Source organism: Rhinolophus hipposideros (genome assembly GCF_964194185.1).
Source record: "Rhinolophus hipposideros genome assembly, chromosome: 16".
Taxonomy (NCBI): domain Eukaryota; kingdom Metazoa; phylum Chordata; class Mammalia; order Chiroptera; family Rhinolophidae; genus Rhinolophus; species Rhinolophus hipposideros.
This window is the reverse complement of record NC_138062.1, coordinates 3,754,285-3,826,373: the sequence shown is the minus strand read 5'-3', so window position 1 is coordinate 3,826,373 and position 72,089 is coordinate 3,754,285.

Genomic DNA, 72,089 nt, shown 5'->3' with positions numbered 1-72,089 from the left:
CTAAAAGCAAAATGAGAGTGTCCACATTTTTTCGTGGTGCTTAGCTCTTCCTTACAGCGTGGCTTCCCTGAAAACTAGCCTTGAACGTACACCCTGGCCCAATCCGTGTGCCGCGTGGAGACTCACACACCCTAAACCTCCTGGTCTCTTCACTCGCAGTGGAAGGAGCCCTCTGAGGCAGAGTGGTCGTGAGGAGAGAGGAACTCACTGCAATTCACCCCCACCCTCCACACATACACTCCCACCACAGGATATTTTTTAAAATTACATTTCTAGTTTAGATGAGCCACAGATATATTCCTTAAGAATGTAGATTTGCTATGTCTCAATAGCACTCCCCCGGTAACGCTTTTTTCTCAGTTCCATTGTGCTTTCAGTTTCTCTAACGGACTCTGAAACAGTCCAACATCACTTTTGAACTTGCCTCTATACTTAGGTAGGATCCACAAGGACCATGACCTGTCTTCTTATGTACTAGTGTACACACACACTTCACCTCTGTGAGCAACTTAAAATGAGAACGGAGAAAGTATTAACTAAAAAGGAGAACAGAGAGAATTCACAAGTGAAACTATCTTCATACTAACATATTTACCAAGACAAGTAATCCAGACCTCAGAGAGCCTGGGTGTGTTTGCTGACACCGGGCCAAAAAGTGCAGGACTGTGAATATTACTTCACAACTAGGTGAACCAACTAGGTGAGCAATAAGGCTGAATAAGGCATGTGAAGGGTTTATCTCAGCTTCAACAGCCACTACAAATTTGAGCAAGTTTTCTAATTTCTCTAGGCCAGTTTTGTCATCTCAAAAACAAGATTTTTTTTTCATGAATCTATAGCATTATATTAGTACATGTAAAAAATACTTAGGACAGTGCCTGAAACTATTCAATAAATATCTCATAAATGTTAATTATTATCAATGATTATAAATTTACATTGTTCTCAATAATTAGAGTTCATATGGTTATTTCCATTTAATTATTTCAATGATCGAAAAGAGTGGGAAGAAGCAAAGCAACAAAGTCATTTTAGAGATGTCATAGTGTCACAGATGTCATACTGTTCTACAAGTTTTTTGCTCTCCATTCTACAGCCTTCTATCAGGTGAAATTATATATCCTTATGTCTCCAACTGCTCCTGAAATTGTTATGCAAAGGACTTTATCTCAAAAGCGGACCTCTCTCAGCAGGTTCATAATCTGTAAAAAATTATCCCTTGGACATTTCTTCTTGGGTGTCCCATTGCAACCCCAAACTCAACGGACTTTCAAAATGTGACTCTGAACATCTGCTTTTCCTCTTGGACTCATCGAGCTACAACGCTGCTCCTCTCTCTTGTTCCCCACGGACCACCAGACCCTAGTCCTATCAAGTCTACCTCTATCGTCTTCATCAGCCATGTCCCCTCCCCTTGATCTCCATCCGGCATTATACCATTCAGTCCAGACTCTGACCATCCTCTGCACAGGGCTGCTAGAGGCTCCTACTCATATCTCCCTGTCTCCATTCTTGCCTCCATCCACTGCTTCGAAGGAATCTTTCGAAATTTCAAAAATGATCAGCAAAGGCTCCCCATCGCCTTCAAGGTAAAATTCGAAGGCTTTAGCATGGGACAGAGTCAAGCAAAGCCATCGTCATGTACAGAACTATAACTGCAACAACTAAGGCTAAATAAAGTGCCTAATCCATGAAAGCCCCAGGAAACACTTGCGAGTGGAATTATTGTTGCTTTGACTGACACACGGATGTCAGGTTTCGGATGGGGTCAGCAACTCATACTGAGAAGTTTTAGGGAATTGAGTTGGTTTCCTTTTTTGCTAAGTCGTAATGTTTATAAAATTTAAGATAGCAATAAAACGTAACTGGTCAGAAGGTATTTTGGGACATGATTTACACCCTAAATACAAGGTGTGCATTAATCTATATGATGGACTTAAACTGGCATGTGTGTTAGGAAGCAAACGATATTGTGCGAGCAAGCAAAGGAAACTTCCTTAGAACTTACCCTCCCCCAATATACACAATTCCAGAGCAATGAAATGAAATCATACTGCTTGCCGGATTTGTGTCATCTTTGTGAATATTTGATATTGTTGACTTTGTCAGTTTTGTCAACATAGAGTCCTCTGTCAGGAGCCATCATCCCAGCAGGCTCAGGTCTGGAGGGAATCATTGGCTTTGCTAATGCGGTGAGATCCTCCAACACTGATATGCTAATGAGACACTTGTGTGTTTCCTTCTATACTGAGAGCATCTCTAACCGAACCTGCTGCTTCCATGTCTAAACCGAAGTCACAGATCGTGGATTCAGGAAAATTGGACCTGACAACAAAAGTTAATTTTTTATAATGTTTTTTACAACCTTCCTTTTATACTACCAGAAGTCACTTACAAAGTAGTTTAGCAAATTAGTCATCAATGAGGGATCACAAAACAGTTTGACGCTGTTTACGAACAGAAATAAATTTTGATTTAATATCTGCCTATTTTCTTTGCTCGTCTAAAGTGTAAAAATATATAGAGCCCTACTCTATTCCAGGAGTTTTGAACCAGGAGTGTTTTAATGGTAAAATGATGAAACATTCCTGACATTTTCCCAGCTCAGTAAAAGGTAAGCCAAGCCGTGCTGTGAACACCAAAGCTTTGGGCAGATTTCCACCAAAAGGGCAAAATTGTTTTTCTTTCTTTGACGGAGTAATATGGCTCAGGAGGAACCATGAAACTGGGGGGAAAATGAAGAGGAAACATTAAATCTGTGGGGGGAAGAGAAAATGTGTTATAATATACACATTGCAAATCACTTCAAACGTTTGCTCCAAAAATCTAAAACAATTAAAAGGCTTTGAAAAAAATGGGCATAATTTTTATGCCAAAAAACTACTTAACACGCCCTCTCTAGTTCATATACCACTTTGTCCCCCCTCATTTGCTGAAAATTGATATCCTTACAGGTGTCATTTATAGAAATTGATTTAGTATTCATATGTAAGAATATTCCTGATATTCCTTACACATGTACATATTGAAAATTGCAGTTCCCTTTATTATTATAAAACTTTTGCAAAATAGGCTTATACTATACACAAAACAGTGTGAAACTATGTAGTAACTGTGGTAAGCCTGAAATATTTCTGACATTTTGGAATAAAACAATAACGATGTCTTGGGGTGGCAGGAGAGAGTCTCATGTCAGCCTGGAGTTAGATACATCAGCGTAGAGAGTTTTAGAATCTTTTCATATAAGAAATAAAGCTGAGATCCATCTGACACACCTCTTTAGTTCTCATTTTGAGTTTCCAGACTGCACCCAGAATCGCTAATTTTAACTATAGTTCCCCCACATAGATCTTCAGTTAATTAGGAAGAGTATATGGAGAAACATCCTTGGACTGGAGCACGTGCCCCATCCTGCTGTCACAAGGGTTGACATCATGGGGGAGAGTTAACTGAGCAAAGTGTGTACTGTTTTCTGAGGCTGCTGGTCCTTTATCCTTAGTGCCCTAGAAGAAGTTCCGCTACACCATTTTAATAACTTTATCACATCTGACCAAAGGAGAAACACACAATTAACATGTATGTTTAGGCACTTAGAAAACATCCACATGGATGTATGCGGATCTTCCTGCATTCATCCAACAGTGGCTGAGCACCCACCATATCCATGAGGGATAAGAGGCGTGCTGTCTGCCCTTGAAACTCAGAGGTCTCAGATCAGGAGACAGCTGTGTCCGAGGTAAGCAGAGCAGTGTGATACAGCAAGCGGAATTCCCGTAGTGTGCGTGCACCTTTATGCCGCTGAGGAATCCCACAAGTAAAGAAAACTTTACAGAACAAATAATTCCTCTGGTAAATTTAGAAAGTCTAAGTTCCTAGTTTCAAGTGCGTTTTCTACAGGGACCACAATATACCAGTGTCTATCGATGACTGTGAAGTCTGACCCAAAACAGCTCAGCTTCTAGATTTTAAAAACGTTATTTAAAATGTATGTTATTTGTTGTTCAAAATCTTTCTTTAGTAAACAGATCATCTTAAATGTTTTAATATCAACCTCAAAATTGAAAAATAGTCACAAGTATATACTGATAAAAGAATTTTAGTTTGGCAAGAAAATGTAGAGAAAAGACCTCAATAATATGGCATATACAGAATATAATTTAATACATAATTTGAGTAGCACATCACATATAATTTCAGTAATACTTAAATATTCATGTACAATAATGGCAATTTTTAATGAGAGGGCTATAGATATTTTAAAGCTGTAATACATGGCTTTTAAAATGAACCATTGAATGATTAAAATACCTTTCTCCTATTTCATGCAGCAACTGTGATTATATGTAAATTTCTCTCCAATTAGAGAAAATGAGTGAAAAGCTACAAAGATTGCTCTACTCTCATTTATCAAATGAGTCCAGATTTTTTCCAGTGCCGACCATTTGATTATGTATGCAGACATTTATTTCTCCATGTTTGAATAATGCATGGGAATGATGAGATGTTTATTTTGAGATATCACAATGAACAGTGACTGTGCTCTGGAAACATAGCATTTTGCTTATTTATTTATTTATTTTAAATGTCTCTGTCTTCTGAGTCCCCAGGGGGAGAGTTTTGGACTTCCAAAGAGTCTCCTGATCTCTATCTGCTGTTATACTTCAACTCAGTTGACTTTGAATGACCACTTCAAAGTACATGGCTTCAGAAACAATTTTTACTTTACGTCATTTAAAGACTTTAGGGTACATAAAATTGTAAAACATTTTAAGATTTAAAACTAAAACAAAGAAAAATAACCAAATCAAAAGGTAAGCTATAACCTGGGATTATAAGGAGAGCATGATCAAAAAAATGACTTATAATACAAAAAGAGAATATGCTAACAAACATTATGTGCCATTATTTTATAAATGAGTATATATGAAATAGAAAAGAGCCAACACAGAAAAATGATAATAAAGATGGTTAAGAATTATATGGAAAAATTTTCAACTTCATTAGAAATAGAAAAAAAATTTAAATATATATATACATGTATGTGTACATGTGTACATGTATTTATATCTGTTATATATACACACTCCTATATGTATATACATATTCCTATACATTATATACATTTCTATGTGGTATATACACATGTACCGACAGTTATACACACATATATATACCTATATATATACTTACATACCTATACCTCTCTGCCTCTCTTTGTATATATCTCTATATCAACTGAGCAAAGCCAAAGAAATCTGAGCATACCTAGTTTATAGGTGAATTTTTATATATATTAAGAACCACATAAATTAGATGAAGAATCATTCTCATGTCCTCCTGTTCTGACTTTTTAACTCTTGGCATGACAGAACATTTAAACATAATTTTGGATAAGCATAGCAAAGCATTTTTTTGGTCCCCCAAAAGGAATGTACTATTTGCACCACTGCTCAGAAATTCATATTAAGTGATACAGGTTTATACCTTTCAAGGTGCCTAGTAGATTTTTGTATCAGACAACTGTTTTCAGGATTCAATAGTCAGGTGACAGGGAAGCACGTATCTGTTAAGTTATGTCTTATGTCTTCACGGAAAGGCAGGAATGATTTCTGGCTGAGCTCACGTTCCCTCACTCTGCCTGGGTGTGTGAGGTGTGGGGAGGAGGGGAGTTAAGCTGGGTGATGGTTCCAAAATTCCTGGGCACATTTAGAACAACTTTCAATCGAGCTAGCAAGAGGCAATCAGAGACATCCTTCTCAGGTATTATAGAGGGGGGCAGAAAACAACTCATGGAAAAAGAGAGTAATTCCTCTGACTCATAAAAGGTTTGTAACAATTAGTAGAAACTCTTAGCAGAATTTTGGAAATAGATAAATCTTCTATATTCTTCCTTCTACACAGTTCTATTTCCCAAACAAGTATCTTCTTATTGTTCTTAATATATGAAAAATAAATTTAAAATTAAATGGAGGGTTATATGGTAAGCATATTATGCCACAGAAAGTTGTACAAAATGAAGTGGAAGACATCCCATGTGGGTAGTTAGAATTAACAAAAAATCAAACATTTCTTTGCTAGACTATGTCAAGTGTTTCTTTTTACTAGTATAGACAGGGGCAAATGAATGTTTAGAGTAGGACAAAAAAAAGAAAAAGATGTCGTCAAGCATTTTATCAAACGGGGGTGACAACATACGATTGTGTACTTGTAGTAATGGATAGTGTCAGCCACAATAGACATCTGGAACTTTTGTAAAATATGTTTCATTAATCATTAAAATACAACTTTTGAAAATCCAGTTTTCCTGCCAAAATTTGGATAATTTGAAACACTTGCATTGTCATACTCACATTTATCAAGTTACCTTCTAGCCAATCATGTACTTACGCACTATGACCAGTAAATTCGGAGGGTCTCCCAGTAGCCAGCATGCTCCATCTCCACACCGCCAGGGGTTCCCATGACAAGTGAAATGAACTATTGGTCTTAGCTAGTAAAGTTTATTTTATTTCACTCAGATAACTAAATCTTTTTAAGTCATAAATCCAAGTATGTCATCTCTCCAACTTGAAGTCTTCCAGTGGCTTTCTATTATACTTGGAATAAAAATCCGACTTCTTTTCCATGATTGTTAAATTTATACTTAATCTCAGCCTGACCTCTCAGACCTTATTTCCCTAACATATGCTTTTCCTTCCACGTGATCCAGTCACACTAGCTAGATTTGCTGTTCCCGAAAGACTTATTTCTGCCATTTCAATCCAGCTCGTTTTTAGCTTGGGGGCTTGAAATCCATTTAGAATGTTATTCCTACCTGCACAGCTCTGAGCTGAGGCAACTTGTCACATGGCTCCTCGTGTTCCCCATCCCATGACACCTATGTCCCCTGTAGCCTCCTCCCCTTGTACGTGGGCTACACATATGGTCGCAGTTGTTATGAATAGAACATGGCGAATTAGTGAGACATCTCTTTTGAGAGTGGGCTAGGTGGTGGCTTCTGTTCTGGGCTCCCTGTTTCTCACTCTCACTCCCTCAGTCCTTCACTCTAAAGGAAGGGAGCTGTGAGTAGCCCCTTGGAAGAGCCCACCTGGCAGGGATGCCATGTCTCCAGCCGAGTCCGTGAGGTTGCCCACAAACTGTGCGAGTGAGCCTGCACGCAGGTCTTCCTCCAACCAGACTGGAGATGACACAGCCCAGCTGGCACCTGTACCGTGCTCTGCTACACACCTCCAGCCCGTGGACACAGCCAAGCCACACAAACGTAGGTCATCAATGTCCGCTGTTTGAAGACTCAAAGTCTTGAGGCAATTACTTATGTGGCCACAGACAACTAACATGTTGTTTTCACTCAGGCCTCCGATCAAACATGTGTTGCTCTAAGATGGGCTCAGCAAATGTTTTCTGTAAAGAGCCGCAGTAAATAGTTTAGGCTTTGGGGGTCATACGGTCACAACTCCCCAACCTGCCATTATAGCAGGAAACCAGCTGTAGATAGTAGGCAAATGACGATCATGGCTGTGTTCCAAGCAAAGTCTATTAACAAAACAGGTGGCAGGTGTGGTGTGCCACCCCTACTGAGAGAGAACATTCTAGGCCCTTGATCTGATGTCACTTTTCCCACACTAAGGTCACTATCGTTGTAGCTCGTCTGGTTTATGCTCTCACTATCTTTCTCACGAGAACTGAGCTGCCCCAGGCATACTGCACCCAGGGCCCAGCACAGCGAGCACGTTAGGCCGCGACTGCTGAATGCAGCTATAGATTGATCTGGTGAGGCTGGCGGAGGACTTCCCAAATGAGGAGCGAAGTCACCAAACAAAGACATAAAACACAGAGAAGAGTAAGACAGCACAGGGCACCCTGTGACGTCCGTTCAGTGAACGTGGCGGTGTCTGATCTGCGCTCCTTCAAAGGGCAGAGCTGTGAAACATCACGCTTAAGGCAACCTCTGCAGGAAACTTTCCCCTACCTCCCCTCTCCCCCCAGAACACTGTCCATTTCTACCTCCTTTTTTCTACTCTTCTCCTTGGGACATACAAAAGAAAATTAAATATGTATTTACCGAAGTAATTATTTCTTACAATCCTTGTCCCCGACTGGAGGCAAGAACTGTCCCTTTCCACCTCTGCATTCCAGAACCTGTCTGCCACTGCCAGAGCTCAATAAATGCTGTCTGCCATAGTGTCTGCACAACAAATCAGTCCTACAGAGCGGGACACAGTGACGGGGAAGAAGGAACCAGTTTTGAGGAAGGGCTTTTGTTCACCTCCCAATCTCCATAGAAAGTACAATCTTCAAAACACGAAAGACGTTCGATAATTAAGTACTCAGCCTCTGCTGTGTCTTCTAGCAGGAACTATAACTGCTTCCCTGTGATTTGTCTAGATAATTGCCTTTATTTTGCTGTAGCAACAAGCATTAGAAAACATCAGTGAGTTATTGAGTATTTGCTCTTCACATAGGTGTTAAGCCCAGCCTGCCTTTTTCATTCTGCCACATAACCACTGTATTTTATTATGGCATGGGGTATATACATGTCCATCTTTCTTCCAGAACAATGTTGTTTGCCATTCTCTGTAACATTTTAAAATATTAGAATATAAAACATATGATGGAGCAGCTGTCCTTGGACAGAAGCTTGTGTTTTGCAAAAGGATAATGAAGGCATCATATATTATTTCCAAGGTTATGGTTGCACAAAATATTTATTGGAATTTATTCCTAAGCATGAGTCAGTGGGATAAGAATGAGTTGCAATCTGGCTTTTCAGCTATGTACTAATGTATCAGATGATGCCTTATGGGGATGGAACACGTACTTTTATCTGAGTAATCATATGTCTGGCTCTACAATAATGTATGTTTGTTCCTGCAGCTTAGCTAATTACAACATGGCGTTTAGGGGCAGGGTCTGTTTGGGATGCTGATCTAACTGGCAGCCAATCTTAATCTTTCTGGTTTTGATTATATATAATTTATTTTAGCTGCAGAGAGGCACAGATTTCAAATTTAACTTTGGTATGGTTTTCAGCACAACATAATAAAAATCAAACTACAATTGGTCTTTATTGATATGTTTTGGTCTATGATAAGCCATTTGATCATTAATAACCTGGGTTATAAATAAATCTGAAAGGAATGAAAAAATTTGATGCCTTACATTGGACTTTAAAAAAAAATTCTGTATATCTAAATCTTGTATTTTTTGCATTCATTATAGAAATAACTTTTCAAAAACAAGAAAAGCATGCAAACTATGAGATTATTCATAATTATAATGTTTGGAAATAACTAGTTTATATTTTGATATTTAAGTTTCCAATATTTTATATATACATATATTTCTATGTAAAAAAATCAAGAATGAAAATCAAAGTCAAACTGGCAATGTTTTAGGTATTAAGACATATTATTCTCTGAGCAGTTAGAGAAACATGAATATGTATAGAAACACACATTTACTTGTTTGTCTCTTGGCATTCCCCCACTAGATTGTAAGCTCCATGGGGGAAGGATTTATTTTTTTTTTAAAAAAACCTCTTCTATTGCAATTGCCTAAAACAGTGCCTGGCACATAGTTAGTCAATGAGTTAATAAATAATTAGCATTTTTATATTATAAGTTATAAACACATTTCAATTTCTGTATTCTTGGTTTCTTTTTAATTCCAGTGAGACAGTACTTATAATTCACTTTTAACCAATCTTCATTTGAAGAACACTTTAGTTTCTCTAATTTTTTACCTTTTCAGAAATAACCTACTCTTTATATTCCAATAGTTGTCCTCTAATTTCATTGAAAAGACCAGACATTCCAGAGGAATACTGAACCACAATGATTGCGATAGGAATTTTTATATGAATTCTGAATTAAATGGAATGTCTCTAAAGTTTTATAATTAAATTCAGTGTTGGCATTTAATGTTAGAAATATATTCTTATCGTTTTGAAGAAACACACATCTATTTATACTGTACTATTTTTTAAAATAAAAAGTGGTATGAAATGTTATCAAAATTCTTTGTCATTTGATCTATTAATATAGATTATCAAGTTTTTCTAATATTAAACAATTTTTAACTTACAGAAGATCCTTATTTAGTCATGAAATGTATTTTATATACTATTGTATTAACTTAGCTGGTATTTTTATATGAATTTCTGTATATTTATAAAGTAGAGTTGTCTCTAATTATATTTTATAGAAAAACTTGTCAGTTTTTAGTTAAGGAAGATTGGCCAAATTCACTGAGATTTATTTAAATTCTTTCTATGCTCTGGAATGGTTTATTTAAAAGACTATTACATGTTTCTTAGAAGTTTGAAATAAGTTATTCATAAAACTCTTGAGAACCATGTCTTTAAAAATAGCTGAGTATTTAAAAATACATTTTCTTTATTCGGTAGCAAGCATTTTATGACGGTGGTAATCTCATGTAATACGGTGTTTTGCAAGTTCCTGAAATACAGTTTTGCAAAACTGCATAGATATTTTTAAATTTCAGGACACAGAGCCTTTAATCTGAGCTCATCAATAATGTGAATTAGGCACAGGAAGAGAGAAACAACTGTAACTAATACCGTGTTTTCCAGAAAATAAGACCTAGTCGGACAATCAGCTCTAATGCGTCTTTTGGAGCAAAAATTAATATAAGACCTGGTCTTATTTTACTATACTATAAGACTGGGTCATAATATAATATAATAAATATAATATAATAAATATAATATAATATAACATAATATAATATAATGTAATAATATAATACCGAGTCTTATATTAATTTTTGCTCCAAAAGATGCATTACATTAGAGCTGATTGTCCAGCTAGTCTTATTTTCGGGGAAACACAGAAATAAAATAGAGAAATTATAACAACATATAGTAATAAAAGTTTTATGAATGTGGCATTATCAAGTAACATACGGGCTACTTGAACACAAACAGTATGATACCACAATAGTTGATCTGAGGATGGAGAAGGCCACTGAGTGATGAACAGGTAGAGGACGTCCACGGTGTGGAGATGCTGGACACAGGGGTGATTCAATCTGGGTGGGTCAGGGCGAGACAGCATGAAACTTCTCCATGCTAGTCAGAACAGCATACAATTTTAAACTTATGGATTGTTTATTTCTGGAATTTTCCATTTAATATTTTCAGACCACAGTGGACCATGAGTAACTGAAACCGCGGAAAGCAAAGCTGCAGAAAGCAAAACCTCAGATAAGGAGAGACTTCTGTATTTATCTGAAGAGAGTGGAAAAACTAGAAAGATATATGCACCCCTGTGTTCATTCTAGCATTATTCACAATAGCCAAGATACAGAGACAACCTAAGTGTCCATCGTGGCCATCGCTGGATGCGAGGTTAAAAGTGATGTGTGAGTATATGAAATGGAATACTGGTCAGCCATAGGAAGGAGGACATCTTGCCATTTGCGACAACATGGATGGACCTGGAGGGTATTATGCTAAGTGAAGTAAGTCAGACAGAGAAAGACAGACACCATACGATTTCACTTGTATGTGGAATCTAAAAGACAAAACAAATGAAGAAACAAAGCAAAACCCATAGATACCGAGACCAGATTGGTGGTTATCAGAGGGGAAGGAGGTTAGGGGCTGGGGAAAATGGGTAAAGGGAGTAACTATATGATGAGGAATGGCAACTAGACTTAACTGTGATGATCACTTTGTATTATATACAAATACCAAATTATTGTGTTGCACACCTGAAACTAATAATGTTATGTACCAATTTTACCTCAAAAAAAAAAAAAAAAGATTAGCCAAAGGAAAAAAAATGCCGTCCACAAGCCAGCAGTATCCACATTTATCTATCGGGGAGCTAGTTAGAAATGCAGAGCCTTGGGCGATATCCCTTGGGCGATATCTGCTGAATCAGAATCTCATTTTTCCAAGATCCCAGGTGCACTGACATTTGAGAAGCACTGACACAATGTCTGAAGTGGGGATGGAGTGAAAGTGATGAGGTAAAAACGGATCATCTTATTTCAGAACTCTACGGTGATTACGCGTTTTTACTTCCATATTACTTTCAGGCTCAGCCTTACTTACTGATAGAATTACACACATCAAAAGCCGTCCATGTCCTCATTTTACCGGTGACTTCACCCTGGGCCTGGAGACTGAATTCCAATTATTCAAAGAACTTACTTGTGTTAGTGTGAGCAGAGGTTAAAATATTAATGGGTTTCTTGAACTAGGTAATGCATTATCTTATTACACATAAGGAAAGGCAGGAGGAGAGAGAGAGAGAGAGAGAGAGAGAGAGAGAGAGAGAGAGAGATTAAATAATCATGAAGCAGGGCCCAAGGAAATTGGAATCAGAAGTTCACATCTGGGGAAGGGATAAATCTGAACTACGAAGCATGACCATGGGGATCATGCCCATGGGGGGCACGGAACAGCCCTGGGAAACTGAGAGGTGGGCGTTCCAAAGAGGAAAGTTAGGGGGGACAGTTTGGAAGCAAAGTTTACGTAGGGTCAGCCCCACAACCCTACCGACTTCATGTACATGAACTGTTCAAATAACACAGTTGATTCCCTCGGCAACTCTTTCCGGAGACAAGTATCACTCAGTCTTCCAGCCCGGAATTCCTGAAGAGTTAAACAAAGCATCAGCTTTCAGAATATTCTTTCATCAAAATGGAATATCTGAAATGTTTTTTTATTTAACTTTGGTTCTATACCAGAGTGAAGCTTTAAGATTACACTATAAATAAACAAACCAAAAACTAGATCTCAATGACAGCTTAGACTAAACCTATTCCTTTTTTTTATTTTGTAGTGAATTATTTTAAAATGTTAGGAAAAAAGCTTTCATTTTAAATTTCAACAATGATATCGAAGCATCTGCATTACATAAATGATTTTGCTCGACATAAATGACTTTTTTTTAGGTCTACCTTTTTTTTTCTTCCCCACTAAGAGAGATGATGACATTATTTGAATGCTTTAGGTTTCTGAGATGGAAAATGAATGCTACCATCTCTGAGTGTTTGCCGTGTGCCAGCTCCAGCACTGAGACGCTGAAGATAAGTAGTTTAGGAGGAACAGGAACAAGCTCGACATTCGCTTCTGAGGACTGCTGCTTCCTTCATGAATATTGTAACTGGCCTCTGAGTCTCTATGTTCTCAAAAGATTTTACCAACCATTAAGTGTAAAGTACCTACCAAGTCATCAACTCTACAATGTCTCGTGTGAACTTGCAAAATTTAACGAATAATTATGGAAGAGCAATGTGCACATAAAATTCCTGAGTGCCAGGAAAATAAAGTTCTGGGTGATACAGGGTATGCTTGTGCCCCTGTGACCCTCTGAGACCACAGAGAGGGTGTGACCCTTCCGACCATAAGACCCGACTAGACCAGGAATGAGACCGTGAACTGCAAGCCTAGCCCAGACTCCAGCTGGGCCAATGGCATCTAGCAGAGACTTTCAATAGGCAGCAATGGATGGGGGCTGGCCATGTCCTGCACACCAAGCAGACCTGGCAGAGGCTGCCTGGGAGCTGGGGACACTGGAAAGCACAGAATCTATGAGGAAGAGAGAGGTTGATGAGAGACAGCATTCTCTGGAGCTCCTTCAAAGGGCTGAAGTCAGCTGGTCCTGGACCCTTGTGGAGACCTGATGTGTATTTACAACAATGTTCGCCTCATTGTTTTCTGAAAAACTTCGAGTCTCTTTCTTACAGAAGAAGAACCTTGACTAAGACATGGTGACTGTGGGTACCTGACTGCATAAAGAGGGCAGCCTGATGTGATACACGAGAAAGAAGAGTCGTGATGGCCCTGGATCCCCACAAGGCACATAGAAGGTCACCTAACCTCTCCGAGCCTCAGTTTCCTCATCAATAAAATGAGGAAAACCATCCACTCTTCATAGGCTTAACCAGGATTTTAGAAAGTGAGTGTCCATCTGTCATTTTTCTGACACAGAATAAGGGCACAGTAAATCACTAGCTCTATCATTACACAATCAGTTTGTATGTCCTTCATGTGGCCTGTGGAAACTTCCCATTTTTCCATCTAATCAAATGTCAGGGACTCGAAAGGTGCAGTTTTCCTATCAAAAGTTATAGGCTACAGTTCCCTTTTGTAATTTTTCGATAGCCCGCAAGTTTATAAACATGAAACATATAAGCCATGAATATTGCATTATTTTGTGTGGTGATTTTTTAAAGGAAATATGAATTGGTGAAGAAAATAGGTCTATTCACTCCTTGCTTTTTTTCATCCAGCAGAGACACAAGTGTTTTGGTGGTATCTGGGTATTATTTAGTCTCAGAAAGCTTCTTCAAAAAGATTCACCCTTCTTTTTCAGATGGTGAAAACCAATGGTCAGTATGTAAATTAATCACTGCGTGCCTTGCCTTAAACACGTACACAGCACCAGACACATACCTGATGTAAACCATCATCCAAATACTATTTTATTCACTGAAGTGTCAGAAAGAGTTTCTTATAAACAGCATGACTGAATCCATTCTGCCCATTTCCTTAGGCGAGAATCTAGCTATTTCACATAATGTTCCTATCCGTCCATGTGAATAAACAAAATGCCTGGCCTTTGCAAAACAGACCTTTAACAGAAGAGAACAAGTTAATTCTTTCTTTTTCACTTCACAATGAGAAAAACAGCTGAGGATCCTTAAGCGAAACAATGAGAGGCACACAGAGTCCACATAACTCTTTCAAGAACCCTTAAATGCTTTCCAGTAGGAGGGACTTTGAGAAAATAAAATGGATAAATAAACGTTTGGTGGACAAATTCCCAAACAATCTTTTCTAAATTGAAACCATCAATGCAGAAAGCCAGCAGATCCCTTTTCTTTAAAAAAAAAGTCAGTGTCATTATCACAAGAAATAGTAAACTTTCTTTGTTTATCTTACCGAGTATTATTTTAGTTATTGGACCTTATACAAGTTCCTCGCTCTGTGCCAGAATTTCAATCATTTCTGTGTTTCTACCTTAGAGATAGCTTATAATAATGATGACATGAAACAAAATGAATTCCATCTTCACTCAATGCTGGCTTATTCCAAAATAAGTAATACGTTCAACAATAAGTTTTAAAACATTGGTTGTGAATTTAGTAATCCTATGAAATTCCCTCAGTAGCTTTAATTCTTTTTTTTTTCTTACAAGACCTGATCATCAGGTCAAGTTATCTGCTATTTACAAAAAAGGAACAATGTAGTCTAAAAACAAGTCCAGAACCTCAAAAAGGCCGTAATTACATGCATCCCCATCTCACATTGCCTGACTAGACCATTAAGCCACAGGAATTTCTTTATTGGTCTGAGGATTTTTGTGGAATTGTTTTTTTTAAAAAAACAATTAAACAAAGTTATTTCAACAACTAGTAATGAGTCATGATTTTTAAGAATTTTAATTTACTAATATAATAGACATGTTTAAGTAAAACTTCTAAAAATCACACCTGTTGTCCCAGGAGAACGATAAATGTTCAACATATTGTTACTGTGCAATGCTGTGAAAGTAATTTTAAGAGAGAGTGGAATCACGGCCTTGTCTTTTGCCTCTCAGTCCTCTCGGTAAGTGTGGTATTAACTTACCACTTTTTATCCAATGTTTTAAGTTAAAACAAAACTCTGGATTTGCTTTTATGCTACCACATGCCACCTCAAACAGCTACCAGAAGGCAGTGCAAATATACGAAATCAACAAGCAAAGGTTTCTCCAGACTTGCTCTTGCTTTACTAAGAAATAAACAGGTTAGTGACCTAGTGTGCGGCGTGTGCGTGTAAACGCTGAGGTCACTGATGATTAGCTTAGGAAAGGGTGTCTTAGTGGACGCAGGGTGCACACATACATATTCCAACAGCAAGTTCACGAGAAGGGAGAATTCAAAGCAGTTCAGTGTATAAAAATCACTCTATTGATTTGACAAATGATTTAGTACAATTGTGTAATGTTTATCTTAGAAAGCAGCCAGAAGATATTTTTAAAGAGACTTCCAAGAGAACTTTCCCATCTGTTTTTGAAGATCCAAGACTGCGTTTGCTTGGTTGGAAAGAACAATTCACTTTTTAGTACACCCATTAAGGACAGAATTAGTACACCCATTAAGGACAGTTTTTGGTATGTAGTATAATTTATGTATTTTCAAATGCATTTTGATAACATATGATGGCTTTTCCCTATGACTTCTAAGTAAATACCATTGAAATCTATGTTTGAGCGGAGGGCATGGAAGCAATTTAGTTAACTGAATTGGAAGAGAGTGAAAGAAAGCAATACATGAGTGTGCCCCCAACTTAATGTGTGTGGGGATTGTGGCAATGATATAATTATTTACTAGGGAAACAAAATGGTTATAAGAATTCAAGAGAAGTGGAAGAATATAAATACCTTCCACTTTAAGATTTATTCCTTAAATTTCTTACCAAAGTCGTCATTTAAAAATTCTTGTCTTGATGTTTGTTTATATGTGTGTTCAACATTTAAACCACTTAACCATTATGGCTTTAAGCAACAAAGTTAAGCAGTGCCTTTGATTTGCTTCAGTATAATGGACACCTTGACTTGGGTTTTAAATTTTGTTTGGATAAAAGTGAGACATGTTAGGATTGGGGATCTTATCTTCACTTCCCAAATCCCTTAATGCTGCAAAGCTGGAATGAAAACTGAGCCGAGAAAGGGCAATCTGCAGGCCTTTCCTTTGGAATCTAGCATGAAAGAGGCCTTTTCCACAGACATAAAAATAAGCCCTGCAATATATTACTGAAGCGACCATCCCCAGTGAGCAAAATGAGTCATAAAAATAAACATGGATTCAGTCCCCAGAGTTATGGGTTGAAATGACATGGCCGGTGTCTTCAGGGAGGCCTGGATTATTCTGGGTGGCTCCAAGAAAGAGCTGTTAAGGCTATGAAACAGGAAGCCTGCCATTCATGGAAGGTCCGCCCTTGTATAAATAAAACTCCGCGGGCTGCTTCTTTTCCTCTGTGAGTCAAGGAGAAGCAACTCATGGTGTTGCTGACCTCACACAGATACAAAGAGTAAATGCAAGTAGCCTGAAGTCTTTTTTTCTCCATCTAGGAGGAAACCCAGGTCGCCCTTGGATTTTCTCTTTTTCTTCCATCAACCCATCTGCTTTAAGTGACTTTCAGGAGACAATACCTTGGTTGGAATACGGCAAAATCCAACCAAGTATTTTTCTTTTGAGTGTTAGAGAAAACATGGTGAAAACTACAGGGATTTAGGAATAATGTCCAAGTTTCTGAAATCGGTGACCACATCCTGAGGACATTTATTTCATGAATATCACCCTCCACTCCTCCAACCCCATTTGATTATCGGTAGGAACAGCTGATCAGTTTGTTTACAAATAGGGAAAGGGGGATGTGAGCGCCAATTATAGAAACGAACAATAAAAATATTTTTCTTCCCTGATGAAAGAGACCAAGAGATAAGCCCATGCTGGGCCGCGAGGTCACTTTCCGAGGCTTTCCAGTGCCACAATAGTGGCAGACTCCAGCAGGCTGCAGCAGCTCTGCGCCCTGTCACAGGCCTATCTGATGGGGCACAGGCCAGACACACAGGGCCAATTAGCACTTCCCACAGGCCTCTAACCTGTGACCCCTCATTCTCTCTTAATTAACACCTGGGACTCTGATCCACAGACATTGGTAAACAATCAAATCTAACTTTGGTACCTCTAAAGGATGGAAAGGGATTCAGAAAGTTGCTAATCACACTCAACTTTGCCAGAAACTGAAGGATATGCTGGACCCTGGGGAAAAACTAGAGCACAAACTCCTTCTGCATCGGTATGCCACATGCTGAAAATTCCACCTCCGGCCAACTCTGGTACATTAGCATATTTATAATGGAAGCCTGGATTAACAGTGTTTGACGTCCTCACTGCGTTTACTCTGAGCTCTATTATTACTCTGAACAGTTCCTCCAAACATATTCGCTGGCTAACTGTAGAATTGTGAGCAATTTGGGGGAAAAAAAAAGTTTAAAAACTATTTATATATTTATTGAGTTCCTTTCTGGAGAATGATCCTAGATTAATTATAGCATTCTAAAAGATGGCATAATTTTAAACACTTTTTCCTGTATTCAATCACATGTAGAACTAAATTCGCAAGACTCCTTCATAAGTTTCAAACTGAACACAATGACAATGTTTTAATTTTTGATAAGCTAAGTTCTTGCATAATTTCACATCTCATTGAGGAAGCAAAAGAAAGCCTAAAGTTTATTCATGGAGCACTGCCTCCAAAGACAATCTTATTTCAAAATGTCTCTAATGCACTTTCTAATAGATGCCACACTTGGGGAGTGGAGCCAAATGATTTAACGAAAAAAGATCCACTTTAGTGAAAGGCAAGTCTGGACCTGAATATTTACTTCAGGTTGACCTTGAGCAGCAGTCTGCTTCTTCTCTTCTGGTCTTTTTCCTCACCTACAAAAACAAAGATGATAGTACTTTGCAGGGATGGTTTAGGATTAAAAAAGTAACTGTTGCTAGTCTTGAATCTAATTCAAATATAAAAATTCTTCTAAGAAAATGTTCTCAAAGTTTCCATCTAAATCACTAAAACTGAATTAAGTGATCCATTAAGGGTAAGCCTCTGCGGAAACATTTCCTGATCAGACCATCCTGTTTGGCAAGGCATGGGATGGTTGATGACACAGCTTTGCATGTAAGTCTAAAACTCTACTTGAAGGCCGCATGCTTCTAGAAGCCCCTGAAGAATTGCGGCTAGTCACCATCTACCACTGGTTCCAAACACTTGAAGACAGAAGCAAAACAAGCCACCCATGAATTTAACCACAATTGTATTTTTTATGAAGAGACTTGAAATTTTGTTCCAAGCAGTATTTTCTGCGTGGTGAGGCCATTTCTGGCAATGTTTCCACATGGTAGGTAAAGCTTCTTTCACAAAAATGATGGAAAGTTTTCCTTTAAAAGTCAAATGCTGCTTTCACTTTTAAATGTATATGAAGAAAAATAATTGATTTAATTGTACTAAAGGAAAATAAGTCATACCTAGACACACACTCACACCTGGATTGGAATTATTTTCCTGAACCTTCTGAATACAAGCTTGTTTTCTAACTGAGGCCAACTAATGAAATGTCAGTTCAAAAGAATGGGTATTAAAGAGTTCTAAGCTGTTGCATGCAGGGAGAAATAAAATGGTGAATATATTCTTACATTGTTTGAATCCGTAATTTAGAAAAGGCTTAGTGGGAATTAAAATTTATGACATATTTGCAATAAATGTCAAAATATTCACATACATCTCTCTACTGCATATCACCAAGAAGATAATAGGATCATTAATTTAAATAATTCTGGAGTGATACAGGGCAGGCTTTTTAAAAGTAGAGGTTAAAATACCATCAAATTTAATGAGGTTCTGAAGTCAAATTATAAGGCAAATATAAACTCAGTTTCTGAAGCAAAAATATCTCAGCACTCTGCCCTCCGTGGCTTATCAAGCACTCATCACCCTCCACCCCAACCCTTTTCTGAATTCTGAGTCTTGGCAGAGCTTCCACTGCTCAGAAGCCACACTTAATTGCCAAGGATTTATTGCATGCTTAGTACAAGTTGGCATCTGTTTTCCAGAGATTACAACGAAATATATATATATATATATATATATATTTAACAATATGTATCATACAAATGCATGACCCATCAAATAGCTGCCAAGCAAACTTGTATATTTTGCAAACTCAAAACTCCTCTAATTACAGCTGATAGGAAGGGATGTCTAAATTGATAGTTGAGCTACAGAACCTTGAAGACACTGAAACACAAAGGTTTTAAGCATTGTTTTGCATTAAATTCAATCTAACTTTTCAAAAATTTTAAGTCACATTTTCTTTTTAACAATTTCACTCCTTTAACTACAAGAAGAAACAACTAAGTGAGAAACCTGACATTTCAGTAGAGCATATTTATAAAGATTATGGGACTATCGAACCATTATTTCTTCTGGCTTTGATTTGAAGGCCATTCTTTAGTCTCTTTAGAGGAAGGGAAAGTCGTATGAATATTTCATTAGAGAGGAGATAGGAGAAAATAAAAAGTAATGCATGAAGACAGGACAGAAATAACCAAATGGGAAGCCAGCGAGACAAACATGGTGCTAACAATAACAAAGGAATGAAAACATGGGACTCCGTGGAATGTTGCCTTCTTTTCTCAAAAAATATAAAATGAAATGAGAAATAAGGAAAGGTGGGCACTTCCAAGCAGCAGCCCGTGCCTCCGCCTACCAGTTTCAATTAGCTAATGCACGTTGGAATACAATCGTTTGGCCTGATACTGGACCAATTCACTGCTATTTTTTTTTTAATTTAGAATTTTTAACATTAGAAACAGCTCCTCTTTTAGAACTGTTGCCTCTCTAATAACAAGGGATGCAGTCACAGAATCTCTTACCAGTTGGTTTATTGTGCACGCAAAGTTACTATTTTTTTTCTTACTATGTATTGAATAAATGAAGATATAGTAAAAATAATTAAGAAATTATTACAACATATATGGCTCAAGTTGGGTGGAGTTCCACTTTCCAAGCTCTCAAAGCCCGTGGGTCAAAAATAACGACAGTTTTTGGGGAGGAGGGGAAGACATTCCCCTAATTTAAATGTTTACTCCTCATAAGGTAAAAGTTATGTTGAGAGACCTTTAAAGAAAGGTTGTTTTAATTAGTTGGCTTTTAAACAGCCCCTGGTTATTTTTGCTTTTCTAAAATGAAAACACAATTAGACAAGAATGTGAAATTACTCAATAAAATTTTTAAATGTTTCTGTTTTAAATTCATCCAAAGTTCTAAATGGATGTGCTGGACATCATTATCCATTAGAGACCATGGGGGCTGGAGGAAAAGATGGGTCACTACTTAGAGCTAGTATGTTCACTCATGCAATCCAAGGACAATTGCCTGAGCTTTAAAAACATTCCTATATACTTCTAGAAAACCCCAAACCACCACAATTGCAAGCAGAGGCAAACTAAGTCTTTACTTTGCTGTGCTGATTTCAAAACGAAGAACAGAAATTCCAGAACTCATTCAAATGGTAACCCTTGTCTCCACCCATCCCCGTCATTAGTTGCACTAGGAGAAGGTCCAAGAAACCTTTGTTTCTGGAATTCACCAAAACCCCAAATCACATACTTCTTATTTCAAGGTTACACTCAGGTTGAACATCAATAAACGTCTTTCTTTGTTAACTTTGTTCCTAAGTTGGCCTCCTCCTTATTTTGAATTACCATGTTAGAACATCTCTGCGGACATGTTAGTCTGGGATTCAACTTCTGTGTATCTCATAAACGCATTGATTAAGTGCCTGCGTGAGCATTCTCAATGTTGGGGGCAGGGGGTAGCTTGAGCAGGAGTGGTGTCCATGACTGGTCTTGAATATGGCACATTCACTGGGGGTCAACATGCATGAGAGCCTGAAGAGCCTGCTAGAGAGTATGTTTCCCAAGAGAGAACAGAGGAAGGCAGACAAATCAGTACTAGTAACAGATTTTGGCAATTAGAGAGAAGAGAGACTTTACTGAATATTACATGGTGACCAGGAATCTGCCCCTAGCCATGTCCCCCAGGAATTAATGTGTGAGTCTTCTGGTGATAACGGTAAACTGTAGGCTAAAAAAAAAAAAATAGTCATTTCATTAATAAGAAGAAAAAGAAAGAAAAGAAAGCACTGGGGAAAGCAGCGCTGTTTTAGTACCTATGTGATTTGCATAGCATGAGAGAAAAGAGAGCAAGAAATATAAATAGACTTGATTCCAGGGCATCCAGAATGTGAGAAAACACAGAACAGCATGAATAGCCTGGGACAGAAAAGCGCATTATTTATGGGCGCAGCGATTCTCTCTAGGGAGATGTAGGGTCGAAGTTCTTGATACCTGTTGGGACGGCTGGGTACCCGTGGGCATGCATGGAATTGCGGGCAGTTTCCATGTCACACTTCTACAGATACAGTATGTTTCTCCATGGTGGGCTATGTAAAGAAAGAAAATAATGGTAGGTGCCAGGTAACAGGCAATATGCCTGACACCCCAGACCATCTCAGGAATAACGGAGCGACGTGGAGACCTTTGGGTGGACTACACACTCCACAAAAAGAAGAAGGTCTCTGAGCTGCAATTTATGAATAGCATTTCCCTTTAAACCCAGAACTGGCAGAACCTTAGGAAACACAATGTCATTCTATATTATGTATACTTTATCAACCCTCAAGTAAATGTGCCAAAACATTAACAGCTGGTGAATCTCAGTGAAAGATGTGAAAATGCTCACGCTACTCTTCTTTTAACTTTTCGATAGATTTGAAAATTTCCAAAGTAAAGTATTCAAAGAAGAGATGCATTTCTAGTATCCCAAAGTTTCAGTTTTGAGATTTAATAATTATTTATAAAAATTTTAATAAATCTATTTTGTTTTGATCCATTGTGTACTAGTAATAAACATAATGATCTAGAAATAAATCCAACACTTAGACCTTATGATCAAAGGAAGTTTTTAAAAATACAAACTTAAATGTAACACATATTTGAAGACAATGAAATAGGAGAGGATAATCAATAAAGGATTTTCAAGCATAAAAAGGGAGAGGTAAAATGGAATCATAAATTAAAAAAATAAAGGAAAGAATGCACAATTTTGAGCTGCTAGTAAGCTCTGTCAGGTAACTGGTTTCCTGGTGGCTGTGGCTAGCTGGCCACTAAGGTCGCTCTGCTCCGACCCATTGGACAACCTGTGGGTAACCTCCCAGGGAGACACCTGCAAAAGTCCATGCACATTTCCTCGTTGCCCTCAGGTTAATATGTCTTTAATGACTTGAATGACTTATACGACTTTAAGATTTGAAGGTTTTTCACGACTAAGTTTGCAAAACTAGTCCTGTTGTTTCAATTCTCCCATCTCTCCCTTTGCACACCCTCTTCTTATGGAAAGTCCATAGGCTTTCCGCTATTTTTAATTTGAATGACTTATTATAATCACAAATAATTTTATAGATAACATCTGAAAAAGCCAAGCTACAATGGTGAGCATTTCTCAAAATAAGGACTTTTCATAACTTATTTTGGGTTCTGAAACCTTAGACATTGTCATTTGAACGAAACCTGTTCAGCTTTATTACCTGACAACAAAATTGTATGGACCCAGCCAAGACCCAGAGCCTGGAACAGGACTGAAGTGGATCACTCCACTGGGAAATAAGGCCACTTTCTTTCCACTCAACAAAGTTGGCTTGTGCCATCCACCCAAGTTTCAGGAGGTGGAATGATAAGGAAAGGGCTCGCTTTGGGACAGAAACTGTCAACCTAGCAACATGCTGAAGTTATTCCATGAGAGGGGATCAGCGTATGGAGATCCATTTGTCAGTGGATGGTTAGGCCGATCTGAAGGACTTCCAGCCCTCATCAGTGATGGATCCGAGCAGCTTCCAAGACAGAACCGGAAACAACTATCAGTCACAAAGACCTGACACCGCTAAGGAAGAAAACATGAGAGCCACCTACAGAAAGGTGGGAAAGACAAAAGAAATCGTGGAGAGCAAGAAGAGAATGAGCAGACAGCAAAGAAGCAATTTCCAGATGTCACAGGGCTGAAATTTGATTCAGTGAGAAACGGGAGCAGGGGGTATGAGAAAAACTTATCTATGAATATAAGCATTAAATGTAATAAGAATAAGAATGAGAACAAAAGCTAACAGTTAATGAAGTCCTATTGTGAGCGAAGCAAGGGGCTGAGCACTATGAGTGTGTTAGCTCATGGACTCCTTACAGCCCTATTAGTTCATTGCCATTATTAGCCCCATTCTGCAGTTGAAGAAGAGAGGCTAAGTAACTTTCCCGAGGTCACAATAAAGGGTACAGCTGAAATATGGCCCTGAACCATGGGAATCCAGAGCTTCCCCTCTGAATCTCTCAGTTCTAGGGGGGAAAAAATAACTTTAATTGATTTTATGAAACTAACTTTATCAATAAACTTAAAAATGTTTACAAATAATTCATGATCAACGTGAAGATTCATTTGCCAGTTTTGTACTTGTCACTACATACTGCACTCTTTTTGAGCAAAAAAATATGTCAGTGAGTTAGAAAATATTGCACTGGAAGCTATTTGAGCCAACCTTTATTTAACTGAGTTTCCAGATAATTGATGTTCTCTACTTCCCAGTAAATTATACTATTTCTGCCCAGAGGACATGAACTCCTTATAATTAATAGTGAACTATGCCCATTACTACCACCAGTTGAGTTACATGATCACCAAGAACTGTTTGTTTTTATTTTGTATGTGTGCTTTTTATAATTATTAAATTTAATCAAAGATTCTGTAAAATTGTGTCAATGAAAATATGGACTTGTTTCTATAAAAATTATGTTGAAACCTTTGAAAAGACTCAATAAAATCGAGTTCCTAAAAAATACAATTGAATTAAACATGAGTAGAGAGCTATAAAGTAATAGCTATAAAGGAAACATAATAAAACAGAGAACGATTTCTGAACTAAATTGCTACACAACTTTCTTGTTCCATTTTCAAGGGTGTGTTTTCTGCAAAGAAGGAAAATTCAGTCTGTGCCACCTGGCCGTACATCACTGAATTAGCCACATAACTTATATACGTATAACTTTTAAATACATGTGTATCATTTTAAAAAATAATTCTCCATGTACATGCCTGTTGCATTTTCCTACAAACTACTAAGGCCTGATTGTTTTAGCTGCCACTGTATTTTCAAGTTAAAATTTATTTGGAACAACAGTGTTCTGAAATTCTTAGAACAAAAATTAAAAAGAATAAGAGTTACTCGAATACTACTGATTTTGGATTAGTTATGGGGAAGTAAAAGTTAGTGGAAATACTTAACATGTAGCAATCAAAACAAACAAAAAGCTTCAGGACCTTGACTTATCCACCTAACATGGAGGGGAGATCTGACTTTGCCCCATAAAATAACAGACACACATTCTCTCTCAATGAATATCGATACAAGGAAAAACAATCATAAGCTTTTTTCCAAATTCTTCGGATACAAATACGTCCCTGGTGAGGCAGGCAGCCTCTGGGCGTGCAGTGCGCATGTGCGCAGCCTGCCCTTGCTGAGATGACCAAGCGCAGGGACCCACGGAGTCGTGGAAACTCTGAGCTCAGCGTTGTTTCCAGCACTGGTGGAAACTTTGCTCCACACTTTATTTTTTTCCTAGCCATTGTTTATTAACAGAATTACATGTTTATAAAAACGAAGGCTAAAAATATTGTTATAATCATAACTCTGCAAACCACTGGCAGCTTTTCGTTCAGCAGTTAGCCTCACTCCCCAAGTACATTTTTACTGCCGCACCTGGTCCTTCCTTGATGTTCAGGCAGTTATAGAAACTATACCCTACTGCCTACTGCACTCCTTTCCTTATTTCACTCTTTCCTCTGCTTGCAGGTATTTTAGGGGCACATTCTCCTTTCACCTGTCAAGGCTCTGCGTTACAGCCCCTCACTTAAAATGTGTGACACTGCCTCAGAGGAAGACTACTGACTACGGATAAAAGCGTTTGCATTGAAGGGCCAGGAGAAATAAAATGCCAGCAGACATTGGGGGTGAGACATATTTCCATGTCCCTAAAATGCTGGGCTGGATAAGGACAAGGAGAAAATGTGCAAGGACAGGAATGAAAAGGGAATTTGGGGGCCAAGTATTGTGAGACTATTCAAACAAATTCTACCCTAGTGAGTCCATCTAATTGCATATATTTTAACAATACCAGAAATTGTGACTGCATCAAAAATTATGCTCCTTCATCAATACATTTATATTTATGAAATCTTTTTTCATAGCCAAGAGCTAAAAATTAATGGTGAAAGTAAAGATAAAAAATACATATGGTTTTTAGGCAAATTTAATTTAGGTCAAGTGCCAAGATAAATAAAATCTATTTATTTAATTTGCAAATTACAATATTCTCTTTCTTCTCGGTATTTGTTGCTTCTCCATTTTAAAGGAGCCCCTGGCTCTATACCTGGATCTTTTCTTCCTTCCTTTCTTTTTTTTTTTTTTGTTTGTTTGTTTTTTGTTTGTTTGTTTCTATTTCTGCAAAATGTAGGGCTTGGGAATTTTCTCCCATGGTATAAGATAGAAAACTCTATGGACAGAGAGTGATTCGTGGATCTAAAAAGAAATTATTCGTAGAGTTAGTAATATCACCCAGTATCATTTAACTCCAATCTAAAATGACATATGTCTGGCGATGCTTGTGACAGAAAGGATAGTTCTGAGCCTCTGCTAGACTCTAAGGACCCTGACTTCTTTGGGACTGAACTTGGCCACCAGCAAATTAAGGCAATATACTCATAGGTCACATAGGTCAGAATCCTCTGGTTGATGGCCTATCATTTCTTTGTTTGGTATTCACATATTTATTATTTACAAATCTTGACTGGCTATTGTTTTTATTGTGGAAAACAAGAAAAGAGTTGAGTTAACTTTTAATTTTGGTTTCTCAGCCTATCCCTGTTTCATCATTTCATCCCACCCACGAATCACAGCAGTCCAGAGAAAGCCTGGTGAGATGGGAAAGTAGGGCAGAAGTCTACTCATCACACACAGATTCAAGTCTCTTCTGGCATCTGGCCTTCAAGTTGACATAATCACTGATTTCTTTGTAGAGCTCAGGTCAAATGCCACTTCCTCAGAGAACCTTTCCCTGACCCACCTATCTGAGCAATGCAATGCACCCAGCTCCAGTCTCCAGCTTCTCATCCTGCTGGAGTTTTCTTCAGAACGTTATCCCCACATAAAGTAATAGTTTATGGTTACTCATTTCATTTTAATAATAATGACAATGATAATAATAACAACAACAGGTAACTTACTGAGCTCCCAGTATGAGCCAGGCACTCTTTTCAATGCTTTACACGTACTAAATTATTTGATCCTAATAGTCCCCTATGAAGTAGAAACAAATGCTCTCCTCTGCTGACAGACAACAATCGCTGGAAGTTAAGTTAGTGCCCTAGGTTACACAGGCAGGGCTAGGCTTCCCCTAGGAATTCTGGCTCCAGAGGCTGGCTCCCCACTGGAGAGTTACAAAACCTCTGTAAGGGCAGAGATTTTCTTTTTCCACCAATAAGTTTCCTGTGGTCAAAACTGTACCCAGCAGAGAGGTCACTCAGTCAATATTGTATTTGTAGAATGAATGAATTAATAAATGAATGAACAAACAAACAAACTTGATGGTGAAAGCGTGAGTATAAAGGACTTGGGAAATAAGTTAATTCCATACCACAGGGCCAACCTGGATCAAAAACTTCAAATTAGCAAAGACAGCCAGGGTCTAGATGTGGGCAATTAGTTACATCTAACAAGGGAACTGATTTCGTTGTGAACTTGTCCTGTAAGAATTTTTGTGCTGAATACCTTCTCCCTTTAGCAGTTAATATCGCTAATCCTTTTTGAGCCTTTTTGATAAAGTGTATGTTCCAAGGTCATACATAATATGTTTGAGTATTGCTTTTATTTTTAATCACAGAGGAGGGAAGCCCACATCAGAATCCCGTTCTCACATAAAATAGTATTATAAATGTGTCAGAAGGACCTCAGGAAATGTTTGATGAAAATGTAAAAGAGATGCTGTTGGTGGGAACTGGTAAACCTTAGCATGCTGTGTAAGAGATACAATTCTTAGGAGGAGGTACAATTTCCATTTTAAATTATTGGTGATGGTTCACATGCATAATTTGGAGGGCAAGATAAAGGACAAAGCAAGAAAGTTTTGGAATAAAATGAACCTGCTAAAATTGAAGTTATGTGTCTGGCTTAAAGGGAAATGGGAAGTTAAAAATGAAAGTTTTTGCTTTCATTCTCTTTTACACAGACCTGAGTTTGCTGACTGGTGTTTAGATGATGTCTATGTACGTGAATATATTGTGAACTGCAATCCTTATAGTGGTGGCTTTCAAGTTTCTCAGCCAGGCTGTCATATTTCAGGGAATTACCATTTTTGGAAGACTGTTGAAATTTAGGGCTCACACCCATCTCAGGCTTTAGAAACACTATTTGTATCAGAAAACTTCTGTAAACCATACTTGATGTGGAACAAAAATTAGTCAACTTATGAAAATCAGAGCTATTGAGATTGCAGTCAGCGCCCTACCTGCTCACTGGCTTCTCCTGAGGCCTCTGCGGAAGCTCCAGACCACGGACACAGGCACCGCCAAACGATAAGGTGAGTTAGTGGCCATTTTCAACATGGAAATGGTATGAAGCAGAAAACCACTGCAACTCATCTAATACCATAAATATCTTTTCACTTGTACCTATCCTTGGAGCACAAAAACCGACTTGTGTGAAGCACATCCAAGATAAAATTATTTTTCATATCAACCGCCAAAAGCTTTGTAAAACCCTAGCAAACTTCTCTGTGTGGATTTGGAGACTCTACCTCAAGCACAGGACCTGGCACATATTAGACACTCAATGACGTCGATTCTATTATTATCTTCTTCCATAATCTCCTCATCTGCGTGGATCACATCTCTGCCCCTTGTCACTCATGTCTGTTCCCGATGAGACCCTCCCATCCGTGCCTTCACCACTCCGAGCTCCACGTTCTTTGTCTTGACTCTCGGTCTACAGGAGCTTCTAGCGAGGGACTGTCAGTCACCATGTTACAATAGTTACGTGTCATCAGCAGACACACACCACATGCACCTGTCCACTGAAGCTCCAAGCAATACCAAACAGAAGGAGGCAGATGCTCTAATTGCTCAGCTCCTCCTGGAAAGCTACGTCTGACACTTTCCCTGCCTTTGTGTCAGTGTACAGGCTTTCTTAGACCATCTCGTCCGGACATCATACTCTTGCTCCATAGCACTGACCACGGCTACAACGAATATCAGACCTGTCCTCTCCACCTTTCACAAGGTATGTTGCCACCATGTTTCTTACCGCATTTCCCCGAAAATAAGACCGGGTCTTCTATTAATGTTTGCTCCAAAAGACACATCAGGGCTTATGTTCAGGGGATGTCATCCTGAAAAATCATGCTAGGGCTTGTTTTCCGGTTAGGTCTTATTTTCAGGGAAACACGGCTGTTGTGTGGTATTCGATGACTGTCTCTCTCCCCAGCTAAACTGTTTGGTCTATAAACAGAAATGTCCTGTGGCAGTTTGGTCCCTCCTAGAGTTGGGCAAAATGGTGGCCCTGTGTTTGTCTCATTTATCTTTTTGTTGTGTATGAGGTAGACAGTTGGCATATATTTGTGGAATAATGAATTGAATGAGTAAATGGATATCTCTACCCTGAAAAATGTGTTACATAATTCAAACTACTTCTCTCTGAAATCTGAAATTTCCAAATAAACATCCTCCTTGAGTGAAATCTTCCAATAATTCCAAGTTGTCTCAGAGTACATTAAAACTCATCAAAAACCTCAGCTGGCTTGTGAAAGGCCATGTAGGGATAATAATAATAGTAACTGATATTTGTTTCCTATTTCATATTTTCAATAGGACTTTATATGCATGACCTTTTCTGATTAATATAATCCTGTGAGGTAAATATCCAATTATTCTATTTTTAGATGAGAAAATTGAGGCTTGGAGAGTAGAGGATACCTGCCATTGATCACTATTTGGCCAGTAAGTGACTGGATAATTCTAGAATATAGACTTCTCTACTCCAAATTCTGTATCTTTTCACTACATTAACCTAAGATTCTTGGCTTAAAACAAAATAATGTTAATAATATAGACTCTATTTCAATTGAATCAAATCAAATCGATTTGAATCGAATCGAATCACCAAGGTCTCATAAAATTAATAGAACACAGAAGGGCCGAAAAGTCAATGAAACATTCACTTTATCAATTCAACATATTTTATTGAGCATCAGGAGCTACTGGTCACTAGTTTTTCAGTTGTCTCCTAGTTTTATTTTCCTAGTTAGGAAATTCCAGAAGAACAAGAACCAGTTTCAAAAAATATATATTTATACTATATTCCAGTTTTTAATAAAGACTAAATTAATGTCATTTGTAGTTCAGCAGTGCATGGATTCTAGTTAACGTTTAAATAAACCTATTTTGTTTTTTTTTTTTTCCTACCCCATTCCAATCCCAGCCCTCCATTTGCAAGCAAAATGTATTATATTTTTTCTGCCCTCCCTTCTTTTTTTATGCCCCAAAAATAGGAAGAGAAAAACGTACTTGTACTTAAATCACATACTACTTGCTGTACCTACTAATTTGCACAATGGCTGAGTTTTAAGTTAAATAAATATGCTTAAGAGCCAAAATAAAAATCCATCATTTGGCATCAAACTAATGGCTGACTGATATTCCACTAAGACTTTGGGTTCCATTGCTCCACCAACTTAGGCTGGAATTCTAAATCTGTCATTTGTGGTGAGAATGCTATTCTACATCAGGCCATCACTGTTTCATTTCTGATATTCAGCCCTTTTACTTTATGATCCATTGCCTCAGAAATTTGGGAGAGACTAAGTGGGAGAGAGGGAAAGGGAAATCATTTAGAAGACGACGTCATGGAAATGAGATATGGCAAAGAAAACACACAGACATCAAGCAGATTTCTCACTCTTATCTTCTTCTCTGTCCTTAATAATGGCTAAATGAGATTGTATTGAATTTACAGATTTTAATCTCAAATGTTTTAAGAGTCTTTCCCTATATTTGCTAAATAAAATCTTCTGAAGTCTGAGTATTTACAAGTTTGTATGTAATTAAAGTTGCTCATAAGTAGTTTAAAATATTGCCTGACCATGACAGCACTATCAAATTACTGACTGAGAAAAAAGAAAAAAGAGCAAATCTATTTCAGATTCAAAATAAGGATTGCTTGTCAAAGAGTTAGCAAAGACAGGAAACAAATTTTAATATAAAGGACATGGAAAAAAATGAGAGCCAACCATTTTAGAAGATACACTTATTTCTATGACAGCCTGCACTTGAGACGGGATAAAAATCCTTCCCGCTGCCCTGGAAGAACATAAGTGTACCATGATTCGACTGCTCAAATAACACAGGAACTGCCGCATCTGCATTCTCAATAGCCTTTCCCAGCAAACGGCGTGTGTACTACTGGAAGGCCCCGGAAGCCCTTTGGAAGAGGGGAGTCTTGATCACATTCCCATGTCTTTATGTTCATCTAAATTCAGATATCTGGATCATTACAAACTACTCCAAACTGACTTTTTTATGGAAAGGGATCTGAGTAACACCATTTTAGTGTCAAAATGTTGGACAAGTGGGTGTGGTGTGCCCACTAGCCCAGGTCCTAGGCACAGAGTAGGGGAGTGAGCCGGACAGCATGGGGGGTTAGTGTTGAGTGGGATAGCATGTGTGTGGGGGAAACGGTGAGCAGGACAGCGTGTGGAGGGGGCCATGAGCGGGACAGCATGGGGGGATTGCAGTGAGCGGGACAGTGTGGTCTCTGCTCTCACGCGTGCTCGGTCCAGTGGGGTGGCATGGACTAGAAAGCTTAGCGAGATCACATGCATTTTCAAAAAGACTGACAAGTCCCTGAGGGAAACAGAGAGAAGAAAATACTGAGTGGGGGTCTTCTTGGCAATTCACCATTGGCAAACCCTAAATTGCCAAACTGAATTTGGGTGATTTTCATATCCCCTGATGGATTGTGAGCTTTTTGTGTATTTGAAATAATGACCGCAATAATTTGATCATTTCCTTCATCATTTGTTGGTTTCCTTGTCTGTATATAAAGGCTCCTGAGGAGGTCAGAGGCAAACCCAGAGCAAAGGTGACGAGTACAGGTTTTGACTTCGAGAGCTAACACTTCATACTCTTCAAACATGATAATTGTAGGGATGTGGGCTTTTTAGAAAAGAAGAAGAATCTTCTAAATCAAAATAATAATAGTAGTAGTAGTATTTTGAACAGCAAGAAGCAGGCTGCCAACCACGGAACATAGGGTATTTACTGTAAAATAGAGTAAGAAAGAAGCACATATGACCTAGGGGTAGTTTCCACGCAACAGAAGACAGACTGCCTCAGAGCTGGACAGAAAACGCCTGATGGAAGTGACGAGAATGCACAGGCCTCTTCCAGTGTGGAACCCCTCTCCTATTCTGGACTGAAACCGCAAGATACAAGGGGCCTCCCTCCCAAAAGGCCCAGCAGAGAGTAAGGGCAGGTGGAATGCAGCTGTGTCCTACAAGGTCAGATGGCACCAGCAGTGGCTCAGAGGGGAGGCCACCAGGTGGGTGATGGGGCCATGCTCGCCATCACTGAACTGGATTATCCCCCTGGGAAAGAACACAAGCTTCTATGCACATGGACTCGGCAGCAGGGATGCCATGGAAACAGGCTGCTGCCCAGAGAGCAGATGGGAACCAGGTAGGGACGAACCCCTACCCCAGCCTGGAAAACAGGGGAGCTAAGCTCACACTGAGTTCAGGCCTTGAGAGAATTCTGGGCAGATGAGGGGGACTAAATGTTTACCCATAAGGGACTAACTTTATACGCCAGAAGGGTCTGCGATGCCTTGAGACAATAAGATCTGTCCTCCCACCATCATCTGTAGGAGAAAGAATTCACTTATTAAAAACACTGAACTTCTGCATATATGATTTCCAGTGCATACACTCATACCTATTACTCTGAGGGCAGTTATTTCACGCTGCTGTGCCTCGGTTCAGATATGACGAGTACAAGGAGGAATGCCAAGGTCTGCCTAGGGGGTGTACTCACTCATCTGTAATATTCTCCAAAGTACACATCCTGTCAGGACAGGACTTTTTATTGTTCACGGATGTGTCTCTATTATCTAGAACAGTACTGGGCACTCTGCTTTCAAATAAATAAAACGTAAAGCCCATTGTTCTTTAGTTAGCTGATAAAACTTCGCTAGCGGTTTAAAGATCTTTAATTTTCAAGATTTTCATATTGGTACCTTTGGTTTATTCCTGAATTTAATATGAATAACCAGCTTAATCCAAAAATTAGGCATTTCTACGGACTGAATTGTGCCCCCCCACCCCTCCCACACAAATTCACATGTTGAAGCCCTAACCCCCCATTGTGACTGTATTGGAGATAGGTCCTTTAAGGAGGTGATTGAGGTTAAATATGGTCATAAGGGTGGAATCCTTATGTTCCAATAGAACTGCTGCCCTTATAAGAAGAGGAAGAGGCACCAGAGCTCTGTCTCAACCATGTGAGGACAGAGCAAGAAGGCGGCTGTCTATACGCCAGGAAGGGGGCCCTCACCCGAGTCCCACCCTGCCAGCGCCCTGACCTCAGACTTCCAGCCCCCAGAACTGTGAGAAAACACATGTCTGTTGTTTAAGCCACCCTGTCTGTGGTGCTTTGTAATGGTAGCCTGAGCCGACTAAGACAGGAAGTGATGGTCTGTCATTACTAAAAATCATCACTGCGACCTCTCCAAAATAAAACACTAAATAGCAAACTTCCTTAATACACTTAAACTAAGATCTTGTTTCATTCAAACTGCCAAGATCGTGTCTACAACTATCCATAACCTGCGCCCAGAGAACTTCACTTGAGGCTCTACTGTACATCCAGCCCCTGAACTAAAAAAGGAAAATGACTCACCACAAAGAAGTTGGTAGCTGACATACTTGAAATTAACATTTTGAAACTCAAATAGACATTTGCTGTTCAAACACATGTCATACTATAAGTAAACAAGTCTAATTTTCAAAGGTATAAAATTTCTAATTAAAAAAGCCTTGACCTTGCCTCTTCTTTGCTTTATGATTATGTAAAGTTTCATTATCATGCCAATTTCCTACCTTCTCTTCCTACTCCCACTGAGAGTTTCTTAAGCCTTTTCTTTTCATGTATTATGAATAAATTCAATGCAGTTGTCTGGGATTTATTCCAAGTAAAGAACAATGAGACTTTAGCTTTTGATTTTTATATTCATAAGTTGTTTTTGGAAAGGGCCATTGGAGAAACACTAGTAGTAACTGCCTGCTATGCAGAGTGGCGAAGGATCAGTACCCACAATTGCAATTCACTTGAAAGCAAAGCACCAGCAGCCCACAAAATGCTGTCAATCTAGTGCCAAACCTGAAATTCATTCTCTGGAAAAAACTGTTCCTTCCAGTGGAAAAGACGGATAGCAAACTGAGAACCAAACTTCCCTGCATTTGTTTTGGGAATGGCTTAGTCACTGGGCCCTAAATAAAATAATTAAGGGGGGGGTTAGAGATAGGGAACGTTAATATTAATTTACACAACTAAAATGCTTTAAAATCCAGGTTGTGTTGCAGTAACAAACAATCACAATCTCCAAATTTCAGCTGCTTACAAACAAGGGTTTATTTCCTTGTCTTGCAACTGAGCACAGATCTACTGTACATTGACTCGTGTCTTCACAGCAGAAACCAGGCTGATGAAGCAGGTGCTGTCTACATTTTTCTGATGAACATGGCACAGAGAAAGGAAAAGGCCGCCATGCAGAGGTTATGTGACGAAGTGGCACATACTACTTCTGGCCAAAGCAAGTCACATGGCCATGTCTGACGTCAGTGGATCAGAAAAATACAATCCTCCACTTGGGAGCTGGGCAAATATCTGGGACAATAGTACAACTTACCACAAAACATTGCTACATAACGAGATACTAACTTATGATATATTCATTAACAATTAAATATACTTAATAAAAATAATATTTCATATCTACTGTATTTCTGTTCACTGCCAGGATCAATGAGAAGATTTTATATGTGTTATTTCATTTAAATGTAAGACACTGGTACATTATCATCCCCCTTTTAAAGATGAAGCTAGTGAGGCTTCATGAAGCTGGCTTGTTCTGTGTTGCATAGATGGTAAGTGATGAGCAGAGCCGACTCAAAGCTGTTTGCTTACTAATGACAATTTGCTGCTTTCGAAATATACTTGAACCTGTACTTGAACTTAAAAGAACGTTACTATTTTTCTTTTAATTTTTTCTTTATAAAGTGGGTTATCTCAGGTGACAGAGGTCCCTTGAATAAAACCCTGACCTAGGGCCCGCGAGAGAGCAGCGCACCTGAGAAGGAGGTGAAGAGAAGGAAGCAGCTGCCTGAGCGAGCTCAGCAGAAGTGGAGTGTCCAGTGGAGACCTGTCCCTATAAGCCATGAAGATTCCAGGGCAATGCAAGTTTCGCTTCTAACAGTGGAGAGTCGCTGCAGTGTGAGGTCTGATCCATTAAAACTGAGCACAACTGATCCTATTATCGCTAACATTGCAAATTCATTCATTTGACTTTGGGGAAGAATGAAGAGAGGAGAGACAAGGGAAATAACAAATCTTGATGGTCTTCTGAATTATTAATAAATTAATGCTAGGAAAACAACCTAAATGTTTTGTCAGTTTGAAGAATCTCTAAGACGCATATGACACCACACAGATGGTGCTGCCATCTGTGTCCCCAGGGTGATGGCAGTGGCAGTGTCCTACGTATGCAGGGAAAGCTAACACCCAGGGCTGAACTCATCAAGCTGATGACCCAATCTGAAAACAGTAAGTGGACCTGAGATGCCTCCCATCAATAATTCCATAGGGAACTGCTTGGCTTTTGTGTTCTGTTGCATTAGTGGTTGCTTTGAATAGCTTAAACTGCCAGACCCAGCTCTGGCAAAGGACCCTACCCTGTGGTTCTAAGGACTGATTTAAAGGTGGGCACCTGATCAAAGTGCTTTTCTTCTGGAATCATCAGGAAAGGTACTTGCTTATCCTGCCACTGCGGCATGTAAGGACAATGCACATGGGACTATTTGCAGCATGGTCTTCCGGCTGCAAGAGATGGCAAAATCACTTTAAGAAGGAGAAAATGAGGCCAAATCATAAGGAAAAGTGTCACCAGAAAGAAGGTGGAAATTTCTTGGTGGCATTATTTAAGCCTCTAGAACCAGCCATGCATCACAGCTAACTTCTAAAAGAAAATACAGGAGAAAATCTTTGTAATCTTCAGTTAATCAAAGATTTCTTAGATAAAACACCAAAAATACAACATATAAAAAATAATTGATTGGACCTCATCAAAATTAAGAAGTTCTGCTATTCAAAAGAATATTAAGAGAATGAAAAGGAAAAGCACAGACAGGGAGAAAATATTTGCAAACCACATATCTAATAAGGGGTTTATATTCAAAATATATTTTTAAAACCATTAAAATTTAATAAGGAGAAAATAAGCAAAACCTAAACCAAAAATTACCAAAAAAGATATACGGTTAGCACATAAACACATAAAAAGATGCTAAAATTATTAAGCATTATGGGAATGCAAATTAAAACCACATGAAACACTACTACTCACATATTAAAATTTCTAAAATGTAAAAAGACAGCCCTTACGCAGTGTTGGCAAGGATGTGGAATTCTCTTATACTGCTGTCGGGAACGTAAAATGGCATATCGTTCTGGCAAACATTTTGACAGTCTCTTAAAAATTAAACATACTCCTACAAAGCATTCCACGCCTAGGTATTTACTCCAAGTAGTGAAAGCGCACGTACATAGATGTTTATTGTAAATTTATTTGTATAACTCTCAAGTGGAAACAACCTAAAAATCCATCAGCAGGTGAATGAATAAATTGTGGCCTATCTGTCCAATGGAATACTACTTAGTAATAAAAAATAATGACCTATTGATGCACGCAACATGAATGAATCTCAAAATCATTATGCTGAGAGAAAAAAGCCAGAGAGAACAAAAAGAGGCACATACTACATGATTCCATTTGTATAAACGTCTAGACAATGCAAACTAATCTACAGCGATAGAAGGTGGATTAGTGGTTACCAGGGAGAGTGGTAAGATGGGGACAGAAAGAAGGGTGGGGTTACAAAGGGCCTGAGAAACTTTAGGGGGTACTAGATATGTTCATTATCTGGATTTTGGTGATATTTTTCTGACATTATTAAATAACCATAATTACTTGCTAATGAGATATGTGTACCAGTCAGGGACATTGCACAACTTTTCAAACCTTGAAGTTAGTGTGAGCGTCACCACTGTCATTTCACACAACACTTGCTTTGGTCACAACTACCAAAACCCCAGCTTTGCAAAGATATGACAGCATGTAAAGAAACGTAGTTCAAATTATTGTTGTAATTATATACTGCCGCAAGCCAGTACTTGACACGGTCTCCAACAAATGTTTTTAAATTGGATTGAACTCTTCAAATCCAAAATTTCTAATTTTTCTGAATGCAATTTCAAAGGTTCCCGAAGGCTATAGGAATTCAAAGTCATATACACAAAGAATTATTGAATTATTATGGTGTGACCTCAGGCAAAATTTTTGGAATGTTTTCCAATTCTCAGTGGAACCATTTCGAATATCCACTTTCTGTGATTTATCTTTTGCTTCCATTTTTGCTATATATACTAAAAGTAACACACGACCTATTGTTGAACTCTTCAATGAAGCTCTGGAAAGAGAGTACAGAGACTCTTCTGGTTCTCTCTTTGAGTGTAAACATCTTTGAAAATCTCAAATGAAAGAAATAGACATAAAAATAATCTCTTTAATAGGATATGTGGTACTGTCTGTAAAACAATTATCTTTGCTTCTGTTGGAGTTAATAAACCATTTCAGGTTATATTTTTCCTACATTTTACAACTTAATTAAGAAATCTTGTTTACTTATTTTGAATTACTGTCAACCAGCCCACTTTGGAACTGTAATATGAGCTGTTTTAGGATTTCAGGACTGCAAGAAGAGAGCAGTGTGTTCTTAAGTTTTAATATCATGGAAAGTGTTCATTAGCAGGCTTTTGCCTAAACTTGCCTGGCCTTCAATAGGGTTCAAATCCAGTTAAATTCTTATTTCATCTAAACAGCTGCTATCTTCTTTTTTGCACATCTTTGCCTCGATACAGCAGTGATATAAATGTGTGTAATGATTGGACCCTGTCCCAAGAACTTGAAGTGTGTTAGAGCCAAATGCAGATTCAATTGGCTAAGTCATAATGCTTTTCAAATTGCTGTCTGTATCCTGCTTCAATAATGAAGCGAACTACAAAACAAGTTGTTCTACAGCTTATATGCTGTATTACGTTGAGATATAATTTGAAGCTTTGAAAACATCTGCAGAGAGAAAATGGGATCAACAACGATCCAGCTGGCTAATAGCGCCCTTGTTTGCCCGGAGAAGCAGTAATCCTCGAATCCATCACCCTACCTATTTAAAGGTGAGCACAGGGGCTTTCAATGAAGGCTTTCAATGAAGTTTCAATAAAATCCACCTCTGCACTCACCAGCTAGAACCTGAGTTTTCAAATTCGAGGGCTCAGAATTAAAGACCATAATGTGGTTGACTTCAAAAGAAACCCAGATATCTCAGGTTATCTAGCGAAGACTGAAGGCATTGTGAACACCACTTGCTCACATTCTGTTTCGCTTTGTCAACCACTGACTTTACTACATGTGAAGAACAGAATGAAAGTTGCCTTTTTTCCCCTTTTAATGCTAGTCCTAAAACGGGAAGGCTCTTGTTCGATGAAATCATCAGGCTCAGACTGGCCCGTCCACAGCAGGTCACAGGGGGTGGTGACGTCACCGACAGTAAACCGCCAAACACATGCAGGCTCAACAAGTCTGGGCTCGGTTCTCTCCATCCCCAAATTCACAGTCCTCTTGGGATGTGTAGGAGTAATGCCATGGAGCTGCAAAGGATGAGAAATTCCACCCCAGAGGATTCTGTTTATAAGAAGTTATTCACATCCAATAATCTCAGGAGACATGAAGACAGCAATGTTGAAAATTACCTATTAATTGTTCATCCTTGAAGGGAAAATTAGACGATTATTTTTGACAATTTGAAAAGCCTCGTACAATAAAAATTGGACTCCCATATGTGATTCAATTTCTACTCATTAATTATGGAGAAGTTAATAATTACTAAATTGCTAGCAGTAAAAAAATAATCATTCATCACTGGAGAAGTGCTGAGTTTTTACAAAAAATGATCAGAAATGTTCTATGGGCTTTGGAGGGAGCTTTTGGTGTCTTGGACTTTTCCTGATATGCACACACAGGTCATCCACCTGCTTAACTTTTCCAAGGTGTCACTACTACACTTATTCCAACACATTATTTCTCCCCAACTACCCTGTTTCCCTGAAAATAAGACCTAGCTGGACAATCAGCTCTAATGCATCTTTTGGAGCAAAAATTAATATAAAACCCGGTATATATTATATTATATTATATTATATTATAACCAGTATTTTATATTATATTATATTATATTATATTATATTATATTATATTATATTATATTATATTATATTATATTATATTATATTATATTATATTGTATTATATTAACCCGGTCTTATAGTAAAATAAGACTGGGTCTTATATTAATTTTTGTTCCAAAAGACCCATTAGAGCTGATTGTCTGGCTAGGTCTTATTTTCGGGAAAACACGGTAAATAAAAAGTTTCTTAAGGATTTGGTCTTATAGATCATTGAATCCAAACATTTAACCCCTTGCCTCTGTGTAGGACAAACTTATTCAAAGTTAGTAATAAATAATCAATCTTTTGAAAAATATTCAAGACAAAAAACATTTGCTCTGTAGAACCTGGAAGAATATGATGACAAACTGAATGCTTAATAAATGTTTATTGAAGATTATCTGCATAATGATGTGTTTAACACTTAATTAAGCACTTTAAGATGTTTAGCATCGTGTTAGGGAAATATTATAAATGCCTTCCCAAAATTAACCTGGGACTCCAAAGAGTTACATATGATAGAAATTCTCTTTGTGTCCCCAACATCAAGAAATGGCACATAAGGCTGTCTTGGAATTGAGCACAGGTGATAAAGGAAAATAAATTTTTAAAAAAGAAAGGTTAAAACAGTCCTGCAAAGTTATCACCACACATTGCTCTTACATGAATCTGTCCCCTAAGTAGATTGATTCTGGATGGACCACACAACCTGAAGTTGTACAGATGATTTGAGTTTGCCCCAACTCTAAGCATCTCCAGGAAACTAGAAGCAGCAAAAGCAAACTCTCTCTGGAGGAAACCACATCTGTCTTTGACCTTGATTAACTTTGCAAATAATTTTCTGGGGGCAACGACTAGCAGGCAGCCACAGATACGAAAGCTTACAAAGAAATAAGACAATATGGAGAACACCAGAAGAAAAAATTACAGAAACAGATCTGCAAGCACAAAGATACTAGAATTATGAAATAAATATTAAAACAAACATGCTTATCATGTTTAAAGAAATAAATGAAAATATCTGCAGAGAATTAGGAACTATAAAAAAGATTTGAGCAATAACTAAATTAATTGTAGAATAATATGATAACTAAAATTAAAAACAGCCACATTTGGACATTTGCCCACAAGGCAGAATTAGTGAACTGAAGACACATGAGAAGAAATTGCCACAAATGTATCGAAGGTCAGTCTCACATCGATTTATCAGTAAAGTCTACCAGACATTCAAAAGTCAGAAACTAAAAATGGGAGGGGATGGGAATGAGAGAAGGGGAAGGGATTAGAAAGTACAAATTGGTGGTCACAATATAGTCACAGCGATATGAAATACAGTATGGGGAATAGAATCAATAATGTTGTAAAGATCATGTAAGGTTCCAGATGGGCACGTATGGGGTGGGGGGGTCGCTTCATAGTCTGTGTAGAGCCCTGACCACTCTGCTGTATACCTGAAGCTGAAGTAGAATAATATTGAATGTCAACTGTAATTAAATATATATATTTATATGGTCACAGGATGTAAAGTACAGCATAGGGAATATAGCTAATGTATCATAATACATATATGAGTATGAGTTATATATATGTGAGTATGATGTCAGAGGGGTAGTAGATTGGGGTGGGGGGCATCACTTTATGAGGGGTGTAAATATCTATTACATAGCTTTGTACACCTGAAACTAATAAAAAAGAAAAACATAATGTCGATCTCATAACCTCTTCCAGGAGATAGGAGAGGTGGAAACACTGCCAGACTCACTTCCTGAGGGTCACTGGTAAAGCTCGACGGGGACAAATAAAAGAAACCATGCAGCACAATCTCATTCATGAACACGGATACAAAACTGCTAAACCAATTACTAGAAAATTGAATCTGGCTATATACAAAATGAATAAAACCATGATTAAGTTTATCTTAGAACTACAAGACAGGATGAACAATGTAAAATCTATGAATATATATATATATATATATATAATAGGCATAAAAAGGAGCTTAGTGAAAAATATAACTTTTAGCAAGCTAGACCTAAAAGGGAACTTTCTAAATACACGTATTGCCTAAAAGTACAGTACAGTAAAGCACATGATGAACTATTGAAAGCGTTCCGATACCATGAATATTACAATGATCCTGCTACCAATACATTGGTTCTATCATACATTGGTGGTTTTATCCCATACAGTAAAAGGAGAAATCAGGTATATGATTGGTACTGATATTACAGATCACTGGAGGAAAATGGAGTATCGATTTACTGAATTGAGTGCAAGGCTCATAACACCAGCATGGGCCAGAGAGCTATGTCCTACACAACTAGACTGAGAAACAACGGCTTGAACCAGAATGGTGGGGGGAAGCGGGGGGGGGGGGGGGAAGAACTTATATGGAAACGTATGTTTCAATATAGTAGAAAGGTAAGCCACAACTGGGAGAAATAGTTATAGAACACATATTACTTATGAAATATTAGTATCCAGAAAATATAATATGTATTACAGAATATATTTGAACAAGAAAATAAAAACCATTAAAATAGGACAGAGGGCAATTCTTAAGACAAAACTGGCCAATCAACTTGTGAAAAATGCTAATTTCATTAATAATTAAGTAAATCTTTCTAATCCACTACTTTGGTAAAAAATTATAAGTCTAACAATTCCAAGATTTGGTAAAAATGTGGAGTAATTGGAACTCAAAACTATCCACCAGCAGTAGACGAGATTATTAAATTGTTGCATGTTCATACTATGTAGCAGTGAAAACAGACAACTGTAGCTATGCAAATGGAAAACGTAAAAAACAATTATGAATGAAAAAACAGACGAGCAAGACAGAAGAACTTGGATAGTATGATTCCATTTATATAAAAGTGAAAAACAGGCAAAAGTGAGAAGTATATTGTTTAGGTGTACGATTGCATGCGGTAACTTAGTTGAGGGAACCAGTTACTCTGGCGTGGGAAGTTAACAGGCTTCAGAGGTATCCATCTCACTGAGATGTGTAAAGATTTTGTGAGGCTGGGCTGAGTTTCCTGAGGGCAGGACCGGGGCTTTCTCTTCTCTGTTTTATTTCCCGAGTCTAGCAAAATGCATGGCACATTGTTGTAAGGCTTGTGGCCAGATAATGAAGCTAAGAGAGTCAGGCAGGTTGAGAAAAGTGAGTGCTTTATTCTGCGCTCCCGGGGAGGTTCACCAGTCCGCAGACAGGGCCAGTGAAGTCGCGCCCAGGGCAGAGGAGGGAGGCATACATGTAATTTTTGGGGAGGGGGTTGGCTGAGTGAGGTGGCAGATGATCAGGCCCCCCTAGCACAGATCGGGCGTGAGTGGCTGTGTCTGGAGTTGTTTATCGCACGCCAGGGGCCCCAATTTCTGTCATGCGAGGAGGGGTCTGACTTGGCAGAGGGGAATGATTTGGCTCCCGGCCACTTTGACCATGCCCGCAGCTGACCTAACAATTATATGTGCTCAGTAAACATTTACTGGTTAAATGAATGAATACATGGCCTTTGTGAACTGTAAAGCTATGCCAATCAAGATATTTTTGTTGTCACTTACTATAATTTAACTTGTAGAATCATGTTGAATGCAATGGACAAGAATATTCAGGAAACACCATGGAAAGTGTGATGTTAACCTGGCACTCTTTGACAAAATTAACTAAAATTTTTATTTTCTAAAATCATAATAATTACAATTACATTTAAATAGTCACAGGAGAATAGTCACAGGAGAATGCTCCACAGAGTCACAGAGGAGCATAATTTGAAAGGCAAATCCAAGAAAAAGGATGGAAAACTTGAGTTGGTCAAAGCCTGCAAGTTCCACCATCTAAGTTTTTTAGAAAACAGTTCACAAGTTGGAAGTTTGGAAATGTGGTTTACATGGAAGTAATTGAGGGTGTTTGTGAATCCAAATGCCCCTCTGCCAATGTGTCTCCAATTAGAAAAAGACATCAGATGAGTTAAAATGTTCATTATATTTGAAGTGTGGAATCTCGCCATAGTAATCCACTGTACATTTGCCAGTTTTCTAACTTTTTGGCTCCATTATCCAGTTGTCCTGCTGCGATGTTTGTATATTGTTTGTGAAAAATATGAATTTGCATGTGCATTACAGCAAAGTCATTGAATCCACACTGTATATCGCTCCCGGCTGTGTTTAATGGAATTTATCCAACGAGGGGGCAAAGTCTTCAAGTTACAAACAATACTCAAAGAGGACTTTTATCTCAACCAGATACTATGCTTTGTTCATGTCATTTCTATATACATATAATTTGAGCCAGATCGCCAGTAAGGAAGATTTGTTTAAAGGAAGAATTGCAGGTTTTGAAGACCATGCTTATTTTAGTTTTTTATTTTATTTTATTTCTTACTTATTTACTTGTCACAACTCTGGAATTATGTCCACATAAAACTTTGAAGATAAAACTCCATGAAAGTAATCTGTTGAGAAAACATGTTTTATTCTGGGGGTGGGCAGCCAACACCTATTAACAAGCTCCCCTTGCATTCACCTCACCAACTAACTCTGAATCCATCTCCTGGATGGATTTAGGAGACAAGGTGATGAAAGATGAGAGAATTGTTTTATTTTTCAGAACACAGGCTTGCCTAAGAAAACACCAATATCTAAAGAAACTATCTCTTTAAAGCTTGTTTTCCTTCTGCACATACACAGAACAATGTATTGTACTAAAACATTAGGATTTTTAAATGGCAGGAGCAGTTACTATCCATCAGGACATATTTGGGGGCTTTTTGTATTCTACGGAACATTTAAAAACCCTATTGTACTTTAGGCGATATAAAGTTGATAAACATAAACAAATTTTACAAATTACTATAAGGTTCAGCAAACTATATATACAACATAAGTTATACTGATATCTCTCCTTTTTAAAATATTCAAATGGTTTCTTGGAAAAGATTGTTTAAAAAAGTAATCAGAGATTCAGGCTTATCTTCATGAGGCAAATGAAGCACAGAAATGAATACTACTAGTTCTCCATCCAAACACATCACATTATATCCAATATTTTAACCAAAATTATTTGGATGGTAGATTTAAATGACTGCTTGATTTTTGACTACACAGAGACATGCTTTAAGAACTGTTTCATAAATCAAACGTATTAATATTGATGCTTTATCTATTAGTAATATATCTATATGAGGTCAAATATCCATTCAAAGTATTTTTCAACAATTTGGTGTTTCAAATACTCAGAAGTCTGGTTCAATCAGAGGAAGTTTTAAGGTAGTTGAGTGATTTTGTTTCCTGTTTGTATGGCATGTTCAAAATCTTCCAGCTTATCCTAATTTTGACTGATCATACATAAACACATCAATGTTTTTCAAATCTCATAGACCTGTTAAATTGCTGAAGTTGTTTTTAAGAAAAGATTTTCTGTCTTTCCATATTTTTTTAACAGAGATTTAAATCTAGTCTAATCTGTTCAACCTGTGAATCACTATCAGGTGCCAGATTGCAACTGGTTCTCAGTGTGTTGCTGTGGCTTTTCATCCCATATTCTTTGAGTTAAATTTCTATTACTTATTTGAATGTTACTTAATATAGCTCATACATCTGCCATAAAACCACCAGGTAAATGAGTGCTGATAGTATGAAGAAGCTGGTACCAAATTAGTGTTACAAGTACAGCTGGCCGCGCATCAACAACTCCACTTTAGACAAAAGAAACAGTGACTTGCACCCACGTAACTCGCCATGAGTCCGCCCTAACGTGTGTGTGAATAAATCCAGGTTTCGGCACATTACCCCGTTGCTTCAGTGCCTCGAGAAGGTGGTCTACCAACGTCCCATGCTACTGTGTGAAAAACCAGATTCTGCTGTTAAATCCTAAATCAACTGGAAGGCATTTTTATACCACATTAGGAAAAACTGAAAAATCTTACTAATAAATGCAAACTGTATGAGTTGAAAAGGGAGATCCTGAGTATCACTTTCAGTATTTGAGTTTTTAATAAAATGCCTTCAGTTTACCGTCAGCATGAAGGTGGGCAAGGGTGGGGGGAGGGGGAAGGGGAATATTTAAAAAAGAACCACTACCACAGAGACACACACACACACACACACACACACACATACACATACACGCCACACACACCACACACACACCACACACACACCACACACACACCACACACACACCACACACACATCACACACACATCACACACCACACACACACACACACACCACAGACACACACCACACACACACCACACACACACCACACACACATCACACACACATACACACACCACAGACACACACCACACACACACCACACACATACCACACACACACCACACACACACACACACACCACAGACACACACCACACACACACCACACACACACCACACACACATCACACACACATACACACACCACAGACACACACCACACACACACCACACACACACCACACACACACCACACACACACCACACACACACCACACACACACCACAAACATACCACACACATCACACACACACACACACCACAGACACACACCACACACACACACACATACACACACATACACATACACGCCACACACACCACACACACACCACACACACACCACACACACACCACACACACACCACAAACATACCACACACACATCACACACACACACACACACCACACACACACCACACACATACCACACACACATCACACACACACACACACCACACACACACCACACACACACACACATACACACACACACACATACACATACACGCCACACACACCACACACACACCACACACACACCACACACACATACACACACCACAGACACACACCACACACACACACACACACCACAGACACACACCACACACACACACACACACACAAACATCCTCACACCACACACACACCACAGACACACACCACACACACACACACACACACCACACACACACCACACACACACCACACTCACACCACAAACATACCACACACACACCACACACACACACACACACACCACAAACATACCACACACACACCACACACACACCACACACACATCACACACACACACACACACCACACACACACCACACACACACACACATACACACACACACACATACACATACACGCCACACACACCACACACACACCACACACACACCACACACACATACACACACCACAGACACACACCACACACACACACACACACCACAGACACACACCACACACACACACACACACCACAGACACACACCACACACACACCACACACACACACACACACATACACCACACACACACCACACACACACCACACACACACCACACACATACCACACACACACCACACACACACCACACACACCACACACACACCACACACACACCACACACATACCACACACACATCACACACACACACACACCACACACACACCACACACACACACACACACACACACAAACATCCTCACACCCATCTATGTGTACGTGTTGATCTTTGTGTTGGGAGATCTGAAGTGGAGCATTTTGGTGAATTTGATACAACTCTTTTGATTGCATAGACGTGCTGAGAAAAATTCCTTAGATTTACTCTGAGTGAGAAATATCCACATTATAACAGCACTTCTTTGTCTTCTCGGTGATATACGTCAAGAGTGGCCTTGATCTTCAACCCAATGCAGATGGCAGCCCTTCCCTGTCTCTCCCAGACTAGTGCCTCACGCAGGCCCAGAGGGGGTGAGAGGAGCCCAACATGGGAACGAGGGGGGCCAGGTAGGACTGCCAGCTCCAAGGCTCAGGGACTGCCTGGGGCCCATGGTATGGTGACGTCAGGGACCTACGGAAGCTGTCAACTGTGCACATTACAGGACAGTAATAAACGTAAGAAGCTGAAAGCATCATGGCTGCATACGGGGGTAAGGAGTCTCTGGGGTAGAAGCAGTTGTCCCAAAAGGACGGAGTCCATGACACATAGCTAAGAATTATTCAAAGGAATGTTCACAAGTCTGTAAATGTGTGTTCCTAATATTATTAACAGCACCCCTTTTTGTAGTGTCAGCTTCCCCAAGCCATCATAGCTACAGAGAACCTAACACAGAGGTTAATACACAGTGGGCAATCAGTTCTTAAATTTATAAAAACGTGCAACGACTACAGGATTTTATTGCAATCTGTCTCCTGTATAAATCTCATCTAAAGGCCTTATCCAATACCTCCTTTTTCAGTATTTTCTGATCTTCTCTGATGCCTAATCCTAAACCATATTTAATTCCAGCCATTTCTAAAGACCTAGATGAAATAATAGAGAGCAGAAATAAACCCTATTATCTCCAAACAATCCATGTTTTAATGTATAGAACAAATGCACTCTCACCCCCACAAGCCAAAACATTAGGTTTAAAATTCACCCTAAATTCTGCAATAGCAGAGAAAACTGCTATAATTATAGTCACAATGTAGAAATCCTAAACCTGTTATTGCAGGCAAAATAATGAAATTCTCACTTTGTCCTTTCAGGAAAGGATACATATATTAAATAGAATAAAATATACCTAATTAATCACAATAAAATATCTTTTAAATATGATTTTTTTTCTTATTTTCATATATTTACTATAATATTTTAAAACAAAGACTTTGGGTGAAAAATATTCCCAACTACCACGTATAAATCAATATAGCCTTGTGGGGAGAAAATTAGTACTTTTATTAATAATAAAGGTTGAAGTTCCAAGGATTTAAAATAATTTCTCCGGGTCACACTAATGACCCAAAGCAAGCTCAAATGTGTTTGTCTGACTCAGATTACGCTTTTCTCACTGTGGACAGAAACGATGTGACACCTGGGTCTTGGTTTCAGGATTAGTAACTAGGAATACATCACAAAAAGTACTGTCATTTTTTTTGTCTAGTATTCTTTGTCATCAATATTTTCTGGGGCAGCTGATTAGCTCAGTTGGTTAGAGCGTGGTGCTCATAACACCAAGGTTGCCTGTTCAATCCCCACATGGGTCATTGTGAGCTTCACCCTCCTTAAAAAATAAGTAAGTAAGTAAGTAAATGAATAAATAAATAAATAAATAAATAAAATGATTTAAAAAACCGATTAAAAAATATTTTCTCCTCTAATATTTCCTTCTGTCAATATTCACGTTGAACCCAGTCAACTATTCTTAAGTCTACTATAAAACAATCTTAAACTGGAAATGGAAATTGTCACAAAATTGTCGTGAAAGAAGGTATGTGTCTCAAGTTTCAGCTCCATGTTAAACCTCCAATCAATTCAATTTTTTAGAAACACTTCTGACATATAGTCAAATAAATGTCTCAAATTAAATGTTTCATTCATTTCCAAAATGATTTGTATTTCAGTTCCTTGTTACAGGTACTTTGGGCCAAATCTGACTTCGCAAAGTAAAAATTAAAACATTATTTCACAGGTTCAAGGGACTGAAGCTTACACTGGCATCCAATGGTCTTCAGTAAAACCAACTGACAAAGAAAAGCTCATGTTTTTCTCGGTAATAGATCAATAGTTTTATGCCTAAACCCTTAAGCACCGAAGATTTGGGCTGATACTGTCTGTTTAAATCATCAGAATCTAACAAGTGATGGAGAGGGCAGCACACTCTTTGATAAAACTATTCAGAATGTTTTCCAAACAAGAAGAGATTATAAAAGCACGCACTGCTACTGTAAACTATCATTCTCCCTAATTTTAGTCTGTATGCTGCACCCCACAACTACCATGTACTCACACACTCAGAATATGAAAATTTCACTCCTGCTCTGGAAGGGAACTTTCTCGCCTTCATTTCTAGGATATCTGCCCGGCATGGCTGTGATGGCGCCCTTGAGCCATGATTCTTCACCAGAACGTCACATGCCTGAATTTGAATAGGCGAACACTGGAAGGGACCAGCCCCACACTCCATTGAAATATCCTTTAGCTTTTCAGGCAGTTCAAGTGCCTTTGAAAAGAGTGGGAATAAAGTGACTGCTGATTAAGCAGAGGGGTTGACATGGGAAGAGGTTTGTCAATTGTTTGAAAGTCACACTGCATAGGCTACAACCTTTAAAATGGAAATGCATGACACAGATACACACACACAATAAAATGAAAATGAGATGGCCACAAAGGACCGCCATAGCTTTACTCCAGTAATAAAGAAAAATATGTATCTGCTGTCAGAGAGAAGTCATTCAAAGTATTTCAGAGATATCATCAATTTAAGAATCTAAAATTATTGTTAGTTTTAGCTCCTATAAAAATTGTTTCTTAAAAATTTTCAATTTCCTGACAAGATTTGCAAATGTGTGCTTTGTCAGTTTCTTGAAATAATTTTGAATGGAATGAAATACTATCTACCAAAAATCAACTTTTCTGGCGGTGGGTAAGTTCAGTTTCCAGATTAAACAATTTTCAAGTTTGACATAATTCCATGCTGCCCAATTTAATCAGAAGTCTCTCCCATACCAGTTGGGGAGCTGATACAAAGAAGCTGGGTAGGAGAGGGAAGGATTCATCACCAGTTGTCCAATTGTCCTTTGACTAATCAAGGTGATTTGGGTCAGTGTTTTCTCTATGTTCCTAAAGATATTAACAATAGCTTTGACCTTAAGAAACTGTAATGCCTTCTTTCTTCAATCAGCCAAAATATTAACCAAAGAAAGTCACGAAAATGAAAGCATTTAACATAATCATAATATTATTTTAAAATTAAAATGCTTTCAGAAATAAAGATAAGGGAAAAGAAAGATATAAAGATAAATGAAAGCAATCTAAAGGAGGGAATTTACTTGAAACTCCACCCCAAATGCTTCATTTTCCACCTGTCCTACAAACACAATTTTCTCTATTACCTAATTCAGCATATTTTGTGAATTTAAATTTTAGGGAAAAGAGAAAGGAAATAAAATAGATCTCCATAATCTGGAATTCTGCAGCCCCTAGATCATTCTGTTTCCAGATCCCTGCATGTTTTTTTTCTGTTTTAGAAGCATATCAAATTAGAAATAGAATGCATTTTTTAAAAGAATCATAAAAGCATTAAACAGCAGTGTACAATGAACTGGATATTTTTCAGGCAAGCTAAAGGAGAGGTCTATATTGCACAACTCATCACAACCAAATTTGAACTTCTGTATTAGGCATTTCTGTGTTTCAAACGTCCATCAATCAATTGACCGAGCCAAGTACCCCATGTCACCAGGCTAGTGATTCCAGCCCCTCCCTCTAGTGATTCCAGTTCCTCCATCTTCTGTGTCTTCTCCCAGCTCTGGGTCTAGGCCTTCTGCACCGGCCGCTTACCCATTCAGCTATAACGGGACTCAGTGAAACAAGATGCCTTCTAGCTAAGGACCCAGAGCTGGAGGAGGCACTGCAATTGCTCCCCAGAGACTCATGATTTAAATGGATATGTGATCGACTAAAACTCAGATAAATGGCAAAATCTAAAGCAAAGGGACTCAAAAGTCTTCCCTATATTGCTTATGTATTATCTCAACTATATTATTGTATTTCTCTCAGTTTTAATTCCTAGGGAATTGAATCATATCCTGAGCAATTGAAACTAAGAGAATATATTCATTAAAACAATGCTAGCTGTTATAACTGATAAACACTGAGCTCTCAATGGCTTAGCAAAATAAGAATCTCTTGCTCATGTCACCATCACCCGTGGGTTTTCCTAGTTAAGAGGCCTTTGTCATGAGCTTTCAGGGATCAAATCTCCTTTCATCTTGTGCTGCATCCTCCTCTCTTTCAGCCAATGAACTGGGGTAAAGATGTGAAGAAGACACTGTGCTTCTTATCCACACACCACTTCCACTGACATTCCACAGAGGGAAGCTGTTCATGTGCTCCCAGCCAGGTTCAAGGTGAGGAGGGCTGAGAAGGTCCTGCCTGGACAGCCCCTTGTCGGCAACACGTCTGCACGATAGAACAGAAGGTAGCAGGCCAGCCAACTCTTCTCCATGAGCAGGTGCACAGACCGTCGCGAGGCTGGAACTGTGTCCCAGAATGTCCTCTGTGCATATTTCAGGTTGAGTGGGCCCCCAGAGATGATCTGCATGAGCTTTGGAACATGGAGGTGAAGCTGCAGATGCCTTTTGTTTCATAAGGTCAGCATGAGTACAGGTGAAGTTACAACTCACACGCTGTCACTCATCTGGTGTCACCCTTGATGAGGGGCAGCAGCTGGGTCTGCTGAGCCCTAAGTCCCTCCATTAGCTTTCCAGACCCCTAGGCCAGAGGCATGTTAGCTCATGTGAAAGACGTCCACTTCTGCAGATCCCCCATCATTGAAGGTGGGGGCTTGCAGGGAGGTAGCAGGAGACTGGCATGGGTGTCAGTGCATCCTCACAGGAGACAACTTCATGGAACTTCCCCGCTTCATGCCCACATTTGTGATTGATTGTGATTGACAACCCAGGACCAGAAACAGAAGCAACAGCCTCATGGCTGTTTGACCAGCCTCCAAAATTGCATAAGGGCAAATCTATATAATACATCTTTATAGACAGATATATACATATCTATGTCTTGTAAGTGGTTCTGCTTCTCTAATGGAATCCTGACGGATGGTCCCTTAATTTACAACAACAGCAGTGAGAGAAAATTTTCCTTCAATAAGGTGTGCTACATCATGTGGATATCTTTATGGGGAAATGTGAATTTGACTATTACAAATCAATTCCAGAGTGATGTTAGATTTAAATCAACATACATATGCACATATGTACACGAATGTGGATGTGCATAGCGACTGATAAATCAGATTACTTTAAAACTGAATGCTTCAGTTCATCAAAGGACATTGTAAGAGAGTATAAATGCAAACCTCTCCATGGGAAAAGATAATCATAATGGATATAGCAAAGGACTTATATCCTGAATCTATAATGGTGTCCTATGTAGCACTAAGAAAAAGGCAGCAATGCAGTAGAAATATGGGCAAAAAAATTGAATGAGCTGTTCAAAAAGAAAATATCCAAATGTCTAACAAACATATGAAAAGGTGCTCAATTTTTTTAGACATCTGGAAAATGAAAATTCAAACCATAAAGAAATACCCTCACATACTTACTGGATGATTAATACTGCAAAAGTCTAACAAAATCAAATGTTGACAAAGATGGGAAGCGACAAGAACTCACATTAATTGCTGGTAAAATTTAAATCATTTCAACCTACTTGGAAAACTGATAAAATCTACCAAATCTAGACATAGGATTCCCTTAACTCAGCAATTCTAACCTTGAGTATATATTTGACAGAAATGCATAAATATCTGAATCAAATGACAGGTACAAGAATGTCCATAGTAATACTATTTGGAATAGCAAAAAACAAAACAAAACCCCAAACTAGAAACAACCCAACACTTCATCACAGTAGAATAAATAATAATTTCTGATATATGCATACACAGACTTACACACAATAACAGAATTAAACAAACTACAACGACACATAACAAAACGGACATGCAAACATCACATTGATTAAAAGACTCCAGCTAAAACAGAATACAAATGTTATGATTCCATTTACATGAAGTTCACAAACGAAGGGAAAACTAAAGGACTAATTACTGGAAGTGGGCACGAGGAAGCTTCTGGAAGGTGGTTAATATTCTATTTCTCTGTTTGAATACTGGTTATATGTATGTATTACATTTATGGAAACCCATCAAAGTGTACACTTAGGACTTATGTACTTTTACATATGTATGCATGCGATATGTAAATTAAAAGCTTCTGTTGAAAACGAGACCATTTATTGGGCATACATATAAGTCGTATGTCAGCCCGCTGCGCACAGGGCAGGACGACGGGAGGCTGAGGCGCTGTCCACACTCTCACACTATGGTATCCTCGTCAAGTCCCATCTTACTAATAACTAAAGGACTTTTTTACGAGGTAGAGAAACTCAATACCCACCAGAAAACAGAATTTCTTTGGAAATATTCGCTCTATGTTCCAGGACATCAACATCAAATAGAATTTATTAGAATAAAATATGATCCTAAGTTGGGAACCACTGGTTTCAATATTACATAGAGTTAAATATAGAATTACTGTTTAGGGCAACACAATGGTAATAATAGCAAATATTATGTGGAAACAAAATGCATATTTCAACCACAAAAATTTGGAGGGTCTAGTATGACATTTTCACACGTTTCCTATTCTTTGAGAGCCGTCCAAATAACAAATATGTCTCATGCCATTTCCTGATGGAAAGCTATAGGGACTCAACACAAAACGCCTGGTAAATCTGAACACGAAATCATCACACGCCACATGAGCTTTCTAAGAAACTTTGGAAGTTAATGTAGTCGAGAATTCAGAATGTTTTAGATTAAAGGAGATCTCAGTTGCTGATGTGTTGAAAGGTTCATTTGAGATTTTTGGAGCGTTTTGAGCCAAGTTTATTTTTTGAAAGTGTGTCTAAAGACTTCCATTCCTCTAAAACTCTCTGAATCTTTTAAAATCATAGCCATCAGTGAACTGGAGAATAAATCTCTCAGTACAAAACAACTCTGTTTTCCTTCGTTTATCCAATAATCCATTCCATCATCCATTGATTGCCTTCTAAGTGGCAGGTACTGTGTTAAGAGCTAGACACAAAGGGCTAAATAAAACATGGTCCCTTCCACTAATCATCTCCCGATCTAAGGAGAGCAGCACTATGATATAATGTGAAGAGTTAGAGCTGAAAAGCAGTGTTGAACACCGTGTGTAAATGATTTCTGGAAAGTCACATTTCATAGCATTTAACATTTATTGAGTGCTTACTATGGGTCAGACATGGAATTGAGATTCCAGTAGATTGAGCCATGTACCCAATGTCACCAAACTAGTGATTCCAGCACAAGCTGTGTGTCTAAAGTCTTTATTCTAGACTGCTACACTACACTAACCCTGAAACCCACTGTAACATGGGGTTTGGTGGCTAAAACGACAATATCGAAATAACTGCTGTAGATGGCAACAAAGAGATACATCTCAGCGTGAGAATTCCACTGGGGTCCTCGCTGTAAGGAACTGTGCTTTTGGTGACGTGGTTATTGACCCTTCATTTTCTCATTCAGTTCCTAAAGGAATATTCTACCTCTATTCATACGGTCCAGATTGACACATCAAGTCTAAGGGCTAAATGACTAACTTATTTCAATGTGTTACCTTTTAAAAGAAAATAGTTTCCATAGTGCCCTGGCTTGTGACAGCAAACTGCCACCTGCTCCAACGCTGGCAGCCGTGGGTGCTGGCAGTGGCCTCCTGGCAGCTCGCGGTCACCGAACTGGGTGAGGGAGATTATTCCTCTCTGACTTTGATGCAGCCACCCCTATCTGGGCTCTCAGGTGCTCCCATTTATAAGGCTGAATCCCCAAAAACAGAAGCTCACAGGAGGCATGGGTCACATTAGCTCTGTTCTGCCCATTTTCTAATATATCTGCTAGCTTTCAATTTCCCCATCTTTCTCCTGGCTTCCCTCCCTCTCCCTTCTGCAAATCTACTCCTTTCTGCCTTACTGCTGTCCCTATTGTGTTACTGTCCCTGCGAAACAAAACTTAGCAAATAGGCGCATAGGAAAAATTCTAATGGTTGCTAGAGCTGTAGGAGTGATGCTTTGCAAAGCGGACAGGAAATCAGCAGCTGCTGAGAGACATCCCTGCTAAGAGACATCCTGGCCAGTGTCCTCACAGACACGACAGACCTCACGGGGACCTCGGGATTGGAAAGGCCACTCCCGAGGGGACCACCCCATGGCAGGCCTCTCTCATGGAGAACTGGGGTGCACACCATTGGCAAACGCACGCCAGTTAACACAGCAGCGCGTGCTCCTGCCTCCTTCACACTGCTTGTGTTGCACGCCTGTAACCATGCGTGTGGTATCTGGGTATTCATGCTCTCACCCAGCGATTCAATGTCATGAGCAGCAATTGCCACCAGTCCACCTTAGTGAAATCACCAAGTCACACTTCCGGGAAGACCGCTAGAACATGGAGAAGAACTAAACTTGCTCTAAAATATATCCAAAAGGTGAAACTCTATTTAAATAGAGCTATGATGTCATGTGTGTTTAGTACACCAGCATTCCCTGCCGAGGAGCAGCACGGTATAAAGAAGACAATAGCAGCTAAGACAGGTTTGCGTCCAGGACACAGGAAGAGGAAGTGAATGCCTTCAATATGTGGGGAAACAGCGCCATTACTTCTGCTACTCCGTCCTCACGGTGTCTGCCGCGCATAGCTACTGGACTCTCCTAACTCGACTCTCCCCAGTGACACACAAAGAAAAATGGAGTTAATTATTGGATGACAAGGATGGAACATGTTTTTAAAATTTTTCATAGGCAATTTTATGACTATTCTTTGCATTATTAATTGCTGGGTATTCAGTGATTTTCCTACTTTAAAAAATTTGCAAAAATCTCTCAAATCCTGTGCTAATTATTTTTCGAGAAAGAGAAAGAAAGTGACACATTTTGAACTTTCTTTTAAAACTACAGAATGGGCTCCAAACAAAGCTCTCCCTGGGTTATTTTCTCCCATCCCCCAACTTATGCCAAAATGTCCTTTACAATTTGGCAGATTTACATTCAAAGTAAATATTTGAAACTATTTTAAAAATCATTTTAATAGGCATAAGTGATCTTTTTACAGAGATAATTTAAAAGAAAAGTCTCCTAATGTTCTGCTCTTCATGTAATACTTTCAGAGTTTGTACTAAACCATTGAAAGCAGAGATGTATGTGCTGAGAAAGTCTCTATGTAGTTACACGGGTAGGAAAGACAGCATTTGCAATAGACTTTGAACTATTTAGGGAGTAGAGTTTTTATCAGTTTCCTTCAAATGGTGAACTCCATATGTGAGTACTTCTTGTTTTTTACTTAGAACAAAGAATAATTTTACATACTTCTACGCTGATCCTGAATATGTCTGCAAAGTTTATATTCTGTGATGAGACACATTTCCTGCTAAACCAGGATTTCTCTTCCCACTTTTTGATGTTGGGTTGCCTTGATTGGATGAAAAAGAAAGAAGTAAGGAGCTGTCAATCTGTTTTCTTTTCCTTTTGAAATTAGTTACGGCCTGCTTTTGGTAGCGTCGTAACCGGCCTGACCTAATTTAATTACCATGACTTGTGTGGCTTCAAGATAAATACTTTTATTCAGTCTGTCTACATTGTGTATGTCCCCTCCTTTCACACAACCCTCTACATTTTAGCATTCAAACTCCCTGCTACTCTTGTCTGTACTGGGCTAACACAGCGTTCGTTTTTATGGTGGTATCTACATTCACAAGTTTTCTTTGATGCCACGTTTGCTTTCTCCCTGCTTTGCTGTGTCTGTGTCTGTGTCTGTGCTGGGAACTGTGGGCCTCTGTGGGATCCAGACCAAACATCTTTTGCTGTGTATCACCGAGTATGACTACCGTACGCGTTTCTGTGCAGACCCATTGCTCTAATTTAGAAACAGAAGGGGGGAAACGCAGAGTGGCAGGACCGTGGCTGGGACTTGGGACTGCGAAAGACTGTACTGAAAAATTCCACTCCGTGGAGTGTACCCCCAGACCAAGGGGGAAATGAGATATTCACCCAAGCTTTTTAAAGTGGAAAACCTATTTCTGTTATCCCAGATTCACTGTAAGTCTCGTCAAGGGAATGGTTACCATTTTACTGGTGCTTTCTTCCCAAAGAAAGAAGGCATGCAGAAAGGTTTTCACAGTAAAAAAGATCATGTGCTCTGGCTATTGAGTGAGCTATGGGCTCTAATAAAATGAACACCATCACACCAAGGGGAGTGAAAACTAGCGTTAGGGTCTCACAAGGGAGTGTCTGGATCGATTGGAATTAATCTATTAACGCCGTTGATCTCACTTGATATGTACCATCTGAGGGAGCCCTTTATTTTTCACAGAAAGAAACATATGCGGAATTCTTAGGGGGAATAAAACAGAGTGTAAAATCAGGTCTGAGTCCTGAAGAGACTGTGTCTTGCTACAGGTGTTGCGTGGCACTCTGCCCGCCCCTTAAAAAACATTCCCACAGCATGCTGCCTTTGCAAATTGTCCCACAGAAAATGTGAATGGGGCCTATTCTGCCACATGCAACGGCATCTGAAATGGCACAAAAACCTGCTGTTCCACAAAACAGACCATTCTACTAAAAAAAAAAAAAAAAAAAAAAAAGAAAAAGAAAAAGGAAAAGAAAAGAAAGAAAGAAAGAAAAAGAAAAAGAAAAAACAAGTCAGGAAAAAAGGGACTCAAGAACACTGTTTGCCTGCACAAACTCTGGTTTGCTCTGGCACATGAAACGAGATTTTTATCTTGCAAATGAAGTAAAAAAAATTACAAAGACATCATTAAGAAAAAAAGTTGTATTTGAACTACACAAATAATATTGTATCTTAAACAAACTGAAGGAGGCTTTCTGTAAATGTCAAAAGCCAAAACCCTGCAGATTAGCAGTGAAACGGTTTCATTTCCTTGATTTTCACAATGCATCAAAACTGCCAAGGAAATGGTTTCCTGCCACAGGGGTCTTTAGATAGTGACAAATCCCTTTAAACTAATCTTTAGCCAGAGAATACTGAGCACAAATGTCATAAAACAATGCCAAACAACAGGTCACAGTTTACACCCAATTAATTAGTATGCTCCTGTATCATCTATTTTGGGGTAGCGGGTATCTCTGTGGTATCATAAGTAGTTATGAATACTAAATACTTTCTTCCCTCAACCGTTGATGAGCTATATAGCTCCTTTGTTCGCTGGAGTCAGTTAAAGATCTAGAGAACTGGATTTCTGAGTTACTAACGCTGATGTCAATCACAGATAGTACAGCAGGAACCTGGTACCAACCAAAGATAGCAAATGTTACCACAAACAAGGGACCAGGTCCTGGGCTATAATCCCTCGGACATAAAGGGAACGGAGACTAGACAGAATTCACCAAACTGCTGAAAGAAGCTGATCGCAGACACCAAGCTATGCAAATGCAGAACTGCATACAGTTTGAGACAGAAGTTTGGGATGATTTTCAATGGTGACTACCAATCAGTTCCAGTTTAACTACATAATTTAGCCAAAGTTTACATATTAATAAAGCCAGTATTAACTCGTTAATTTTTCCAATTAGTGACCAGCTCCAGAACATCTATCCAAAGGATTATTTTAAGAAAATATATAAATAAATTAGCACTAGCACTATCAAAAAGAGAAGTAAATACATCAAAATGAGAATAAAAATATCTTAATATTATTAGAGTATATAAAAAGAGGCTATAACTATCTCAACAAAATTTTCTCTCTGAAATTTACATGAAATACCACACATTTAGAATTAGAAGATTTCTAAAGTAAAGACATTAAGGGAAAATTGAAACTACTGAATATTAAAACATAATTTAAAGTTAGAGCAAGTAAATGTTCTATATTAATTTCAAGATACGTGGACTAAACAGTGAAATAAAATAAATAATCCAAAAATAGAAACAAACATAAAATTTGGTTAATAGATCACATAGATCTAAAGAGAGAAAAGGGTGAAACAGATAAAGAGACAAAAACGAAATGAAGTTTCATCAATATAATAATAGTATTTATCTCGAAATAGAGGTGTCTATGGTGATTTTTACTTTTTTATTATATTCGTCCACATTATTGGATTTAGTTACAGTGAGTATATATTATTTGTGCCATCATATAAAAATTGTAATTTATTTCCATTAGATTAATATGTAAAAGACTCAAAGCAAGATATTGCTGCTCCAAATACCAATTTGATTTTTACTACATTGCCTCAGTTTCCCTGATGTTTATCAATCTTTGGAAATTTAAAAGAAGAAGTATTTCCCAAGCCCAGTAGATGGAATTTATCACAGAATGGATTACTGAGCTTTGCTGTGAAGAGCTCTTGCGGGTGTCGCCCCAGGAACGAATGGATAGGGAGGCCATCTGGAGGCGTGCTTCACCACAAAACTCTGGAGTCTGTTTTCTAGGTTTGAAACCTGCCGGTGACAGGTAATGTACCATACACGTTTTACTAGGCATCTAACGATTCCTAAATACTTTTCTTTAGACCACTATTGGCAGGTTGACTTTGGGGGCAATGAAACCTGGTAGCTTGAAAAAGTACAATTGTGTGTTCTCCTTTGGTATTTCAATTTTAGGCTGGATTCTGCTCAAAATACAAGAATATGTACAAAGTAATGGATTTAGTTTGAATATACATAAACATGTAAATAAAACCTAATAATACTCAACTGTTAACAACCATGTTATAGTCTTGATAAGTATTCTTATCATCTTGGAGCACAATGACATTTAGACCTAACCCACTTTTTTTGCATAATATGCAAGATTAGATAAATACTCCTGAAGTCCTCAGATGGGGAATTATAAACAGAACATTCATTTCATTTCTGTAGTAAGAAACCTATAACCAGGTCAAGATGGCAAAGTAGATAAACTCTGTGTTCACATCATCTCAGGACCACATCAATTACAACTGAACTACAGAACAACCATCATTGAGAATCGCCTGAATTCTCACTGAACCAATGCCCTACAACTATGGACATACAGGAGAAGCCACCTTGAGACTGGTAGGAGAGGCAGAAATGTGGAATGGGCTGGTCCTACACATGTGACCATTAAAAATTGGGAGGGATATCTCGGCTACAGAAGTCCCACTTGGAGGACCAAAGCTCCCCAAACCAGTGTTCTAATGCTGGGGAGAGAAGTCCCCACAACTTCTGGCAATGAAAACTAGTAGAGATTGTGGCTGAGTGAGACAGAGGGCTGCTGGAGTCCCAACCACTCCTTTTAAAGGGCCCATTGGTGGACTTACCTGCAGACTGACTCACTTGCCCTGAGCTCCAATACAGGGGCAGCAGCTCGAAAAGTGCCAGGAACACATAAGGAGTCACTGAGTTGTCTGGCTTCAGGGCAAAGGCTGGAGGGGCAGCTTTCTCCCAGGCAGAGGAGCTGACACAAGCCACTGTTTTATGAAGAGCCTACCCCATCATATCTTAGTCTCCATCAAACTAGCTATAACTTTTCATCTGCCCCATGCTAGTGATTCCCTGAGACCATGCCCCACCAGGCTTTCAGGCACACCCAAGGTGCTTTCAGTGGCTTTTCCATAAAAATGACCTGTCTTATCTCATGCTGCAGACTTTCCTAAAATCTCTCAAAGATTCACAAAACCCAAACAAGCAGTATCTGGCTTCAGCATGTCCTGTCCCTGTGGCTGAGCAGCCCCAAGCCTGGCACTAGTGACAGCAAGCCTCGGTTCATGGCTTGGCCTCTCAAGGCACTTCCAAGCCCAGCGCATGCAACAGACATCTCCTAAATGCTTTGTGGTTCATGCCAGATGGCCCTGAGCAGAGCACAGGCCTGTGCCTGAACTTGGCTTGTGGCAGGGCCCTCCTAGGAGGCTCCGGAACTAGCACACCTGGTGACCAGCTTTGGACCCAGACAGAAAAACTCCCGGTTGCCTCTGGGAAAGACACACCCAAATGGGCAGTCACCAGATCCCTGCTAAAGCATAACTTGCTCTGTAGGGTCGGTCCCTGCACCACAGCTCTTCCACTGTAGTCACAGCCAGTCCTCACAACCAATGAGCCTGAGGATCAATCCCTCCCATTGGTGTGCAAACAGCAATCAAAGCTCAACTACAAGAGGAGGGCACACACAACACACACAAGGGACACACCTGGAGCACATGGCTCAGGTGACCACTGAGCCCCACAGCACACCTACTACATAAGGCCACTCTACTAAGACCGGAATGTATAGCATCCATACCCAATACATTAAAAACAAACACAGGAGGCAGCCAAAATAGAAAGACAAAGAAACATGCCCCCCCCCCAAAAAAGAATAGAACAAAGCTCCAGAAAAAGAACTAAACAAAATGGAGACAATCTACCAGACCCAGAGTTCCAAACACTAGTTATAAGGATGTTCAGTGATCTCAGGGAGAACTTCAACAAAGAGATAGGAAACATAAAAATGGAGAAAGAAAACATATAAAAAGAGCCAGTCAGAAATAAAGACTATAGTAACTGAAATGAAGAATAATATATTAGAGGGAACCAACAGATTAGATGAAGCAGAGGATTGAATCAGTGATTTAAAAGGTAGCTGGAAACACCCAATCAGACTCCAAAAAATGAGGAGAGTTTAAGTGGTCTTTGGGACAATAACAAGCAAAAAGAATCCAAAAAAATGAGGAGAGTTTAAGGGGTCTCTGGAACAATATCAAGCATGACAACATTCGCATCATAGAGGTAGCAGAAGGAGAAGAGAGAGAGCAAGGAACTGAAACCCTATCTGAAAGAATAATGACTAAAAACCTCCCTAACCTAGTGAAGGAAATAGACATACAAGCCCAGGAAACACAGAGAGTCCCAAACAAGATGAACTCAAAGAGGCCCACACCAAGACACATCATAATTAAAATGCCAAAGGTTAAAGACAAAGAGAGAATCTTAAAAGCAGAAAGAGAAAAGCAGTTACTTACCTATAAGGGAGCTGCCATAATATTATCATCTGATTTCTCAAAAGAAACTTTGCAGGCCAGAAGGGATTGGCACAATATATTCAAAGTAATGAAAAGCAAGAATCTACAACTAAGATTACTCTAGCCAGCAAAGCTGTCTTTAGAATTAAAAAATAAAGAGCTTCCCAGACAGGAAAAAGCTAAAAGAGTTCATCACCACCAAACCAGCATTACAAGGAATCTTAGAGGGACTTCATTAAGACAATGTGTGTGTGTGTGTGTGTGTGTGTGTGTGTGTGTGTGTGTGCACGTGCGAGAGAGAGAGAGAGAGAGAGAGAGAGAGAGAGAGAGAGAGAGAGAGAGAGAGAGAGCGCATGTGCACACACACACACATACCAGGGCTGCCTAAGAAATGTATACACATGGACACTTTGGTCAATGTTGCTCAAGCAGTAGTTTGCTGTAACCAGAAGTGTCTGGACCCTGATGGTAACCACTTTGAGCACCTCTAGTAATTGCAGAAGTCAAATGTGACTTGTATTCATCTCTTGTTATCAGTATATATTGAGTATTACAATTTTAATAGTTTTTTTTCCTTTCTTAAAATGTGTATACACTTTTATGTCACCCTCTGGATAGATAGATATAGATATAGAGATATAGATATAGAAATAGATATAGATATATAGATATATAGATAATAAAATAGCAATAACTACATATCTATCAACAATTACCTTAAGTGTAAATAGGTTAAATATTCCAATCAAAAGATAGGGTGACTGAATGGATAAGAAAACAAAATCCTTACAAATGCTGCCTATAAGAAACTCACTTCAGACCTGAAAGTAGAGGGATGGGAAAAAGATATTTCATGAAAATGGAAACAAACAAAAATAAACAAACAAAATAAGCTGAGGTAGCAATATTTGTACCAGACAAAATAGACTGTTAAACAAAGGCTATAACAAGAGACAAAGAAGGACCCAGTAATCCCACTTCTGGGTATTTATCCAAAGAAACTCAAATTGCTACTTCAAAGGGACTAGTGCCTCCATATGTTCATTGCAGCATTGTTTGCAATGGCCAAGATGTGGAGGCAGGCTGGGTGTCCATTGATGGAGGATGAATGGATAAAGAGTAGCTGGTACATATATACAATGGAATATTGCCTGCCCATGGAAGGGAATGGGTTCTCGCCATCGACAGTGGCAATGGATGGACCTGGAGGGTATTGTGCTGAGTGGAGTATGTCAGACAGAGAAAGACAGATGCAATGTGATTTCGCTTATATGTGGAATCTAAACGACAAAATAAACAAACAAATAAAACAGAAACAAACTCATAGATACAGAGAACATTTTGATGGTTTTCAGATGGGAGGGGGTTTTGGGTGAGTGAAAAAGGAGAAGGGATTAAGTACAAATTGGTTGTTATACAGTATACAGTAGTCATGGAGATGTAGGATATAGCATAAGAAATATAGTCAATAATATTGTAATAACTATGGTGTCAGATAGAAACTGGATTTATCAGGATGACAGATGGTAGGTAGGATGGTTGGGGGACAGGGTGAAAAAGGTGAAGGGATTAAGAAGTACAAATTGGTAGTTACAAGATAGTCATGGGGATGTAAAAAATAGAGAATATAGTCAATATGGTAATAACTATGTATAGTGCCAGGTGAGTACTAGACTAATCAGGGGAATCATTTCTTAAGTTATATAAATGTCTAACCACTATGCCATACACCTGAAATTAATATAAAATAATATTAAGTGTCTAAATAAATAAAATTTAAAAATTAAAAGAAGAAACCTATACCAGTAGAACATTCAGACAAAAAGGCCTAGATGTATTAGAGAACAAAATTAGCCAGACAAAAGAGCCTTGGCTGACTCTAGCCTATCTAAAACACCTAACACGTTATACACTTTAGAATGCATTGGAAATCTACTCAGAAGAGTTTAGAACCTACCCAATCTTCTAATGGCTTTCAGACATCCCGGCTAAATTAGACTAAATATTATGGCAAGTAGCCCATGGGATCATAATGACTTAAGACAGTATGCTCTCATTTGGAAAATTAGTTTAATATTAAATATCAAATAAGTTTTTTTTGCAGATTAAACGATAAAAAGCACGTAAAGCACCTAGTACGGTTGATGGTACATAATAGGTGTTTAATAAATATTAGTTCTTTTTCTTCATGATCATTTGATATGTATTGAGTGCTATGTTCACTGAGGTATGGCTCATCAGGAAAAAATGCCTTTGAACTGGAGACATATGAATATTGTATATCTAGAATCAAAATTTCAGCCAGAATTAGGGCACATAAACCATTTGTACCAAAGGGTTCCTAGAAGTCAGTCACTGAGCTTGTAAATGATATTACTCCTGTTATTGTCGCAAGCCAAATGTTCGTGAAGTGTCCTCTGGCACTTGCCCTACAAGCAGACTGCAGACAGATGTGGTTGTGGGTAGGGAATTGTTCTTATTGGGCTCAGGGCAAAACACAATTTTACCTCTCCTTCATGAATACTAATTATTTCCCACAAGAGGGTTTTGATAAAGCGGGAGAATATCAATTTTAGATGGAGACCTTAGCACATAAGGTCTTGGGGATATGAATGAAACCAAGAGGCTCTGTTCAATTAGGTATTTTCGTAATGCCTGCAGTGGCACTGCTGCTTGCAGGATGCCACGGAGGTATGGCAACGTGAGGGACACACGTGCGATGTATAGAGAAGTGTCTCCCGTAAGTCCTCAGTAATGACACTAACCCACCACAACTGTACCCCATGGCTGGGCCCCTTGCTCAGCACTTCACTTGCACACCTCGCCTCCCGCTCCCGTGAACCCCATGAGGTGTGTCCTATTATTAACTGAACTTTACAAATGAGAAAACTGACAACTACAGTGGTTATGGGACTTGCTGAAATTCACACAGCTATTACCTGTCACCGGCAGGATTGAAACCTAGAAAACGGACTCCAGAGTTTTGTGGTGAAGCACGCCTCCAGACGGCCTCCCTAGCCACTCACGTTTGTGGGGCGACACCCGCAAGGGCTCTTCACAGCAAAGCTCAGTAATCCATCCTGTGATAAATTCCATCTACTAGGCTTGGGAACTACTTCTGCTTTTAAGTTTCCAAAGATTGATAAATATCAGGGAAACTGAGGCAATGTAGTAAAAATCAAATTGGTATTTGGAGCAGTTGTGTTTTGCTCTGAGTCTCTTACGTACTAATGTAACTCTGCCAGTATGTTTTTAACCACCTGAAATGATTTGTACCTTGCATGACAAGTTCCTAGGCAGCAAATGATGTAATCTAATTCTGAAGTAACAACTGAAATAAGGTTTCCCTTCAGTCAGCCCTTAAAGCATGAGAAAAACATGTCAACAATAACAAATCGTATCTGTTTTTCAGATTACCTGTGATCCTGTCATAGAATCTAATGGTAATTTTCATCCTGATCTTTTTGATCCCTCAGTCACTCAGCCTTCCTGACCATGTACTTCTTTCAGTTCTCTTTTCCTTCTCTTTGTTTTCTTCCTACATTTGCGGTACCTTCTTCTCATTCACCTCTTTGAGAGCTCATTCTCCTTAATCCAGCCAGTGAATGCTGCCATCTTGGCTTTTTGTTAGTTACTTCTTCTTCCCACACTATGTTCTTTCTCTAGGCTAATTCCATCCGTTTTCCATATTTTCACCAAATTAATACTTCACAATGAACTTTCTCCTAAGCTCAAGACTTATCTTCAGCTACCTATGAAATATTGCAGGTGAATTTCTCAAGGTCAACAGTCAGTACATCTTAGAATTAAGAAGCATGATCTTAACTCCAAAAACCTGACTCTTACAGTATTCAATTTCTCAGTGAATGAGAACATCAACTATTCAATTCTTTAAAACCTAACCTGGAGTCAAGGGTGCTTCACACCTCCCACTACATCTAAAAAATTACCAAATTCAGGGCAACTCACATATCATTTCTAAATGCCATTATCTTCTCTCCATCTTCATCTTTCACCTGGATTGCCAGTAACTGGCCTCCAAGAACTTTTTTCTAGTCTCTGTTCAACAGATTCTCTAACATAAGGTAACTTTTCAAAATGTAAATATGATCTTATCACACCCCTAACCCGTTTTCTCCCCTCTATAACCCAATTATAATTTTTTCCCCTGTTTTCTTAGAATAATGACCAAAATCCTTAACATGGCCTACAGGACAATATTATAAGGTCTGGTTCTCGCCATCCTCTCCAGCTGTTTCCCCCTCCTCTGTCTTCCTCCCTCTTCTCTGGTCACCCTGGCTGTCTTTCCAGGCTTCCTGACTCCAAAGGGAACTACACGTACTGCTCTCCAAGTATAGGATTCTCATCTGACTCCCTACTTTAACCTCTCTACTCAATCCTATGTACTCGGAGGAAGGACCATTTTCTTTACTTCTCCATATTAGCTCAAGTTTGTTGGTCATATAATTTTCCAGGCTTGACTTCTTTTATTTTCTTTGAACTTACCACATTTTTAGTTACACATTTATTAATTTGATTAGTTGCATCATACTAGCTTCCCCTCTAAAGTGTAAGCTCCAGGAACAACGTTTTAGTTCATCTTTGTCTCCTGACAGATAAACTTCACCTGCAGGTACAATTTCTCACAACTAAGCTATGCCTCTAGAAAAAGATCTCATCGTGACGCTCTGTAAGTACGACAGTGATGTTTGTGTTGTTTAAAATGTCCTGAAGGGTAACTGATTATTTTTAATACTCAAGTGTATTTGTAAGTTTTTATAAAATATGGATCACAAAAGGCTTCCATTGAGGTAGGTGTCCCTATCAAAGCACTAGAACACTCGGTTCCAGACTGTTATTCTCCTGTTTTATTTTTTTAAAGATGGCCTGGTGTCCTTTGATCTTGCTCTGACACCTGCACTATCCTACTTCTTTCTTTGTAAGAAGTCCCTGTAGGATCCGAGGTCATGTGGATAAAATTAAAATGGAGAGCATGTGATTGTAACTATTCTTCACAACTTCTCCCAAAACATACAGACACACAGTCACACAAACACTTGGATCTGATTTTCAAAGGGTCCAATTTGGCTTTCAAATTTTATATCTCCATTGGATAGATTTTCTCACACTAATAACAAAACAGAAGGTGCCTAAATTACTGGACTTGTGGTACAAAATTAATAGTTTGCGACAGTGCACCATCATTTCCCTTTCACTGACATTCTAATATTTCCTTACTTCTTTATATATTTCCATTAAACTATTTTTTAATTCTTTTCTTACTCCAGCTGGCTTTTCTGAAAGGCTGTATCATCCATCAATACGAAGCAATCAAATAAATATTACAATTGCTTAATGTTTCCTCTGAAAAATGTAAACAAATGGGGGTGGGAAGTGGGAGACTCTGAGATCCAGCTAAGAATCATGAATTCTTTTCCATCTGTTTCTTGGTAATACGTTTTCTGTTTTCAATGAAGCAAAAAAAAAAAAAAGTAGTCTCAGACAGAAGTCAACAAATCCCTTCTAAAGCAAAGGAAAATTATATTTTCTGACAGTCTTTACAAAAGAGTATTAGTTTAGAACTATTACAACAGAAACGTTACTTTTCAAAAATATTATATGATTTGAAAGAACTGTGAATTTCAAAAACATACAATAAAATTTCCCCAATTATGTATCTCTGCTTCCAGGAGCAGAGGCATCATTCTATGTATATTCTGGTGACTAGGTATTGAGTAATCATCATCTAATGTCAACACTTCAGCAATAATTCATTAATAAATAGTCTCTGAAGAGAAGAAAAGGAATAGTAAAATGAATTTTACATCCTTCTTTCTTCTCCCCCCTAGCCTCCCAAATCACATTAACATCTTCTTGAGCTGTTTCCAAAAAGGACTCTTACAAAACGATCCCCAGATATCTACCTTTGCTTATTCTTTATCAGGCCATTACTTCTGATGTAATTCAGCCACATTAGAAATTCAACATTAATTTAGAATCTCTTGTTTTCTTACAGCCCGAAGAAAAGATAAAGGTCAGAAGCAGGCTTAAGAAGGAGGACAGAAGTCAGGAGTCAGAAATAAACAAAGGAAGTTCCTTTGGGGTACTACTATTTAAAACATATGCCAATAAAATGTTCAAAGGATTCCTACAGGGCTCCAAAGATAAACACATGCAATTTCTTTTCTCTTGAAAAACTCCACTTACCTGAAGCTGTAAACTCAAATGTATAACATGGTTTTGAGCAAAAATATGAAAAGTTAAACATTTGGTGTTTTATTCACCTACTAGGAATTACGGCTTTTAGTGCACATGACTATGAAGTTTTGCGTCCCAGCTCTACCTGCCAATTTAGTTGTGTGACTTGGGGCAACTCCCTCAACATCCCCTTGTCCCAGATGCCTCATGAAAGTGTTCAGGAAAAAACATATGTAAAATCCTTAAAACTATCTTGACCACACGGGAAATGCTCATTAAATTTCAACTATTATTACCAACTTTTTATTATCATCATTGTTCTAATGAGGTCGGGGCATTGAAGGGGCGGGGTATTAAAAACCCCAACCTGTGAGAAACTAGCAGCGAAGAACCTGTGAAAAATGCTGACACTTGCTTCAAAACACAATGAAAAAAACTGACAGCACATAGTCCTCACATGATGGGAAAGTTAAGATTTTAAATGCAGGTCTATTTTTACTATGTCTACTGCTGGTGACCACAGAATGCAGGAGTTTGGGGAAAAATAAACAGAAATATGTGTGGGGGAGGGGAAATGTAAGAGATATAAAATAACCAATCCAGAAGACCCAGAAATGAAGAGTAGCAATTAGAGAGGGAGGGAGGGAGGATTATTAAAAAAATGATGAAAGAAAACATTCTACAATTGAGGAGCACTCCTTATCTTCAGATTAAAAGGACCCATTTAGTCCCCTGGGACAATAAATCCAAAATAAAAAAGCAAGCGAAAACATACTCATGAAATTTCAGAACATCAAGAACAGAGAGAACAAACTTCAAGTTTCCAGAGATTAAAAAATAAATAAATAAAAATTGTCACCTACCAGGAACCAAGGAATAAAAAATCAGTCTAGTTTTCTCACTGGCTAAATTAGATGCCAGGAAGCAATGAAGTAATACGTTCAAAGTTCCACAAATCCCCAAACAGTGAAAATTGATTGTGTTGTGCGTTCTGTATAAAATCCTGCATAAACATTTGTTTATTTGTAAATTTTTATCTCTTATCCTGTGGTCTTACTAGTTAAGTCTGTGGTGCTATGACAAACGTCCCCGAATAACAGCTTTCGGAAATATGAGACAGGCCTATTTCCTGCCTCAGAACACAGTGCTGCAATGCAGGACCCATAGGACAACTCTGGTATTTTCTACATGTGATTTGCATCTCTACAACCTTGGTGGTTTCTGCAGATCTTCCAACACACCCATATCTCAGAGGGGAAGGAGTGAGAAGCAGAAAAGAGAAGGTATTATAGAAGACATCGGGTGCTGGGGTGGGGGTATTGGCGACAATAAACAGATGGCCAGCTTGGTCTCAGGGGAAATGCTGTCAGCATCCAAATATCTAAGGGAGTTCTCAGTACAGGAAAAGCCTGTGGAAAGGCCTTAATTTAGGAGACTGCCTGGTATGTTCCAGAAAGCAAAGAATGACCTGAACAAAATTAAGTGGCCATCACAGAAAGGCTGGAGGGAAATGTGCCAGGCAGGAGACCCTGCGGCTAAAAGGAACAAGCCAATGTGGCTCTGGCTGGAGAGAGTGGATGGCGTCTGAAAGGAAGTCCCATCGCAGAAGCCTGGGGCCACAGGGAGGGGTCGAGACTTCCTTCCACCTGTGGTGAGAAGCTAGTGCAGCTTTCTGAACAAGAGAATGACCTAATGGGCTTTAATTTTACAAGATAATTGACTGCTGAGTGGACAATCAAATGTAGGGACAAATGTGGAAGTAGGAGGAGGGCATCAGAGCTGAAATGCTCTGAGGTAGGTGGTCAGCAGAGGTCAATTGAGGGTTATATTTTTAAGGCAGAGTGAACAAGACTTGGTGATGAATTGAATGTTGGATATGAAGGAAAGAGAAAAATCAAGGATTGTTTCTAGGTTTTCACCTAAGCAACTAAGTAAACCTAGGTAATATTTATCAACCAAACCTTACTTGTTTTGTAAAAGAATTCATCACAGGTCATATCAATTACAACTAATCTACAGAACAACCATCATTGAGAATCACCTGAAATCTTATTGAACCAAACACTTACAACTAACAACACACAGAAGAAGCCGCCTCCAAACGGGTAGGAGGGACAGAGATAAAGAATGGGCTGGTCCCACACCCCGCATGTAACCATTAAAAATTGGGAGGGATATATTGGCTTCGGAGGTCCCCCGCTGCCCCAGAGGAGTGAGGGGTCCCAGCCCCTCTCCAGCCCAGGTTCCAATGCCAGGGAGAGAGGTCCCCATAACTTCTGGCTGTGAAAACCAGCAGCATTTGTGGCCGAGTAAGACAGAGGGCAGCTGCACTCCCAGGTGCTCCTCCTAAATGGCCGGCGCATGGACTTACCTGTTCAAGGACTCACTCACTCTGAGCTCCAGCACTGGGGCAATGGCTCAAAAGGCGACAGGGACATAAGGGGAGGAACTGAATTGCCTGGCCTCAGGGCAAAGGCTAAAGGGGCAGCCTTCTCCCAGATGGAGGAACTGGTGGAAGCCATTGTTCATATGTTGAGCCCGCCCCCTTCCCGGCATGCATACGCATGCTGATGTCATACCTGCGTCTCCATCGAACTGACTTTCACCTTTCCTCTGCCTCACCCTAGTGATTCCCTGAGGTCACGCCCACTCCACATTAAGGCATACCCAAGCCGTTTCTAGTGTCTTTTCTGTACAAACAACCTGTCTTGGCTCACTTTGTGAACTTTCAGAAAATTTCTCAAAGGTTCATAAGACCCAAACAAGCATCATTTATCTTTGGTGTGTTCCATACCTCTGGCTGAGCAGCCCTCAGCCCAGCACTAGCGACAGCTGGCTTTGGTTCCCAGACTGGCCTCTCAAGGCACCTCCGAGAGGGACTTCTTTAAAATAAAGTAGAAAAATAAATCGAAAACATGAGTAATAAAATGGCAGTAACTACATATCTATAGACAATTATTTTAAGTGTAAATGGATTATATGCTCCAATCAAAAGATAGAGTGGCTGAATGGATAAGAAAACAAAACCCTTACATATGCCGCCTATAACAGACTCACTTCAGATCAAAAGGCACACACAGCTTTAAAGTAGAAAGTGATGGGAAAAAGATATTTCATGAAAATGGAAACAAAAAACAAACAAACAAAAAAGCTGAGGTAGCAATACTCATACCAGATAAAATATACTGTTAAAAAAAAAAAAGGCTATATAACAAGAAACAAAGAAGGATCCAGTAATCCCACTTCTGGGTATTTATCTGAAGAAACCCAAAACGCTACTTCAAGGGGACAAGTGCATCCATATGTTCACTGCAGCGTTGTTTACAATGGCCAAGGTGTGGAGGCAGCCTGGGCATCCATCAATGGAAGAATGGGTAAAGAAGAGGTGGTACATATATACAAGGGCATATTGCTCGGCCAGGGAAGGGAATGGGTTCCTGCCATCTGCGGCAGCGTGGATGGACCTGGAAGGTATTGTGTTGAGTGGAGTGTCAGAAAAAGACAGATGCAATGTGGTTTCACTTATAAGTGGAATCTAAAGAACAAAATAAATAAGCAAACAAAACAGAAACAAACTTATAGATACAGAGGACATTTTGATGGTTGCCAGATGGGTGGGGGATTGGGAGTGAGTGAGAAAGGGGAAGGGATTAAGAAGTACAAATTAGTTGTTACAAAGTAGTTATGGAAATGTAGGGTCTAGCAGAAGGATTATAGTCAGTAATATTGTAATAACTATGTATGGTGTCAGATGGGTGCTAGATTTATGGGAGGGGGTTGAAGAACAGGGTGAAAAAGGTAAAGGAAATAAGAAGTACAAATTGGTAGTTACAAAATAGTCATGGGGATTTAAAGTACAGCACAGGGAATATAGTCAATAGTATGGTAATGACTATGTATAGTTCAAGGTGGATACTAGACTAGTCAGGGGATCATGTCTTAAATTATATAAATGTGTAATCACTATGTGTATACCTGACCTTAGTATAAATAATATTGAATGCCAAAATAAATAAAGTGTAAAAA